Here is a 72089-nt window from a genome sequence, read left to right as displayed (position 1 = left end):
TGGGTTCGATTCCCGGCCCTGGTCTTTCTGCATGGAGTTTGCATGTTCTCCCTGTGCATGGTGGGTTTTTTCCAGGTACTCCGGCTTCCTCCCACAGTCCAAAAACATGACTGTCAGGTTAATTGGTCTTTCCAAATTGCCCCTAGGTGTGAGTGTGTGTGTGCATGGTTGTGTGTCCTGTGTGTCTCTGTGTTGCCCTGCGACAGACTGGCGACCTGTCCAGGGTGACCCCGCCTCTCGCCCGAAACGTTAGCTGGAGAGGCACCAGCAACCCTCCTGACCCCAATAAGGGACAAGGGTGTAAGAAAATGGATGGATGGATGAAATATCTGCAGAATGTGGTAATTGTTGTCTGATTGTCAGAATTATCGTCCATAATCAGGCTGATTAAACGATGCATAAATGTGTCGCCTGTAATCCCAGTGACCTTCAGTATCAAGTTCATGATCAACTTTAAGCCTTTATTTCAATAAATTCTGATGATTCTGGTTTGGAGCTAATAAAAAGGCAACATTCAAATCCTATATAAATATAAAAAACCTAAAGACTTTTTATTTTTCACATTTATTTATTCACTCATCACAAAAATAAGCAACAGTTTATGTAAAACACACTAATTGCTCAGGAAAACATTTGTGTTGTGCGCAAAGATTTCCGTCAGCATGCATTATCAAAAAGTTTCCAGAATTTGGTTTCTTCAGATTAAATCTCAACTACAATGAATGTTACAACATTCAGTCAAACACATAAAAAAAACAGACACTGCAGAGCGATTAGGACAAAAAAGCACTAATGAGCGGTATGTATGTGTGGAAAACAACAGTCTTCTCTAATGAATCCACCGTCCAGGTGGTTTCAATAGTCAGGACTGGGAAAAGCTTTGAAACTGAAACCACAACCTGCATGTCTGCAGGAGACAATAGTGCAGTCTTCACTGATCAAAGCGCGTCAGTCTGCATTAAGCTTCAGCTAGCAGGACGTTTAACGCAAGTCTTTCTTTACAAAGCCAGACCCATATTTTCCATGATTTAGCTGCTTTCAACAGATGTGTAAACATCCAGGAAAAAGCCATAAAAACTGCATTCAGAGATTAATTAATCACTTTAAAGGAAAATAGATTGTCACCACACCCTTAAACTTAAATTCTGGCTCCGTTTAATGTTGCTTCAGATAGCTCAAGTAAAAAAAATGTTTAAAAATACGGCTCAAGAGGAGCTGTGCGTCTACATTGTGTTTCGGTTTGAAGTTTTTTTGGTGCTTGTTTGTCTTTTGATGCAGCACTGGGGAGATTCCCAGAGCTGAACACTGATCTAGACGAATTATGATCTTTTCAAACTGAAGCGGAAACAAATTTGAGTCTACTTTGTTCAGTTTGTGTGAAGTAACTGCAGATTCAACTGCAGACACGTTGCAGCGTGACGTCAAAACTGCTAGCCGACGATGACTAGCATTGGTTTTAGCTGTTGTCAACATAACGCACTAAATCCTTAATATACACATAATGTACAAGAATAATGGATGTAGTGCTTTTCTACTAATTGTCAACACTATGACAACTAGATAAGGTCAGGAAAAAGTTTTAATTGCAAACAAAGGCGAGTTAGAGGGAAATATTTCAGGTATGCTAGCTTGACTTTGACAACTTTAACATATAGATGTGCTGTGGAACTCTGTGGTTTCAGTTCATTTAGAAAACATAATTAAAAAGGCGACAAAAGGACAAATTTTCCAACAGGTCATCAGCCAAGCACATGTTTAAATTAGCTAATCAACCACTACCAACCACAACCGCTACCGTTGCTGTTAGCTTAGCTAACAGCAACGGTAGCTAATCTACCACAGAGATAATTTATTAATAATAAAACATCAAGCCTGAAAACATCAAACTGAAACGAACTGAATGATCTGCTTTGTCTGGGAAATGTTTGAGTGTTTTTTGGTGTTGAGTACTGATACATTAGCGCCGTTGTTGTCAGTCAGTTGCTATGGCAACGGGTCTGCATAGCGTAGCCGACACAGAGAGAAAAGAAGAATACTGAGAGGTTTTGAGTTCTTTTTCAGTGATTTTTTTCTGCGTTATTTTCCTGTTTGCTGTGGCGCACTGCACTAAGTTAACCATACCACCATCTACAGGTTTCATTTAGTTCACGGTTTTGTTTTACTGTGGCAGCGCGGCTATGGGCGGCACGTAAAAGGATTTGTCTTTTTGCTCTCTGTGCGCAAGTGCAGAATCTCTGCAAGCAACGTGTCTATAAAGTTTCTTTTTTTTTTTTTTAACCAGTTTTCCACCTCCACAAACTGCTCAAGCAGTCTTCAATTTTTGAGTTAAGGGGTCTTCATCGCCTTTAGTCACCTGCCGGCTCTTTAAATGCTTTACAATGTGACCAAGCTTTGCTTGTTGATGTTGGGGAAACTCGTTATTGGTCCTCCACCTCCAGTCGGGTGAAGTAGAAGGTAATCCTGGCTCCTTCGTCGGTGTCGTACAGAGCCTGGCAGGTGTACATCCCGGCTGCGTCCTTCTGCAAGTCCTCTACCACCAAAGCGGGGGCGTCATCCCGCAGCTGGATGCTGCCCAGGCTGCCGGCCTGCGGCTGGACCTTGGGGCCCTGTCCGTAGTTGTGTGCCACCGCCACGTTGTTGTCGGTTCCCGGTTTGGTGAACCCCCAGATGTAGATGGCGGGCATAACGGAGCCGCAGTCCAAGGTGACCGAGCCTCCTGCAGTCCCAGTGGCGTTGGAGCGAATGTATTCCACCTCCTCCGGGTCAAATATCTTCAAACCTGCAAGACAAGATGGCTGGAGTCAATTACTGTAATTATCAACAAAGAAAGACAAGAAAACAGCCTCCGGATTGACAGGTTTATTCACTTCTGTGTTTCGGGACGAACAACAGGAACTTAAAGACAGTTTTCAGCCTCTGGGATCTTTGATGGGGTGAATTTTATGACTCTCTCTGGCTTCACTCAGCAGTCTGACAAAATAATAATACCAATCAAGGAAAAAAAACAAATACCAGTTTCAGCTTGTCTCCAGCTGAAGCTCTTTGTTATCAGTGATCTATTATGCTTATGCCAACAGGTTAGGATAGGTATTTAGGTGATACAAAATATGTTTTTACATTTTTTACACACACTCATTCTTAGATAATAAAATTTTAGTCTGGTCAGTTCTGCCTATTTTGAGCTGTTTTGTCACTTTAAATCCAAATAACTTGCTGCTGGCTACACCCTTAACATTTACACTGGCATATGACAATGGCTGCTGGATTACAAAATGTACATCTTTAAAAAGCATTAGTAGAGCCTCCTGCACAAGCAACAAGAAAGTGGCAAGTGGTTTCTGGATGCTAAGTCAACAAAACACTTCTCTTTCTAGCAGACATACGGTGATAAAAGCCAGCTGACCAAATGTTCTGGAACTTAGCTTAGGTTGCTAGGTAACGGGCAGGGCTTCCCTCCTGTTGCTAGGTAACAAGCTGGGCAGAGTCTGCTGGCTGTTACATTTCTACAATGATTTATTAAGGCAATTAATATGACTTAATTTCTGTTAAGAATCTCTGAAATTTTCTAGAAAACTTTGAAATTTCTGTAAAAGTTTAGGAAAAAACTTTAAAAATTCAGTTATTTCCAAGTTTTTTCTAGAAATGTTCTGAGATTAAGCTCAAAATTCCTGAGTTTTTTTCTCGCAAATTTTCGTCTTTTTGAGCTCGTAAATATCCTTGTTTTTTCTAGAAAACTTCTCACAAAATTTCAGTTTTTTAGTGGAAATGTACTAATTTTTTTCAATATAAAATGGCCCTAATATACCATCGTACATTCCTGAAGTTTTGGAAATGGCTCATTTTTCAGACACCATAACCATTAACCACCATTAACGTTTTGCTAAAAAAAAAAAAAAAAAAAAAGGCTGCGTGGTTTTTAAGCTCTTCAGATGTTTTCGTGAACCATTAGAAACGCAAATCAAACTACAAAAACATGCAAAATATGAGTTTTCTCAACAAAGAGCCTTTACCTTGTAGAGGAAGTGCGAGGCAGCAGAGGAGGAAGCAGACATATGGAGTCGTCCTAAAGGCTTTGAGTGATGCCATCGCTGGTAGCCTGGAATCAGAAGTGCTGGTAGCGTTTCCCCTTTCCGGTCTTCGCTGCTGGTCTCACCGAGAAGGACTGAAAGCAGCTGGAGCACCAGCGGGGAGAAATTCAGTCAAACTACACTTTAAATTATTCATCTGCGTTTCCACCTCCTCGCTGGCGCTCCACCGGGCGAATGGCTGAATCTGAGAGAGGGACGTATAGGGTGTCAGGATGATGTCGCTGCTTCATCTATTATTGAAGTTGCAGGCTGAGGGGAAACTTTTTAGAAATTCCATCACTTCCAAGAAAATTGAAAACGAAGGCCAGGCAAGGTCAAGACCTCTGAGTTTCCCCAGAAACAAACGAAACAAGAAAACAAAACTCATAACACGAAAGTGTCACAACAAGCAAAAAGTAACAACCGAGTTCCCTCCGACAAGCTGGAACCATAAACTTCAACATTTTGGATAAGATTCTCAGTTTCCAGGACTTGAACGTTTTAAATCAAGATGTTTCGACTCTTAGTAAAGAGGCTTTTACAACTTAAAAGCTGCTAATGAGGCCATTTTTATTACCAGCTGTGGGCACCATTTTGCTAAAGCGCTAACCGTGGAGCTAATCTTTCATTTAGCGCTTTCTGCTAACTTTGAAAACATTTAGCGCACCTAGCTTCTCCTAATTTACTTGGCTGATTTCTAAACTTTTAGTTGAATAAAGTTCAACATCTGTGTTGAAGTTTTGGTGATCGACTGTTAAGAATTCCTCAGGCGGTTGGATGTTTATATTCATGCTCTTATTTTGAAGTGGGTGAAGACACATGCAGCAGCTCCATTTCCTCTCCTCAGTTCTCTGTACTTTTCCCGCCCAAAAACTTCATTTCAACCAAGAAACAATACAGGAACCAAATAAAACACAGACGACAGAGAACAAGATATAAATACAATATATAAAGACATTGTAGAACATGGGTATAAACGTGGTTGGAGTTAGCATTTTAGCATTAGCTTCCGCTAAATAATGTGCTGGCGTAGCGCTTTAACTTTGGCAGAGCAGATTATTTATGATGCTTTAGGGTTAGCGCAACTAACTTTTTAAGCTATTAAGCCTGTCACTTGCTATCACTATATGTTAGCACTTATGCTAACATTAGCTTTTTAGCTAATTTGAATTCAAAAACTTAAATCATATTACTGAATCGAGTAAGTTAACAAGATATAAACATGAATACAATACATAAAGACATTATAGAACATGGGTGTAAGCATAGTTTAAGTTAGCATTTTAGCATTAGCTTCTGCTAAATAATGTGTTAGTGTAGTGCTTTGACATTAGCAGACTGTTTGTTTATAATGCTTTAGGGTTAGAGTAACTAAATTTTTAGCTAGCGTGCCCTCACCATTTATCACTAAATGTTAGCATTTTGGCTAACATTATCTTTATAGCTAGTATGGATTAAGTTAATGTTACTCAACATGCGTCAACACAATAATGATAGATTAGCTAATGCTAGACTTTCAGCTAATTTGTCTCTGGACTCTATTCTGTTCCCTTTTGGTTTTCTTTGAGTTTCCTGATAAAATACTTAAAAAATACATTAAAGTTTATATTGTAATATGATCATGTTTAAATATTTTGAGAATGTTTGAAAAGCATTGCGGCTCAATTGTTTTCCTGGTTTTTCAGTAATTTTCTATCTTTGCAGAAACCATTTAAAAAGACAGACAGAAATATGAAGTGTCTTAAAACTTTTGCACACTACTGTATGTCCATGAGAACTGTGCACCAGATGTGCAAAGTCACAGACCTGTATCACATTCAGTGGGGAAAAAAAGCTTCTGCAGTGAAATCTGGCAGATTTTCGGGCCTGCAGGCTGCACCATTAGAGGCCGAGGCTCAGCGCTGCCGCCATGCATGCAGTCCATAAACTTGCGCTTATACTGGAGGCAACCCCAGACTGACGAGAAACCTCTAATTAGTAACAGCTTTAAACGTAGCTCGTTTTTTTTCTTCGCTGAATCAGAGGAAAGTGCTAAATTTAGGATTCAGCTGGACGACAAACAGATGTAATATGAACTGCAGAATAAGACAACATTGAGGGCAGAGTGAAGTGATGTGTTAAATTAAAAGATGTTAACACAGATATTTCCCGATAAGACAGCCAAGAAGCGTGTATTTAAAAAAAACAAACAGTTTTACTGCTTCATAAAACGACATGAGTCCCACCGCCGCCATGATGTAATACGGAGGTCCAGCACGAAAAGAACGAGCTCAGAACATTTTAACTGGATGTTTCTGGAAACCTCAGCTTGTCATGTGAAGATTTATGGATATACTTCTTAATATTTTGGAAAGAAATTATGGTTTTTCTTAAAAAACAAAAAAGAAAAGTTGAGTTCTCTGCTTGGTTCAGTTTTTTCTTTGCGGCTTTGAGCCGTAATTGGGGAAATCAAAGTTGTAGCTTCCATCGGGTTCAAGAGAAACCTCTAAATTAGGAGTGTCCAAACTTTTTGTCACATCAAGTTTAAAAGACTTGTGGGCCAACCAAAGTAAGGAAGAAAAAAATAAATACTGTGTGTGTTTTTGTATTTACTCAACAATAAAGGCTGCAAAGCTGTAATTAAATGAGAAAAGTACTGAAGTTAAATGGTTTGCTGGAAAACGATGTGACTTATTGGTAGATCCAAAACATATAAATTTGGAAATAATAGAAATTGTTTTTGTCAATAAAGCAAAACTATTTTTTTATTGGATGCAGCTGGGGAAGAGAGCAGGTAAGGGAAAATCAATAACAGCTAAAATGGGAGCCATTTCTTCTGCTAGCGCTAGACATGTTGGGTCGTTTTTACCCAGAATGCCCTGCGCTGTAGTCCACTTCCTGCTATTGGAGCCGTCTAACTCTGGTCCTGTCTTGATTCAGTTGAAGTGAACTCTGGTTCGGTTTGAATGCATTGGTGAACGCCAAACGAACCGGAGACCGCTCCAAAAGCAGGAAGTGGACTTCTACGCAAGGCATTCTGGGTAAACACAACCAAAACAAACGTGGGAGAAAGGACCAAAGAGAAATCCTACAACCCCTAAAATCTGACGCCACTTTGTGTTCACAGTTTGTGAAGGAAGTTGCGCTCAGTGTCGTCTTCAGAGGTTTCTGCGTTGTTTCCGTCAGTGGTTCTTAATGCAGCGCCCCCACAGGCGAGGAGGGGAACAGGTTTTTCAAAAGGTTCGGTTTTTTGAACCGCAGCAGCTGAAAATGTAACAAATGTAGCAACTTCTACCAGACTGTGAATACTCTCTTAATGTCTGCAAACCTCAATGAAGTGAAGCAGACCAGATATCCTCCACAAAGGGATGAATGAAGCCAGACTGAGAACATCTGCTGAAAGCTGAAAGGTGGCTCCACAAACTCCTGAATCACAGGGTGGAGCAGGAGTTTCCCACGACTGGCAGACAGTGACTGGAAACTGATTAAAGTCCCAAACTTTGAAGAAGACATTTGAACTTGGCCTCCAAGTCATTCTGTTTTACGCCATCCTAGATGAGACGAACTGCAAAAACAAGCATGGCGCGGCGTGAATGAGACCATGAAGGACGGACGGTTCTGCTGCGTGGAGACAGAGTTGACCACATTCTTGTCTGGTGAAGCACATCCTCTCTGAAATGCCGCAGTCCTGCCACATCTGCTGGCCGCCCGCCTGGTTGTCCTCGGGGGGAAGAGTGGCTGGAAAATGTGAGCTGTTTGAAAAACAGAATGTTTTGGAGTTGGGCGAAAGCGGGGAGCTTCATCTCTTATCTGGTTTGGTAAAAGCTTTCAGGTTCCGCGGTCAGTTCGGCCGACTTCTTGCGGTTTCTCCTTCATCTTTGGCAGCAGATAAGAGGTCAGAATCGGATCCAGAAAGCCGAGGCTGGTCCACATTACTGCCACCCGGCCAGAGTGCGAACTGTTGGCAGCGCTGGCAGAACAGGTGGGACCTCTGAGCGCGCCTGTAATTGGATCAGTCGTTACCACAGTGGCATTGTTGAAAGCTCAGCTAACCTCTAATTTCTGCGGACCACCAGTTTGGGAGCATGCTGCTAAGGTTTAAAGGTTGTTACGTCCCCCAGGGACTCAACATATTCAGGGACACGAGACAAACGAAAATGAGGGTTAAACAGGATTTTATTTGTAATTTTTCTTCCTCCTGGGTCTTTTTGTCTCCTGTGGAGAAGACAAGAGTTAAAAAAAAAACAACCCTCAAATCCCGTGTCCAAAAAAAATAAAAGAAACCCAAAAGTAGCAACGAAAAGTTGGACCTGGTGAGCCGGTTAAAAAGAAACAAAACGGYACCGCAGAGGGCCAACCCTATACAGGGCCGTCGAAGCCTCTGCGGATACCGGACTAAGAAAAGGAAAAGAATCTACTTCAAAAAAAAGAATCGAAAACAGGACAACCGGTCACACCAGGCCAAAATCAAAAGAAGAACAAGATTAACAAAATTACCCTAAACGGCTGTGGCCCGCGGCGGCCAGACCGGTCAGCATCGTTCCGGGGTCTGAGACAAACAAACGAGCGAGAGGGAAGGCGGAGACGCCACGATGCCATCAGCCCACCTATATATAGGCGGGCCAACAGCGCCCCTAATTAACATAACTAATTAATACAAAACAAAACATTACGCAAGCCCTATCGTATTAACAAAAGATCACTAACGTCTCCATAAACATAAATAAATAAACATAAATCATATTGTGCCCAAGCACATAACAAGGTGGCATATCATGCAAAATTCACGTTTTTATACACTGCTCAAAAAAAATAAAGGGAACACTTCAACAACACAATATAACTCCAAGTAAATCAAACTTCTGTAAAATCAAACTGTCCACTTAGGAAGCAACACTGATTGACAACAGGGACCCTCATCGGGTCAATCAGTGCTGCTTCCCAAGTGGACAGTTTGATTTCACAGAAGTTTGATTTACTTGGAGTTATATTGTGTTGTTGAAGTGTTCCCTTTATTTTTTTTGAGCAGTGTACTTGCGTCTGGGTCTCACTTGCTTCCAAAAACAGTTTCTTGGCTGTAAGTCTGGGAAACTAAGGCTGTTGCTGCCCATTGCATCTTGTCAAATGCTGTTGTTAAAATCATCAATGCACATCAAATATGTTGGTCAATATTTCATATACTATCGTTCAAAAGCAATTCTAAACGGGTGAATTTGATTCAGCTGATTTCTGGATTCTCTACTCACCATCAGTAACTTCACTGAATGAAGAAAAACCTTATTTTAACCAGAAATTCACCAGAAACGGAGACACACTTAAAGTTTCAGGAATTTTATATTGAAAGAAAATCATTTATGTTTTTCCTTTTGCCTGACTTTATTTTGTAAATATGTTATTTATGTGAATTATTTTCATTACCAACATTTCCATAACTTCATATTTTGGTCCATCTCATGATGTAACTTTTCAATATTAAATAATTGATGTTTTGATCAGTTGCTCATTACTTGAGTCCCCATTTTTAACAAATACTGTTTTACTATTGAGTCATTTCTTAGACGGCTACTTTTTTCTTGAGTATAGATATGCTGAATTAGTGCTACTCCTACAATTTTTGGGTACTCTACCCGCTTCTATCGCTGTATGTGCTGTACAATGGCTGCTGGAAAATACGAGTGTTTTGCTGTTGACTTACCATCCAGAAACCACTTTCTGCATTTTTGTTGCTTGTGCAGGAGGCTCCACTTCTGCTTTTCAAAGACAATTGGTTGTATAATTTTGCATCTGTTTGCAGGCATTCACACACAGGTGAGTGTATACGTTGAGTTGGGGGCGTGGCCAGAAGTGTAAAGGAGTTAAAGTGACAAGAGACCAGAAACCACCTGCTGCATTTTTGTTTCTTGTACAGGAGGCTCCACTTCTCCTTTTCAAAGACAAAACGGTTGAATAAAACAGCTCAAAACAGGCAGAACTGAGCAGACTGAAATCTCATCATCTAAGAATTATTTTGTGCCAAAGAAATGTAATGAACTTGTTTTGAATTTCCCACAGACTTCTAACAGGTCACCTTTAACAGAAGATGATTTAGGATGAGAAAAATAATCTGCGCTGGTTTCCAGTGAGAATGTGTGTTTCCACTTACGGCCTAACGAGATTCTGATTTCGCTCCATTTTTCCTTCTCTGACAGAAACTGCTGTCCGACCTCTTTGTTTTTCTTTCTCATGAGAATGGCTTGGCCGTTCTCCAGTAATGTAGACTTCCTCTGACTTTAAAGACCGCCACAACTCGGTTCCTCCCCCCACTCGGCTGCGGAGTGACGGACCACACATTGAGCAGGTGAAGGCTGTTTTTCCTCTGCTGCACAGGCTAGCATCTTGCATCCCAGCCAGAGTAACATAATTTCAGCCGGGCAAACAGCCATGCAGACGTTTGGTCTTGTGAAAAACACAGAAGCATCCTCCTCCTCCTCCCCCTCACCTTGCCATGTCAGCCTTGACTGCAGAGCAAAGCCACAGCTGACTGGCCTTGGGACAAGGGAGGCAGGAAGGGGTCTCTTCCCTCCACGGAGCCCCAGGAGCACAAAATATTGTTTAGGAGATATTTTACGTTTACTTCTGCTTTTGTCAGAAGTCTGGGTCAGGATTGAAAAGAAACAAAATGCAATTTATGTATAAAGAGGCAGCAGTATGTGTTTTCCAGCCACAAAGTGCCATTTTATAGCAACTCTGGTATCCAGACGTGAGTTAAAGGACATTTAGTCTCTGTTATTTTTTACATATTTGTCAAAATGTTTTGATATTTTAACATGAGACGGATAATCAGAAAAAATCTATTTCTTCTTCATCTTGTTGTGAAGGATGAAATACATTATTCTTTGTCAGAAACAACCAATCAGAACCAAGGGGAGGGTCCGATGTCTGTCAATCAGCCTTGTGTATGCGTTGCTCACACTCTCCCCGTCTTTCTGTTATGCTAAAGCTTCTTCCTGAATGCTAAGGCTAGTTAGCATGGCCACTGATGATGACAGAGAAAACAAGATTTTACAGTTTTTAGTTTTTGTCTCATGTTTTTTTTAATTAAAACTTTATTATTCTGCCTTGTTTTTGCTTTTTTACAATCAGTAAATCCTGGAGCAGGAGTTTGAGTCCAGCTTGTGGAGGATTCGGCGGAGCAGCATTTTTTACAGCGTGCTGGTTGAAGCGTGGCTCGCAGCGGTCCGGTTTGGGTATTTAAAAACCACAGGACAACACACGGTCTGGCTGTTTCCCCCTCTGGTGAAACTGAGCGCAGGTCCATGTCAGGCAGCGTTTGCACAGTCCTGGCTGAGCTGACCTGCAAAGAGCCAGATGAGGATCGGGGTTTTAGCACCGCAGAGGCCTTCTGCAAACAACATGTGGAAAGGCTTTGGTGGCTAATGTAGCGTGGAGTATTTATATACTGAGCAAAGACCTGACCACTGTCCGTCAGGATCCAGGCAGCAGTTAGGCTGCGTTCAGCTCTGACCTCTGCAGTGATTTCCTCTGGAGCATCTTGTCCTGCCAATCCGCTGCCCCGACGGGACGCGCAGGCTGCTCAAAATTATTCTTAGATAATGAGATTTACTAGTTTGAGGTGTTTTCACTTTAAATGCAACTGAGCTGCTCCTGGCCACGTCCCACCCCAGCTCAACGATTACACTCGCATGTGAAAAAGGCTGCAAACAGATGCTCTATTATACAACCATACATCTTTGAAAAGCAGAAGTGGAGCCTCCTGCACAATCAACAAGAATGACCACTGCAAAAACGCAGAATCTTACGAAGTATTTTTGTGTAGTTTCTAGTGCAAATATTTTAGTGCACTTGAAATAAGACAAAACTTATTTTACTGGGTAAATGTTGTGTTATAAATTATATTACCAAAAGAATTTGTACTTTTTAATCAATATTAAGGAATTATTGGCTTAAAACAAGCCCCTATATCTTTCTGAAAAGTTACTTGTCAGTTAGTTTTGTCTTATTTCAAGTGTAATAAGATATTTGCACTAGAAACTATACCAGAACAACTTGGTGCGATTTTGTGTTTTTACAGTGGAGCAAGTGGTTTCTGGATGATAAGTCAATAATTGTACAACTGTTGTGTTTTCCAGCAGCCATTGTACAGCAGTAAAACCAGCTGACCAAATGTGCAGGAGTTCAGCTTAGGTTGCTACGTAACGGGGAGCAGTCATACTTTTCAATTCATATATCTGTTGTTTTTAAAGTTTTACCACTAACTTTTTAGTGTTCAGTAGCAGCTAGTGCTCTTCTTAGCTACAGTTAGCATCGCTTTAGCTAAGGACCTTTAGCTTTAGTTGATTTGTTTTTGCTTTTTGGGGTTAAAGAGATGTTTTAAAGTCTAAAAACTACTGAATACTTTCAATTATTCACTTTAACTTCCATCACAGTATGGATAAAGTAAAAAACAGCTTTAAATGAATTTTATTTCTACAGTCAGCTGACTAATTTCACTGTCACTTCTCCTAGTCAAGCTATTAGTGCTGCGGCTTTCTGTTATTATCCAATTTATCCCCACATTGTGATGTTGACAAGCTAATTGTTGAGATGTTTCCATGAAACCAGAAAAAAAAGCCTTCACCAGTGTTTTGGTGAAATTACTGTTGAGTTTCCCAGTGGCGTAATGGGAATGTCAAACATAGTTTAACTCCTTCGTGTTCTTGGGATGACACATTTGGTGTGTAATTCACAAGCTCGCTTCTGAATTGGAAATATACATGTAATTCTGGTTGGCAGGCTGTTTATTCAAATCGCAGATGTAAAAAACTTGACGATACAGCAGAGTTTGTCCATGAGGTCTATGGTTCTGCAGGCTAAAACGGCTCATGAGATGTTAATTTACGACATTTCAGAATAAAATAATACTTTATTTTAATCATCTAAACAAGCTAAAGTTCTGGGAGGCTGTTTACCACTGAGATCAACTTTTTCTGAGCATGAAATTTCAAAGTGTGCCTTCTTCCAGACATTCTCCTTGCATTTTCCTTCCAGTGTTTGAAGTGACAGCGCTGGAATCCACAGTTGTTTTGAAATTGTTCCAAGAGACATTCCTGGCTGTGCGGCAAAGGCTTGGGAAAGTTATCCTCTTTGTGCGATCTGAACTGAGCTCATTAGATTGCCCTATTTTAAGCTGTGTTGATCAGGCAAAAGGGTTCTGTCTGAAAAACCATTTATGCTGGAAACATAAATTAAATCTTTGACTAATTGAATATGGCTGCTTACAGTGTTACTTTTTCATTCATATATCTGTTATTTTGAAAGATTTACCACTAACCTTTTAGACACTTTGCGTTTTGGCAGTAACTCCATAAAATTTAAAGGTGAACATTCAGTGAAGATATGAAGACTGGTTCAATCCAGTGGGCTCATCTTAAAGCTAGCATTTTTAATGCTGAGTTTTCTACCAACAGCTAACAACAGAGTTTGTTTTTAGGCTACATTTGGGTTTATTATTAAACAAAAGAAAATGCTGTGTCATTTTCTTAAGTTTGCCATTTGTTCCACTTAGCCCTTTTAAGGTTAAATGGAAGCTACGTTTCATGCTATGCTATGCTAGGTTTTGACCCTTTGCAACTACGTCACTTATTCAGTCGTAGCGCCATGATGGACGTCAGAAATGAACTGAGCTTCTGAAGTTGTTGTTCCCAAGTTGTTTTTGTCAGTTTATTCATGGCTTCTACTTGTTCCAGTCATTTTATTTTGCCTTTGAACGTAACACACCTGGTTGGGGCTCAGAGACGGCAGCTAGAAACATCTAGCTTAGAAACCGACCCGAACCTCCTCCCTCCTGACGTGTTCATCAAATTATCAACTTTGCCTGAATTCACACCACATTATTTATATCATTGTCATAAACGGCATTTCCCCTTATACCAGAGGAGCATTAAAAACGTGCAAAAACGAGTTTTTTTTGTTTGTTTTTCATATTAGGCTGCATGACGGTGCGGCATTGTACTAACAATTAGACGCTCACCTTCTCCATAATGCGATATTTAATATCTTTCTAATCAAACTTACTTATAAACTATATGAACGTTAGTCTAATTACCTTGTGGAAAGTGTTCGCTGCAAATCCGTGATTACACCGAGAGCTGCCAGTCATGAGGATTGACTGCTGCTGATATCCATCGCGTTTCTTTCCTCTTTAAAAATTACACAATAAAATGATGAGTTTGGTTTTCACTCTTGTCTGTTTGTGCAGCCGACCGCGCAGCACCCTACGACCATTTTTATTGCGAAATCAACAATATAGAAGCGGTATTAGGTTACCAGATGACTTTGACAGGGTTTAAAGGAGCGCATCGTCATGGCGGAGCGGGCCGAGTTTCGACTAGAGTGACGTCACGTACAAAGGGTGAATAGCTAACAGCTATTCTTAAAATAAACAATATAAGGTGACAATTAAAATCCATTTATTCTATAAAAAAAATAAATCTCCAATAATAAAAATTTAGGAGATTGAATAGGATCAGGTTCAGTGAGTCACATGAAGTTTTTAAAACATTTTATTACAGTTCAGGGTAAGCTAATGCTACTAGAAGCTACTGCTAGCACAACTAGTGACAAAAGGCTAAAAACAGTATTGCATTGTTGTATCATAACATTACAGACAATGGAGGAGATTAAAACATAGCATCTAGGATGATTTGACGTTAAAATGTTTTATTAACGTCAAACAGGTTTACTGTTTTGAGATTAAATGTAAGCTAGCTGTTTCAATAACATTGATTTTAGAGGAAAATGTTCTCTCATAGTTCCTTTTTCATCACATTACTCAAAAACAAATGTTTTAAATTAGAATTTTGCCAAGAAAAAAGCAAACTTAAACTTAAAATGATTATGTTTGTCTTAGCTATTCCTTCCAGGTGATGGCAGATTTTGCGCAGATCGATGTAGAAATACAATAAAAGCAAATCATCACAAATTAATGACATGAAAGCACTCTGGGATGTTGCACAAGCTGTTTTCCACAGAGTTGAACCACAGCCACTGTCAGCAGTGTACAAAACATCCATTCACACTTACAGTGGCCGCAGAAACAAACACTTACAAAGATAAACAACGAAACGATCCACAGGTCGGCATCAAGGCTTCACAAAGCGACCCACATCTGTGTTTCACTCATGTTGGTTTCTCCATTTGCAAGGTAAAGACATTAAAGCATTAGATTTTTTTTTCAAAAACAAGCCTGAACCCGGAGTGCTTTCCCCATCTGGAAGCAGTAGAGGGCTTGTCTAAAAGATAAAAATGATATGAACGGCTGCTGGCAACTCAAATGTCCAGTCTGGGATCAATTACATAGACAGGACTGAGAGAAAGAGGAGGAAGTACAGATTCTATATCGACCACAAACACCCACACAAACTTTTAAAAAAAAAAGAAAAAAGGTGCCTGATCTGATGCTGGTGCTCCGTTCCTGGTGTCTGGTTATGGATTGGCTGGGACCGCATGCTGCCACATTCCCACCCGACTGGCACTCGGCGTTTAACAAGCGACTGATGGCGGTTCCAGATGAGGCCGCCGTCGGCCAGCTGCTCTGGAGGGATTTCTGCAGGGATCAATAGGATAAACTGGCTGTCTATTATCCAGGTCAGATTTACACTGCAGCACAGCCAGAGTTATTATACTTACTGCAAAAACAGAAAATATCACAAGGAGTTTTTGGTCAAGTTTCTTCTCCAAATATCTCAGTTCACTTGAAATAAGACAAAACTAACTTAAAAGTTACTTTTCAGCAAGACATATTAGCTTGTTTTAAGTAAATACTTCCTTAATATCAATTTTAGAAAAAAAATACTAGTTTTGATTAGACTGGATTTGACTAGAAACACATTATACACTGCAAAAACACAAATCTTACCTGGTATTTTTGTCTAGTTTTAGTGCAAATATCTCAGTACCCTTGAAATAAGACAAAACTAACTTACAAGTATTTTTTCAGGAAGTTACAGGAGCTTGTTTTAAGTCTATAACTACATAATATCAATTTCAGAAAAAAATACTAGTTTTGATTAGATTGGATTTGACTTGATTATTTTTTACAGTGTTAAGCACATTATTCACTGCAAAAACACAAAATCTTACCAGGTATTTTTGTTTAGTTTCTAGTCAAAATATTTATTCCACTTGAAATAAGACAAAAAGCTCAGTATTAAGGAATTATTTACTAAAAAAAAGCTCCTTTTATCTTTTTTGTCTTATTTTTTTGTCTTATTTCAAGTTTACTGAGACATTTACACTAAAACTAGACAAAAACACCTGGCATGATTTTGTGTTTTTGCAGTGCGCCCTATATTTATATTTGGTGTCTACATATTTTGAGCATTTCTGCACCACCAGACACATCTGCCTCGCAGTCGTAACGAAATGCATCATGGGACGTTTAAGGCCCAGAAGGAGGAGGGTCAGGCTGGAATGAATATGAATAAAGTAAAAACAGACAGGCCGACCAGGAGGGGCGAGAGTGGGACCGAGACAAAGGAATTTAATAAGATCCAGACCTCTTTGAGCTCTCGCTGTTTTAAAAGACGACTCTGCCGTACAGCTACGCTCTCCGTCTCACTGCGAGACCCGAGCTGGCGGCCGCGGCTTTGTAAAAGGTCAAAACGACACGTCCAGAGCTCATAACCAATTCATAAATGGAGCTGGACTTCACCTCAAGTGGCCCCAGTAAACTTCACAGACAGGGCCTGCTCTGTGTCTGCTCAGAGAAAAGGGTTGTTTTCTCATGTGGGCACTATTTTCACCAGATTATTATGATGTGAAATTAGAAATTACACCTAAAAACGACCTGAAGCTTTAATTTGTTGTAAGAAAATGTAGAAAAATACCTACGAAATGGCTTTTCATGCCCAAAAATGTAACAATTTTTTATTTGTAGTAAAAAAAACAGTTTGTTGATCATCTCAGTCCCGTAGACTGTCTATGGAGCTACATTGGGGCCATGAAGGTTGTTCAAAAGGGAAAAAATTGAAAGTAAAAAAAAAATTTTATCTGAAAAAAAAAACTGATTTGAAACTGAAAAAATATTTGAAAAATAAAATAGTAGAATCTGGAAAAAAATTTAAACTGAAAAAATATATATTTGAAACTGAAAAAAAAATTAACTAAAAAAATAAATTTAAGCTGAAAAAAGTTTTGAGACTGGAAAGAAATTATTTGAAACTAAAGAAAAAAGATTTGAATCTGAAAAACAAGTATTAAACTGAAAATAATAAACTGAAACATAAAAATAACTTGAATCTAAAAAGTAGTTTTAATTTTTTTTCAGTTTCAAATCTTTTTTTCCCAATTCAAATCGTTTTTCTTATTTTTTTGATCAAACTTTATGGCCCTGATTTAGTTCCATAGTTGACTTCACACACCCAGGTTCTCTGGTTTTATCAGAGCTGTTAACAGAAGAATTGACAGAAAAACGGGAGGAGCTGTCAGTTAGTTGTTGCCATGGCAACCTCCAACTGTCAAGAGCAGCGTAACAGAACTTACCGATAAATACCAGAAAACGTTTTGACAACGTGAAATGAATTTGAAGAATAAATAAAGACTTTTTCACAACTTTACATCTATAATATTGTAAACACAAAACCCTGTTGTCTTAGTTTTTGGAGTTTTTGGAGCAAACAAGACAAAGTAAAAGACTTTTTACCATGTTATAGTTTAAATAATCTACTGGTAGTACTTTTTCATAATTATTAAGGAATTGTTTACTTAAAATAAGCTCCAATATCTTTCTGAAAAGTTACTTTTAAGTTTGTTTTGTCTTATTTCAAGTGTACTAATATATTGGCACTAGAAACTGAACTTCTTGGTATCAAGACTTTGTGATTTTGCAGTGCATTCTTCAGTACTAAGCTAATTTGTTTTTCTTGACTGATTTCATTTTAAATGTGTAAAACAGCGTAAAAACCTGAAATCCCTCACACATTATTTTTCATCTTTAAGGAAAACAATCTAAAAAGGAAAACACTGAAATAGTTTTCCCTACTTTTATTTTCTGATGTTTTGGTGAAAAATAGCGAGATTCATTAAAATTCATCAGAGAAACTTTACTGCCATCTACTGGCGGTTCTAATTCTCTACAATCAAATGTCTGCAGTTTCTTTTTCCCTGTATTTGTTGACATTTGCTGCATTTTTATTTTTATTTTATTTTTTCAATTTCCAAACGTTTTTTACAGATTTGTTTTATTTAGAAATGGTCAAATTTCGCTAAATAAGAAACCAACACTGGCAAGTCTGTGTGTTTAGGTATGGTGTAAGGAGTAAAGTAAATGATTTCATTAAAATGCACCATCTACACTCCAAAATTATTCATACCCCTGTTAGATTTACATTTTAAATGTATTTTTATTTGACCAAGAAATAATATAGCTTTAATTTAAACAAAGGAGTGTTAAAAATTATTTATGGCACTTTCTCAGTAATAATAAAACATTTTTATTGGTATTTATATTAATCAACCCCTTGTTATAATTGCTAACCAGCTTTTTGCATGTTTCAACTTGTCTTTTGATTATTTATTCTTGAAGGTCAAAGGTCTCCTCGTCATCACCTTAATTTTTAACTCCCTTCACAGATCATTGTATCAAATTCAAATATCGGTTTATCAACGAAATAAAAACGCTTATTTTGAAAATCCCACGAGTCATGTGATCAACAACCGGATGTTACTACTGGCGGAAATTAAATGACGTGTCATGTTTTTAATAGCTTGTCGGGTGAGCAAACTTATTAATTACTGTGATAATAATTATGTTTCTTATGTAATGGAATTTCTGAACACAGTTACCACATGAAGTCACATTTCCTGCTTCCGGTTACCCCGCCGCCATTGGAAGCAGTTTTCCTTTTCATTGAAAAACGCGATGTTTGGATATTGTTGGATTCCGGGGTGTAAAAACCAACAGTAAAGAGGAATTTTCTTTACATCCAGTGAAGGTGAGCAAACTTTACTTCTAAATACTGAGTGTCTTGCTAATATCAGAATAACAGAAGTTGCGTAACAAGGTGGCTGACATCCGGTCCGATCTTGTGGGAGCTGTAGCTGCGTTTTCATTTCATATGTACAAAAAATGTTGTTGATATTCTGCTAATGTCTAAAATACGAAACGCAATTAAAATGAGTTATTAAAAAACATGCCATGCCATCATCCTCCAACCACTTCCTGTCGTCGTCTTTGTCATTTCCGCCAGTAGTAACATCCTCTTGTTGATCACACATGACTCACGTGATGCAACTTTAGCAAAATACTCGTTTTTTTGTGAGTAATTCCAGGGCAGAAACTTCTTATCAAAAACATGACTATTTGTTTCCATTAAACAAATTTATTTTCATAATTTCAATTTAAAGGTAAATGGATATGCAGCTTATGAGAGTGTAGCACTCAACTGAGCAGATTAAGCAACTTGGAATGACATAACCTTTTTCAAAAACAAATTATTGAATCCATTTCCCTCCTAATGAAACCGGAGCTTTGGTGGTTTTTTCTGGGTGGTCTTGTGATTGTGTGGTTGCTGCTTTCTGTGCAGCTCCTTGATCAAAGTTTTCTTTGCTTTATTCATCATCATGTTGGCCTGAATCCAAAACATGTCGTCCATCTACAGCTCAGAAACTTCCTTTCATCATGTTCTGGCCTGGGCTGTGTGCAAGGTGTCCGCCATCTTACCCAGGTCATTATTTGGGTTGAGTCCGGTGGCATCTGGTGGTGATCAGAGCTGCGTAACCACTAGACTAAGTAACGCTTTGGAGAAAATAGATACTGATGGTCCTTCCTTCTTTCCTTCGTTTCTTCTTTCCTTCTTTCTTTCTTTCTTTGTCCATTTCCTTTTTTAGTTTGTCAAAAAAGCAAAACTCTGCCTCTCGTTCTCATTTCACTTCTTACAGCAGCTCCTCCTCGTAGCCTGGAGTGACATTACACCCCATAACCCAACATAGAGGAATCAAACCGATCAAAGGGTTTTCTAAGGTAAGCAGAGATTAAAAATGCTTACACTGGAAAAGAAAAGTAATTGCAGTCAGAGGAACTTCTCCCTCTGTTACGAGTACCTGAAAACAAGATGGAGGTCAGAGTCCTGGGAGCAGTTTCACTCTCCGATGATCAGGCCCTTCAGGCGTCGCCGCCATAAAAAGTGTCAACCTATTAGAGTAGAATAACGTTTCTGGCATGCGGCCGCACTTAAAGCACAATTTGTTCAGCCGTATTAGTAATTCACCCACTCAGACTGACCTGCGCCTCCCGGGCTGACGGCCCTTCAATTATTCATCTGGAAGCAACTGCAGCTGCAAACATGGACGCCGTCATTCACACTCCTCTTTCTTTCTTTCTTTCTTTCTTTCTTTCTTTCTTCCCTCCTTTCCTTCCTTCCTTCCTTCCTCCCTTCCTCTCTCCCTCCTTCCCTCCCTTCCTTCCTCCCTTCCTTCCTCCCTTCCTCCCTACTTCTCTCCTTCCTTTCCTTCCTTCCTTCCTCCCTTCCTCCCTCCCTCCTTCCCTCTCTCCTTCCCTTCCTTCTTTCCTCCCTCCCTCCCTCCCTTCCTCCTTTCCTCCCTCGTTCGTCTCTTGGTTTATTTTTCCTCCGCAGCGCTGTCTCGTTCCCTGAGGATAAACCAATTTACATTCTTATTTTCCTCCTCAGATCCATGCCAGTTTCCATGACAACATAGTTTCACTTTCTCATCCTTCTCTCTCTCTGGCCCTCTCCCTCGCTCCTGCTCTCTCATTTCCCGCTGAGCCTTTCTTCTGTTCTCTTGACCTTCCTCCAGCATTTCGTTCCTCCTTTTATTCCTCTCTGCTCGTTCTTCTGCCGGGTTAATCGACTCAGAGGGAGGAACTCTCATTGTCTCTCTGCATTTTTCCCATAATAAACATAAAATTACTCTATATTATACGATCTGCACAGCTAAAAAGTTTAGCATTTTCACTAAGCAAGATGAATCGGGCATAATTATATAATCTGTGAGGGTTTTCATGCTAAATTGGGAGATAATGACTTCACTCATTTGGTGCTAATAAACTCCTAAGCAACATAATTAGCTGTGCATAATGGCTGCTGGCAACAGGTGCAAAGAGGCTTTCCTTTTTTTCTTTTTTTTTGGTGAAAGGAATCTTTTCTCTCTTCTTTGTCAAACAGAAGGTGTTTCAGATCAAACTGATGATCCAAAACGAAGCTGCAGGTTCACAGCTACACTGCAAAACACAAAATCTTACCAAGTATTTTTGGTCTAGTTTCTTATGCAAATATCTTAGTCCACTTGAAATAAGACAAAACTGTGTTACAAGTTACTCTTTTAGCAAAACATATGAGCTTGTTTTAAGTCAATAATCCTTTAATATTGATTAAAAAGTTCTTGTTTTACTGGCAGATTATTTCACTTATAGCACTGGAGAAATGGAAAAAGTTTTAAAAAAAATCTTTATTAAGGAATTATTGACTTTAAATAAACATCTATATCTTGCAGAAAAGTTACTGGTAAGTTAATTTTCTCTTATTTCAAGTGTACTACGGTACTTGCACTAGAAACTAAACCAAAAATAGTTGGTAAGATTTTTTTTTTTGCAGTGAACAAAGCCAACACGGCTTGGGAGAGCAAGAGCACTGCAAAAACATAAAATCTTACCAGATATTTTTGGTCTACTTTCTAGTGCAAATAACGGAGTAAACAAAACTGACTTACAAGCAACTTCTCAGCATTATATGGTGCTTATTTTAAGTAAATACTTCCTTAATATCTGCGAAAATGTAGTAGTTATACTGTCAGATTATTTCACTTATAACAAGGGAAGAAAGTCTTGTTGAAAGTAAAATAATCTGCCGGTGGAACTAGTTCTTTATTTTTATTAATATTAAGTCATTATTAACTTTAAACAAGCTCCATGTCTTGCTGAAAAGTTATTTGTAAATTAGTTTTTACAGCATTGCGCAGAATATACGACAAAATAAAACTTATTTTGTTTATTTTTAGTCACAAAAATGTATTGTGTGAAGTTTTTAATTCCACTGATGTGAATATGTTCTAAATTATATCACAATGCAACCGTTTCTTCTTATTGCTTAACTCTATTTTATTTTTATGTCAGTGAATTGAGTTTGTGTTTTTTATTTTATTAATGAAGAAAATGATTTGATCGCTGTAGATCATTTAGGAATAAAGATGATCCTGATGTGGAAGTGCAACTATATTAAGCTAAATTTATTTGAAGTAAATTACAAAAGGTGAGTTTTCTGCCCGACCACCAGGCGGAGCAAAAGAGCAAAGAAAAACTAGAAAATTCCTGCAGAAATTTTAAAGGGGCATGCCAAAGTGTGCCCGTCGGCTTTGAGCCAGCGTTACGATGCTAAAAATTAGCATTAATGCTAAAGAAAGCTGCAATGTAGTCAATAACCTGTGGAGTGGCAGAAGCATGTTGACTAAGCTGTACTTGTACCATTNACTTGTTCCAGTCATTTTATTTTGCCTTTGAACGTAACACACCTGGTTGGGGCTCAGAGACGGCAGCTAGAAACATCTAGCTTAGAAACCGACCCGAACCTCCTCCCTCCTGACGTGTTCATCAAATTATCAACTTTGCCTGAATTCACACCACATTATTTATATCATTGTCATAAACGGCATTTCCCCTTATACCAGAGGAGCATTAAAAACGTGCAAAAACGAGTTTTTTTTGTTTGTTTTTCATATTAGGCTGCATGACGGTGCGGCATTGTACTAACAATTAGACGCTCACCTTCTCCATAATGCGATATTTAATATCTTTCTAATCAAACTTACTTATAAACTATATGAACGTTAGTCTAATTACCTTGTGGAAAGTGTTCGCTGCAAATCCGTGATTACACCGAGAGCTGCCAGTCATGAGGATTGACTGCTGCTGATATCCATCGCGTTTCTTTCCTCTTTAAAAATTACACAATAAAATGATGAGTTTGGTTTTCACTCTTGTCTGTTTGTGCAGCCGACCGCGCAGCACCCTACGACCATTTTTATTGCGAAATCAACAATATAGAAGCGGTATTAGGTTACCAGATGACTTTGACAGGGTTTAAAGGAGCGCATCGTCATGGCGGAGCGGGCCGAGTTTCGACTAGAGTGACGTCACGTACAAAGGGTGAATAGCTAACAGCTATTCTTAAAATAAACAATATAAGGTGACAATTAAAATCCATTTATTCTATAAAAAAAATAAATCTCCAATAATAAAAATTTAGGAGATTGAATAGGATCAGGTTCAGTGAGTCACATGAAGTTTTTAAAACATTTTATTACAGTTCAGGGTAAGCTAATGCTACTAGAAGCTACTGCTAGCACAACTAGTGACAAAAGGCTAAAAACAGTATTGCATTGTTGTATCATAACATTACAGACAATGGAGGAGATTAAAACATAGCATCTAGGATGATTTGACGTTAAAATGTTTTATTAACGTCAAACAGGTTTACTGTTTTGAGATTAAATGTAAGCTAGCTGTTTCAATAACATTGATTTTAGAGGAAAATGTTCTCTCATAGTTCCTTTTTCATCACATTACTCAAAAACAAATGTTTTAAATTAGAATTTTGCCAAGAAAAAAGCAAACTTAAACTTAAAATGATTATGTTTGTCTTAGCTATTCCTTCCAGGTGATGGCAGATTTTGCGCAGATCGATGTAGAAATACAATAAAAGCAAATCATCACAAATTAATGACATGAAAGCACTCTGGGATGTTGCACAAGCTGTTTTCCACAGAGTTGAACCACAGCCACTGTCAGCAGTGTACAAAACATCCATTCACACTTACAGTGGCCGCAGAAACAAACACTTACAAAGATAAACAACGAAACGATCCACAGGTCGGCATCAAGGCTTCACAAAGCGACCCACATCTGTGTTTCACTCATGTTGGTTTCTCCATTTGCAAGGTAAAGACATTAAAGCATTAGATTTTTTTTTCAAAAACAAGCCTGAACCCGGAGTGCTTTCCCCATCTGGAAGCAGTAGAGGGCTTGTCTAAAAGATAAAAATGATATGAACGGCTGCTGGCAACTCAAATGTCCAGTCTGGGATCAATTACATAGACAGGACTGAGAGAAAGAGGAGGAAGTACAGATTCTATATCGACCACAAACACCCACACAAACTTTTAAAAAAAAAAGAAAAAAGGTGCCTGATCTGATGCTGGTGCTCCGTTCCTGGTGTCTGGTTATGGATTGGCTGGGACCGCATGCTGCCACATTCCCACCCGACTGGCACTCGGCGTTTAACAAGCGACTGATGGCGGTTCCAGATGAGGCCGCCGTCGGCCAGCTGCTCTGGAGGGATTTCTGCAGGGATCAATAGGATAAACTGGCTGTCTATTATCCAGGTCAGATTTACACTGCAGCACAGCCAGAGTTATTATACTTACTGCAAAAACAGAAAATATCACAAGGAGTTTTTGGTCAAGTTTCTTCTCCAAATATCTCAGTTCACTTGAAATAAGACAAAACTAACTTAAAAGTTACTTTTCAGCAAGACATATTAGCTTGTTTTAAGTAAATACTTCCTTAATATCAATTTTAGAAAAAAAATACTAGTTTTGATTAGACTGGATTTGACTAGAAACACATTATACACTGCAAAAACACAAATCTTACCTGGTATTTTTGTCTAGTTTTAGTGCAAATATCTCAGTACCCTTGAAATAAGACAAAACTAACTTACAAGTATTTTTTCAGGAAGTTACAGGAGCTTGTTTTAAGTCTATAACTACATAATATCAATTTCAGAAAAAAATACTAGTTTTGATTAGATTGGATTTGACTTGATTATTTTTTACAGTGTTAAGCACATTATTCACTGCAAAAACACAAAATCTTACCAGGTATTTTTGTTTAGTTTCTAGTCAAAATATTTATTCCACTTGAAATAAGACAAAAAGCTCAGTATTAAGGAATTATTTACTAAAAAAAAGCTCCTTTTATCTTTTTTGTCTTATTTTTTTGTCTTATTTCAAGTTTACTGAGACATTTACACTAAAACTAGACAAAAACACCTGGCATGATTTTGTGTTTTTGCAGTGCGCCCTATATTTATATTTGGTGTCTACATATTTTGAGCATTTCTGCACCACCAGACACATCTGCCTCGCAGTCGTAACGAAATGCATCATGGGACGTTTAAGGCCCAGAAGGAGGAGGGTCAGGCTGGAATGAATATGAATAAAGTAAAAACAGACAGGCCGACCAGGAGGGGCGAGAGTGGGACCGAGACAAAGGAATTTAATAAGATCCAGACCTCTTTGAGCTCTCGCTGTTTTAAAAGACGACTCTGCCGTACAGCTACGCTCTCCGTCTCACTGCGAGACCCGAGCTGGCGGCCGCGGCTTTGTAAAAGGTCAAAACGACACGTCCAGAGCTCATAACCAATTCATAAATGGAGCTGGACTTCACCTCAAGTGGCCCCAGTAAACTTCACAGACAGGGCCTGCTCTGTGTCTGCTCAGAGAAAAGGGTTGTTTTCTCATGTGGGCACTATTTTCACCAGATTATTATGATGTGAAATTAGAAATTACACCTAAAAACGACCTGAAGCTTTAATTTGTTGTAAGAAAATGTAGAAAAATACCTACGAAATGGCTTTTCATGCCCAAAAATGTAACAATTTTTTATTTGTAGTAAAAAAAACAGTTTGTTGATCATCTCAGTCCCGTAGACTGTCTATGGAGCTACATTGGGGCCATGAAGGTTGTTCAAAAGGGAAAAAATTGAAAGTAAAAAAAAAATTTTATCTGAAAAAAAAAACTGATTTGAAACTGAAAAAATATTTGAAAAATAAAATAGTAGAATCTGGAAAAAAATTTAAACTGAAAAAATATATATTTGAAACTGAAAAAAAAATTAACTAAAAAAATAAATTTAAGCTGAAAAAAGTTTTGAGACTGGAAAGAAATTATTTGAAACTAAAGAAAAAAGATTTGAATCTGAAAAACAAGTATTAAACTGAAAATAATAAACTGAAACATAAAAATAACTTGAATCTAAAAAGTAGTTTTAATTTTTTTTCAGTTTCAAATCTTTTTTTCCCAATTCAAATCGTTTTTCTTATTTTTTTGATCAAACTTTATGGCCCTGATTTAGTTCCATAGTTGACTTCACACACCCAGGTTCTCTGGTTTTATCAGAGCTGTTAACAGAAGAATTGACAGAAAAACGGGAGGAGCTGTCAGTTAGTTGTTGCCATGGCAACCTCCAACTGTCAAGAGCAGCGTAACAGAACTTACCGATAAATACCAGAAAACGTTTTGACAACGTGAAATGAATTTGAAGAATAAATAAAGACTTTTTCACAACTTTACATCTATAATATTGTAAACACAAAACCCTGTTGTCTTAGTTTTTGGAGTTTTTGGAGCAAACAAGACAAAGTAAAAGACTTTTTACCATGTTATAGTTTAAATAATCTACTGGTAGTACTTTTTCATAATTATTAAGGAATTGTTTACTTAAAATAAGCTCCAATATCTTTCTGAAAAGTTACTTTTAAGTTTGTTTTGTCTTATTTCAAGTGTACTAATATATTGGCACTAGAAACTGAACTTCTTGGTATCAAGACTTTGTGATTTTGCAGTGCATTCTTCAGTACTAAGCTAATTTGTTTTTCTTGACTGATTTCATTTTAAATGTGTAAAACAGCGTAAAAACCTGAAATCCCTCACACATTATTTTTCATCTTTAAGGAAAACAATCTAAAAAGGAAAACACTGAAATAGTTTTCCCTACTTTTATTTTCTGATGTTTTGGTGAAAAATAGCGAGATTCATTAAAATTCATCAGAGAAACTTTACTGCCATCTACTGGCGGTTCTAATTCTCTACAATCAAATGTCTGCAGTTTCTTTTTCCCTGTATTTGTTGACATTTGCTGCATTTTTATTTTTATTTTATTTTTTCAATTTCCAAACGTTTTTTACAGATTTGTTTTATTTAGAAATGGTCAAATTTCGCTAAATAAGAAACCAACACTGGCAAGTCTGTGTGTTTAGGTATGGTGTAAGGAGTAAAGTAAATGATTTCATTAAAATGCACCATCTACACTCCAAAATTATTCATACCCCTGTTAGATTTACATTTTAAATGTATTTTTATTTGACCAAGAAATAATATAGCTTTAATTTAAACAAAGGAGTGTTAAAAATTATTTATGGCACTTTCTCAGTAATAATAAAACATTTTTATTGGTATTTATATTAATCAACCCCTTGTTATAATTGCTAACCAGCTTTTTGCATGTTTCAACTTGTCTTTTGATTATTTATTCTTGAAGGTCAAAGGTCTCCTCGTCATCACCTTAATTTTTAACTCCCTTCACAGATCATTGTATCAAATTCAAATATCGGTTTATCAACGAAATAAAAACGCTTATTTTGAAAATCCCACGAGTCATGTGATCAACAACCGGATGTTACTACTGGCGGAAATTAAATGACGTGTCATGTTTTTAATAGCTTGTCGGGTGAGCAAACTTATTAATTACTGTGATAATAATTATGTTTCTTATGTAATGGAATTTCTGAACACAGTTACCACATGAAGTCACATTTCCTGCTTCCGGTTACCCCGCCGCCATTGGAAGCAGTTTTCCTTTTCATTGAAAAACGCGATGTTTGGATATTGTTGGATTCCGGGGTGTAAAAACCAACAGTAAAGAGGAATTTTCTTTACATCCAGTGAAGGTGAGCAAACTTTACTTCTAAATACTGAGTGTCTTGCTAATATCAGAATAACAGAAGTTGCGTAACAAGGTGGCTGACATCCGGTCCGATCTTGTGGGAGCTGTAGCTGCGTTTTCATTTCATATGTACAAAAAATGTTGTTGATATTCTGCTAATGTCTAAAATACGAAACGCAATTAAAATGAGTTATTAAAAAACATGCCATGCCATCATCCTCCAACCACTTCCTGTCGTCGTCTTTGTCATTTCCGCCAGTAGTAACATCCTCTTGTTGATCACACATGACTCACGTGATGCAACTTTAGCAAAATACTCGTTTTTTTGTGAGTAATTCCAGGGCAGAAACTTCTTATCAAAAACATGACTATTTGTTTCCATTAAACAAATTTATTTTCATAATTTCAATTTAAAGGTAAATGGATATGCAGCTTATGAGAGTGTAGCACTCAACTGAGCAGATTAAGCAACTTGGAATGACATAACCTTTTTCAAAAACAAATTATTGAATCCATTTCCCTCCTAATGAAACCGGAGCTTTGGTGGTTTTTTCTGGGTGGTCTTGTGATTGTGTGGTTGCTGCTTTCTGTGCAGCTCCTTGATCAAAGTTTTCTTTGCTTTATTCATCATCATGTTGGCCTGAATCCAAAACATGTCGTCCATCTACAGCTCAGAAACTTCCTTTCATCATGTTCTGGCCTGGGCTGTGTGCAAGGTGTCCGCCATCTTACCCAGGTCATTATTTGGGTTGAGTCCGGTGGCATCTGGTGGTGATCAGAGCTGCGTAACCACTAGACTAAGTAACGCTTTGGAGAAAATAGATACTGATGGTCCTTCCTTCTTTCCTTCGTTTCTTCTTTCCTTCTTTCTTTCTTTCTTTGTCCATTTCCTTTTTTAGTTTGTCAAAAAAGCAAAACTCTGCCTCTCGTTCTCATTTCACTTCTTACAGCAGCTCCTCCTCGTAGCCTGGAGTGACATTACACCCCATAACCCAACATAGAGGAATCAAACCGATCAAAGGGTTTTCTAAGGTAAGCAGAGATTAAAAATGCTTACACTGGAAAAGAAAAGTAATTGCAGTCAGAGGAACTTCTCCCTCTGTTACGAGTACCTGAAAACAAGATGGAGGTCAGAGTCCTGGGAGCAGTTTCACTCTCCGATGATCAGGCCCTTCAGGCGTCGCCGCCATAAAAAGTGTCAACCTATTAGAGTAGAATAACGTTTCTGGCATGCGGCCGCACTTAAAGCACAATTTGTTCAGCCGTATTAGTAATTCACCCACTCAGACTGACCTGCGCCTCCCGGGCTGACGGCCCTTCAATTATTCATCTGGAAGCAACTGCAGCTGCAAACATGGACGCCGTCATTCACACTCCTCTTTCTTTCTTTCTTTCTTTCTTTCTTTCTTTCTTCCCTCCTTTCCTTCCTTCCTTCCTTCCTCCCTTCCTCTCTCCCTCCTTCCCTCCCTTCCTTCCTCCCTTCCTTCCTCCCTTCCTCCCTACTTCTCTCCTTCCTTTCCTTCCTTCCTTCCTCCCTTCCTCCCTCCCTCCTTCCCTCTCTCCTTCCCTTCCTTCTTTCCTCCCTCCCTCCCTCCCTTCCTCCTTTCCTCCCTCGTTCGTCTCTTGGTTTATTTTTCCTCCGCAGCGCTGTCTCGTTCCCTGAGGATAAACCAATTTACATTCTTATTTTCCTCCTCAGATCCATGCCAGTTTCCATGACAACATAGTTTCACTTTCTCATCCTTCTCTCTCTCTGGCCCTCTCCCTCGCTCCTGCTCTCTCATTTCCCGCTGAGCCTTTCTTCTGTTCTCTTGACCTTCCTCCAGCATTTCGTTCCTCCTTTTATTCCTCTCTGCTCGTTCTTCTGCCGGGTTAATCGACTCAGAGGGAGGAACTCTCATTGTCTCTCTGCATTTTTCCCATAATAAACATAAAATTACTCTATATTATACGATCTGCACAGCTAAAAAGTTTAGCATTTTCACTAAGCAAGATGAATCGGGCATAATTATATAATCTGTGAGGGTTTTCATGCTAAATTGGGAGATAATGACTTCACTCATTTGGTGCTAATAAACTCCTAAGCAACATAATTAGCTGTGCATAATGGCTGCTGGCAACAGGTGCAAAGAGGCTTTCCTTTTTTTCTTTTTTTTTGGTGAAAGGAATCTTTTCTCTCTTCTTTGTCAAACAGAAGGTGTTTCAGATCAAACTGATGATCCAAAACGAAGCTGCAGGTTCACAGCTACACTGCAAAACACAAAATCTTACCAAGTATTTTTGGTCTAGTTTCTTATGCAAATATCTTAGTCCACTTGAAATAAGACAAAACTGTGTTACAAGTTACTCTTTTAGCAAAACATATGAGCTTGTTTTAAGTCAATAATCCTTTAATATTGATTAAAAAGTTCTTGTTTTACTGGCAGATTATTTCACTTATAGCACTGGAGAAATGGAAAAAGTTTTAAAAAAAATCTTTATTAAGGAATTATTGACTTTAAATAAACATCTATATCTTGCAGAAAAGTTACTGGTAAGTTAATTTTCTCTTATTTCAAGTGTACTACGGTACTTGCACTAGAAACTAAACCAAAAATAGTTGGTAAGATTTTTTTTTTTGCAGTGAACAAAGCCAACACGGCTTGGGAGAGCAAGAGCACTGCAAAAACATAAAATCTTACCAGATATTTTTGGTCTACTTTCTAGTGCAAATAACGGAGTAAACAAAACTGACTTACAAGCAACTTCTCAGCATTATATGGTGCTTATTTTAAGTAAATACTTCCTTAATATCTGCGAAAATGTAGTAGTTATACTGTCAGATTATTTCACTTATAACAAGGGAAGAAAGTCTTGTTGAAAGTAAAATAATCTGCCGGTGGAACTAGTTCTTTATTTTTATTAATATTAAGTCATTATTAACTTTAAACAAGCTCCATGTCTTGCTGAAAAGTTATTTGTAAATTAGTTTTTACAGCATTGCGCAGAATATACGACAAAATAAAACTTATTTTGTTTATTTTTAGTCACAAAAATGTATTGTGTGAAGTTTTTAATTCCACTGATGTGAATATGTTCTAAATTATATCACAATGCAACCGTTTCTTCTTATTGCTTAACTCTATTTTATTTTTATGTCAGTGAATTGAGTTTGTGTTTTTTATTTTATTAATGAAGAAAATGATTTGATCGCTGTAGATCATTTAGGAATAAAGATGATCCTGATGTGGAAGTGCAACTATATTAAGCTAAATTTATTTGAAGTAAATTACAAAAGGTGAGTTTTCTGCCCGACCACCAGGCGGAGCAAAAGAGCAAAGATAAACTAGAACAGCTGGAACAACAATCATGGATTCCTCTCACCACTAAGAAGCTGAGATTGTTGTAAGTTGGTGCTTTTTGTGAACATTTTCTAGCTTTCTCAGAACATCAAGGTGACTCTGAGTATTTTTTAAAGTTTCCCAGATAAACTAGATGAGAGCAGGTGTGTTTTTCTAATGCAGGAAGTAAATAAAAAAATGTCAAAAGTAATGACAAGTGGTTAAAACTTGGAAACAAATCAGTTTTTCAACAAAACTTTAATCAATATAAACATAAACTTTGATTTTAAAACCAAACCAAAGACCAAACTCAACTTTATTGAACTTTTATTGATTATTTGGTCAAATAATTATTGAGATTTATGCATGGTGCAACTGAAGATATTATAATGAATATTTTTAGCCTTCATGTTCTGTCTACTTTCTGGATTAACGGAAATCCCCCATAAAAGCAAACTTCTGTTTATATTAGCTTTATGCAGCTAATTTAGTGAGTAAAACTGAATATTATTTTTCAGCTTTAGATGTTTTAACATCCGCTTGATTATTTATGTTTTTAATTTTAACATAAGTTAATAAAAGACTGAATCATGATTCAGCAAAAGGAAAAGCAGATATAAATAAATAAAAAATACAGTAAAGATCAATTACGAGGGGGTGCTGTGAGGCCTCAGTCCTTGTGGCGGTGGTTGCAGGTTCGATTCCCGGCCTGGCGACATTTGCCGCATGTCTTCCCCCTCTCTCATTACTCTCTTTCCTGTCGAACTACTTTCAAATAAAACCCACTATAGCCAACAAAACCTTTAAAAAAATTATTACGATAACTGATGCTTAAAGTACATTTGTGATTAGATTGTAAAACTGAATATATTTGTAAAAATATATATATGAAAAATACAAAATTATAATTTTCCTCCTTAAAAATGTTGTATTTTCTACAATATGTAATGAAATATTTATTTAACATGGTGAATGTACGTGATTTCATTGACGTTTCTCCTAAAATGTATAATTTGTGGGTTTCTTTCTTAACTTCTAAGCACAAACACAGAATCCCCGTTTCTAAAATTAGCATCAAAATGTTGTGGAACCAGTTAATCTGGACAACATGAGTTTATGTCACCTTTTGATCAGAATTGCGTTTCACTTTAGGAAACGTTACAAGGAGAAAATGAAGAACTTGGTCAGCCATATTGCATGAGATTATTGATTCTTTAGTCGCTTTTTGTATCAAATTAAATATGCAGATATACTGTGGAGCCAATCCTTTCAGTGATTTATAAACTAATAATATTTTATTCTCTGAGGTACAAAGATAAACAACTGGATGAGATTCTCTACATCTTGGTGAAACTTTAGTCTTTTAATCCTGAAAATGCTCTTTAGGTGATAGAAGGCTGACTTTGTAACTGACTTTATGTGGCTCTGAAGGCTCAGGTCAGAGTTCATACACCCAGATTTCAAATGGATCCCTGCCCCACTTTGAACGCATTTGGTATAAAGAGAGACAATTAAAGCATCAAACTTTTGAAAATCCATGTTTTCCATGTTTTTGTGGACAATTTCTGAGATTAACCTCAATTTTTTTTTCTAGCAAATTTTTGACTTTTTAAGCTCATAAATGTCTTTTTAGAAAATTTCAGATTTTTTTTCTAGTAGAGTTCAACATTTTCAGACAGAAATTTCCTGTTTTCTGGAAAATGTTATTTTTTTTGTGCAAATTTTTGACTTTTCAAATCAGAAATTTCTGTTTTTTCTACCTTTTTTTTTTGTTTACTTTTTAAGCTCAGAAATGTCATTTTTATTATTATTATTTTTTAGAAAAGTTCCAAGATAAATCTCAAAATTTCATTTTTTTCTAGCAAAGTTTAAACTTTTAAAACTCATAAATTTCCTTATTTTTTCTGGAAAATTTCTGATTTTATTTTACAATTTTTTTACTTTTCAAATCAGAAATTTCAGAGTTTTTTTCTAGAAACTTTCTGAGATTAACCTAAAAAAATATCAGATTTTTTTTCCTGTAGCACATTTTAAACTTTTCAAACTCAGACATGTCCTAATCTTTTCTAGAAAATTTCAGATTTTTTTTTCTTCTAGAAAATGTTCGACTGTTCAAATCAGAAATTTCCCAGTCTTTTCTAGAAAATCTCTGAAACAAATCTCATATTTTCTCAGTTTTTATGGCAGAAGTTCACTCGTCCATTTTTTTTCCTACCTAATTGGCCGCAGTCCACCAGACATTTTAAACCTGACAGAAAGAGTGATATGCGGAGTGCAGCTTTCGGTGACTGGATGTCAGCAGAGTGACATACGGATGCCCGTGTGGCCACACTGATTATTGTCAGCGGCTGGGAGTGATACGGACTCGTCCTGCCCTTCCACATCTTGAACAGTGGGAGTCATGAACCGCTGCAAGGTGACGCGTCCTCTGATTTCAAGCGAAACTTCAGCGCAGACATGCCGATGTTATTAATCACCATCTGCACCTCGCTGTGATCGCCAAGCAGCAGCTCCTTTTTTTTTTCTTTCTTATCAAGCGACAGGATCGGGACCATCTTTGCGCAGTGATACCGAGAGCAGCGGCGGCGGCGGCGGCAGCAGCAGCAGCAGCGGCGGCCACTCCGGGGAATGTGGACCGAACCCGGGGCCGTTCAGTCCCGACATGATCGGCCTCTTCTGAACCCAGACAGCCGCCGAATGTGGTAGGAGCACCGCCGCATTTCTCAACACTGTCACCACCGGAGCCTGTTGGGTTTCGTAACCGCCCGTTTGTACGTGTTGAAGCGCGTAACTTTCTTTCTGAGCCCGATAAAAAAAAAAAAAAAAGTTGAAATCCCATTAGCTAGCGCCGCTTCGCCTTGCAGATGTGCGCGCGCGCGTGTGTGTGTGTGTGGAAGACGGGGCTACGGCGACGTCAGCCTAGCGGAGACATGAATTAGCATGCTAAGTTAGCTCCGTGGGTCTGGCTGGCGCAGCGGGGCTCCACTCTGCAGGGGTCGTGGGGTTCACGTCAGGGGCATGTGTCCTCAAATTCTCCCGGTGGGAACGCCGTGCCAGTTCGAACCTCACCGCTTCCAGTCTGCGGAGAAGGAGGAAAGGGGTGTTTTGAATCCAGATGTGCCCACTTCCAATGTTAGCTTGTCAGCTAGCTGATGGGAGCAGCGGCGTTTAAGCAGCCGAAGCTGAGCAGGTGACATACTGTGGGTATGTGGAAACAGCTGCAGCTTTCACAACACCCCATAATGCTGTAGAGGAGAGAAAAGGTGCATTTACTTTAAATATTGCAATAAAAACACGAACCGTTGTGAAAAAGAAAGTACACCCACTTTAAATTATATGATTCAACATATCAGCTGAGGTGGGCAGAGTACCCAAACATTATACTCAAATCAGAGTAGCACTACTTCTACATATTTTTACTCTGTAGCCATCCAAGAAATTATTCAAGAGTAAATAAAATAAGATCTGGTAAAAAGTCTGCTCAAGTACTGAGTAAATTAATTTAATATTTAAAAATTACATCATGAGACTGGACCAAATGATAAAGTTAAGTGGAAATTTTGAGATTTTAAAGGTGAAAATGACAATAATTCATGTTGGTAACAAAAAAAAATCAGGCAAAAGTAAATTTTTCCAATTCAGTTTCTTTCTTTCAGTAAAAAACAGATGAAACTTTAACAAAAACTGCAGGTGTGTGCCTGCGTCTGGTGAATTTTTGGTTAAAACATGTTTGTTTTTCATTGATTCAGTGGGTAGAAAGTCCAGAAATTTTACTCAAATAAGAGTAGAAATACTTCCTAATAAAATTACTAATGTAAAAAGTACTTTAGTACTAAAAATACTCCTAAAGTACATTTTTACAAAAAAGATACTCAGGTAATTAGCTACTACCCAACTCTGCATATCAGGATGTTCATCAATTTAACCTCAAATCACGAAATCCCCATAACTATAGAAGCACAATACTGCCAAACCTAGCGAATAAATATAGCAGTGGTATCGTTTTACAATGAGAAAACCTCTAATTTTAAGCAGATCAAACTTGTTATAACGAGAAACTCTCTCATTCTAGTGACGTTTAAATTCATTCTCTCAGTTGACCAGATGGAGGGCGAGTGAGCGACGTCGTCTTCCAGAGGAATTTAAAGCGTGAAACCTTGTCGTCTTGACGAGTTCTGCGTCACATTTAAACGAGGTTTCTCGTCTTAACAAGTTTTGCATTTTTGTTTCAGCGACGTTTCTCATAGTAACACATACTCCACTTTGTTTTACGAGAACGTTTTTGTAATCTTGAGTTTTGCATCTCATTTGAAACGGGAAACAACATTTCTTAAGTTTTGTGTCTCGTTTTTGGGAGTTTTCTGGTCTTGACGAGTTCCACATCTCGTTTGTATGAGGTTTCTCATCTTAACAAGGTCTGCATTGTTTTTTTTAAAGAGAAGGTTCCTTGTCTTAAATGGTTTTGCATTTTGTTGTTACAAGAAGGTTCTTAAGTTCTGCATTTTAACGAGGTTTTTAATAGTAACGTAAAAGTTTTGCATTTTACCAAGTTTTTGTCGTGTCATTTTAACAAGTTTTAAGAAGGTTTATTGTCTTACCAAGTTTTGCATTTTGATTTTATTGGGGCAAGCAGTGACCTGACGCTTTGTTTTAAATTATTTTAACTGAGCATCAGCAGTTAGAAGGGGGACATTAGCAATTAGCAACCTGATAAAAAAAATGCTGCTTCTCTTAATTTCTGGGATTATTCTGGAACATCTGAAGGTTATTGTGCAAATTGGAATTTATCAAAAACATTTAAAAAAAGCATTTACAACCCGTAGCATCAACATGATTTCTTTAGTCAGAGGCTTCTTCCAAATAGCTGTAATACAGACTGCTGCAGGAGATCATTCTATTGGCATCTACCACAGTTCTTTAAAGGAAATTATATGAGTTACTTTTATTAATCCTACAGGAAAACTAAATATTGTATCATAGAACTGAATCAGAAAACGGCAATCTGGGAGAATTTTCAAATTCCAAAAAGATTTTTTAAAACTGGGAAAACATTTAAGATTATTTCTGATCTTCCCAAAGCTGCATCTCAGACTCTCTGAATTAGCATTTAGCACGTTATGCTTCTGCTTCCCTGAAACAATATGGCTGCACGACTTATGTTTGCATTTAAATAAACTTGGAAAAGAGATGCTCAGACTGAGAACTTGTAGCAGCTGTGAAGCTCGATAGTAGGAGGTTTATGATCTGGGCTTCTTTGAATTAATTGAAAAATGTAAACATTTTTCTTATTTGGCTAATCAAATAAATGAACATGTGATTTTTAAAATTAATCTCCCAGTCATTAAACACTTCAAAATCAATAATTCTCACGTTTCCTGGTATATAAAGAACGCACCATTTCGTGTAGTTTGATACACATTTCCTGATTTTAATTAAAACTCTGTTAAAGACGAGGCTTTAAATCAAGCGGCTTTAAAGAAGCGGCTGGACTCATTCTTTGCACTGATTGCAGTTTTCAGGCCGATCACCGATCTTTAAAAAAACCTGACCTGCTAATTTTCATTTTGACCTGTTATGATGCTTTAATATTTATTTAATTTTTAATATTTAGGAACTGAAGACGTTTCCGTTCTTAAGATCTTATGATTAATATTTTAAAATGAGTTTTTATTGTTTTTTAGATTGGATAACGCTTTTATTGTCATTTTGCTGCACTAAAGTCCGCTCTAAATAAAAATGATTATTATTTAATAACAGTTGAAGAATGTGAACACTTTTTAAAATCTATTTTGAATCAACTTTACTTCTATATATTTTGTCTTTGCACAGATCTGTTTGCTTTTTAGGCTTGTAGAGATTTAAGATTGTTAAAATAAATTATTTTTCATTGTTATTGGTAGAAAAAATGAAATATTTTTTTAAAGGAGGAGTGCACTGATTGCAGTTTTCTGGCAAACTGATGCCTATTTATTTATTTTCTGGAAAGTTGCTAAATATAGAGACAAAGTTTCTAAGTTTATTGATTAATTGGGTGACTACAGACGCACAGACCTAACTTTTAGACTTTTGCAGCTCGGTTTCTCATCAAGTATCGGCCGATTAAGAAAATCGGTCCGTTTTATTGGTGAGCTCCCAGTTATAGCCATTATAAATCAGTATTGGTAAAGAAAAGCCAATTGGTTCATCTCTAATTTTTGCTATAAATTAATTCTAAAAATATGTAACAAGTAATTTTTATACATATTTTTAATCATATTGACAATACAGCCTGAAAACTGCACTAAAAATGTATCAGAAATGCAAAATGTAGAAACCGTGATGTGATTAAAGCTCTATTACAGCTGCAGATATATTTGCACAGGAAAGTGCTTACGTGTTGCTTCTGAAAACTGGTGTCATGTTTATTTAAGGCCGCTCTTTTCCTGTTGCCGTCTTCCTCTGTGTTTTTATTTATTTATGCTGGGCCTCTGCCACCGGCCTGTTGAATGCACCCATGCTTTACTTACACAGGTTTGTCTCGAGCACGCTTTCTCTCCTTGTGCACAGCCTTTCTGCATGTGTGTATCTATAATATCCTGCAGAACTATATTTAGCTCCTAACAGAGTTTGCAACTTGATCCAAATTGTCTCTCAGGGCTGCTGAGAGCTCTACGTTTCTTTCCTCTGGAGGTGAAACGTCTCACTTTCTAAGAGCTGCGAGCATCTTCCTGTTTTCTTTTTATTCTTGCTGCATAAAAGTGCAGCTGAACAGCTACTTGTAGCCATGTTTTTAAGTACTTTTAAGGACAAATCAGACGTGAAATGATCATTTTGTGTTAAAAAATGTATATATTTGTGTCTTTTAAAAGCAGCTGGTGCTGCATCCACACAGATTTGTCGAGCTGCTGACAAAGTGACTCTTATCTGGTTAGGTGATCTGAGAACTTTGGGGTGAGTTACAGGGAGTGCCGCTAAGGTGCGCTATGAAAGAATAATGCGACACTGAGAATGCCTCCATGCCCAGGCATTGAAGTTTTAGTCCAATGAAATAAAAAGCAGGGCCTGAGGGCGAATTCCCCAAAACATAAAGCCGATCCGACTGTGACACCTGCATTGTGTCGCATATTTTCATACCACTGCTGTTGTGCTTATCTTTTGCATGTTTTGCATACAGAGCAGCCAACGGAAACTGCTCCGCCAGAAACGTACAAAAGCTGCTGATGTCTTTATGAACAGCAGACAGATTCAGAGCCCAGGCTGGCTCTTTAACTTGATTTTGTAAGGTTGGGTGAGAATGACGCAAATTTGAGCCACGATGACTCCTGGAAACACGGAAGAGGATTAGAGCCACTGAAAAAAATATTAAAACATTTTTGTTCTCAGAATTCGGACTTTACTCTTCCACGTTTGAGTCAGAATTTTGAGAAGAAATGTCAAAATTTTGACAAAAAAGGCAAAATGTTGAGAAAAGTCAAAATTGAAGAGTCAGATTTTTGAAAATAAAGTCCTTAGAAATCTGAATTGAGAGACAAAAAGTCGCAATTGGGAAACAAAAAGTAGCAATTAAGAGGGAAAAAAGTCTGAACTGAGAGGGAAAACAACAAAAATTTTGGGGAAAAGTTAAATTAAAAGTCAGTTTTCTTAGAAAAAGTCAGGATTCTGAAATTAAATCATAATTCTGGAAAAAAAAGCCACATTTGAGAAAAATAAAAAAAATTGAATTTTGTTCAAGAACTATATTTGTTTGTGGCACTTTGAGTGCTGTGCCATGCTTTCACAACCATATAAAAATGAGTAATACATTGTTTTTCTTTTTAATAATGATCTTTATCGTTATCACAATAGAACCACAAATTATCGCGATAAAATTCCGATATTGTCCAGCCTTACTCAGAGACAATATTTCACAGTAACATGTCCTGCATGACACCAAGAATTGCTAATCCACCTCATTTGCTTTTGCTGTTCCCCTTTATATCTCTTGAGTTGTTGTAATGTTAGAAAGCCAAGCAGAGAGATGTTGGAGTAGGGGATACAATCCCTGCCCATTATGATCAATGAAAGAGATGGCTCCAACTTCCTCTGCATCCATGAACTTTTTTCAAACGGGTCATAGTTCATGTGCTATTTGCACTTTTCAGATGCTAATCAGCCACTCCCATCTGTAAAAACAATTCGTTGCCACGGTTACGCATCCACACACACACACACACACACACACACCGTTCCGAAAGTAAAAGGAGTAGAAGCTGCACAGCATCCAGAACCAGAGAGAGTAACTGTCAATCATGCAAAAAAAACCATTATAAACAATAATTAGAGCTTCATGATGCAGTTTGTTGGTTTTTCTCCAGATAAAATCCTGATTTAAAATGCACAAAAGTTTCAGGTTGTGACTTTGAAAAAAAAAAGTGAAAGTGGAATGAATATTTTAAAACTCGCACTCCGCTCTTTGTTTTGTAATTAAAACACAAAGGTCAAATGAAGGCTATCCTGGTGTAAGACTTTCTGCTTTGACTGTGGCAGAGGTTTCGTTCAGAACCACGTTTTGGTCTCGGTTGTTGTTGCGTAACGCCTTGTGCAACGTCTAATGATTTACAGAGGAACAACAGTTAGATCATAGTTTGGTTTTGGCACTTTGCTCTAATTAGACAATGTTGAAATGTCAATATTTACTATGCATTCCTGTTTCTGCAGTGCAGAAAGACGAGATCTGGAAAGGATACATTTGTCAATTCAATAAAAAATCTATTATTTTTATTTTGCAGCTCTATGTGCTGCTGCATGCGTTTTGCAGGCTGCTGCTCTCTTAAATCGACAGCGAGGTGTTTTAATCTGAGAGCTGACTGGCCTCTGCCCATCAGTCTCGTTTTCCAGCTGCTTCTGTGCCATAATGCCTGCCTTCAGTCCGTAATGAAGCTGCAGTTAAGTCTTTTTCCGTGCTCCATTTGGATGTCTTCCCAGAATGTCTTGGAGAGGATACAACCCTTAACCCCATGTGCAAAACAAACCCGGGTCTTCCCCGTTCCTGGAGCCATTCGCTGGGTTCCTGAAAGCTTCTTTACACTTTATTTCCATCCAGTTATTGAAGGAGTTGGTGTGGAAATCGCCAAAGGTTTTTTTTTGTCCTCCATTTGGTTCTGGCCACAACAACAAGATTCTTTGCCTCTGCTTAATTCGCCTTTTTCTGTATGTTGTTCAGTGGTTTGCTTTGGTGTCAAAGAAAGGTCAGTCTCGGGTCACGTTTCCTGTTGTCACTGCTCACTGAAGCTGTTGGCTGAGAGATTATGTAACGTACAGGAAGTAAGGGGAAAAGGAAGCGCATTAAAGCCTAATAAAGCACTTCTAAAGTGTGAAGTTGGTCCATTAAGATGGTTTCGAACTGGATTTCTCCAGCTTCCCAACCGCTTTAAGTTTAGACATTTCGCCGAATGTTTTGTTCATTAGTGGAAATCAAACCAACAGACCAAATTAATAGAATAGCGATTGTCTTCATTGTCCGATGCAGGAAATTCAGGTGTAACTGCAACATGTAGGATCACACAAAAGATCAAATGGTTAGAAGTACAGAAAAATTTGATTCTATAGACGCCGTTCCATGTTATTGTTTACATCTGGAAATTTTATGCATGCGCCCAACCCCGGAGGGCAAAAAGACGATTCTTTTGGTTGCCATCCGTAGCCGCGCTGCTGCGGTGGAACATCTGCGTTAACGAAATGAAACCTGGAGATGCAGGTATTAATTCAGTGCAGTGCGCCACAGCAAAGGGAAAAATGATGCAGAAAAACCGTTGATAACTCAAAACCACTCATTCTTCTTCCATCTTGCTCTCTGTGTCGGCTACGCTACGCACGGTCGTTGCCATAGTAACCGGCCACACCACCACTAATGTATAAAGATTCAATACCAAAAAACACGCAAACACTTCCCACACAAAGAACAGAATATTGAGTTTTTACAGTTTCATGTTTTCAGGCTTGATGGTTAGTTTGGTTTATTTTTATTTTTTAATAAGTGATCGCTGTGGCAGATTAGCTGCCGTTGCTGTGGTGGTAGATTAGCTAATCTAAACACCTCCTTCACTGATGATCAGTCAGAGGTGGTGTGTGCGTCGCCATTTTTTTTTTCTTACTGAACCGAAACACCGAATTTCACAGCATCATCTACATGTTAAAGTTGTCAAAGTCAAGCTAGCATAACTGACCTGCTGCCCTCTAACTCGCCTTTTTTTCTTTATTAAAACTTTTTTCTGAACTTATCTAGTTGTCTGCATCCCTTTTTCTTTTATATATGATGTATACATTTAAAATTTAGTGCTTTATGTTGAAAACGTGATAGTGAAAACCAATGGTAGTCATCGTAGGCTCGATTGCTGGGATCTTGCACACTTGCTGCAATGGGTTTATAGAGAATTGCAGTTCCTAGTCCTGGGAATTCTGAATTGATTTAAAATGCCCAAAAAACAATTACAAAATCCGTTTAAGTTGTGCCTCTTTTGTCTCTTGACATTTGCTTCCCAGCAGACTCAGAGTTTTGGGTTATGAACCATGTTGCAATGCTTTTTCACAGTTTTACAGAAACATTTGCTCTTCCTGACACTCATTGACATATTTACCTTGTGTGTCTTCACCTTTTCTCCATTTCCTCTGTGGTTACTCCGTCTAGGGTTGTCACGACACCAAAATGTCATACTTGATATCATTTTCGAAACTGGAGCAGCCTTTCTTGAAAGCATATGGTTCTTTCTAAGAAGGATCCGAAAAATATATCCACTCACTTTAAAGTGTGACTGTTTTCATTGTCTTGAACAGGTCAAAACTGTTGAGCATTGAACAGTTCAACATCCAGATTTCTGATTTCATGTACAGAGCATATAATGGTATAAAACCAGCCAATCAAATGTGCTGGAACGCAGCTTTGGTTGCTAGGTAATGCCCTGAGCTTTGCTGGGGTTGCTAGGTAACGGCGCAGTGCCTGCTGATTTGTGACGTTATATTCCGGAGATTTTCATTTTTTTAGACGCCAAAAAACATAGTTATTAGGTCTGTCGCAATAAATCAACTAAAAGACGATCAATCATTTCCATTTTTATCATTTATCGTTTTTCACTTTTTTCTCTCTCTCTCTCTCTTTTTGTACCAACCCGGATGCCAAAAGTGTTTAGGTTGGTACTTTGGGCTTAACTAGTCCTTTTCTTGATGGAAAATTTCATTTAGAAATCTCATGATTCCTTGCATTTGTTGTTTCTTTTGCTTTGTTTAATTATTTTGGATATTTAAGATGTCTTCCAGTCCAGTTCTAGTGCTAAAATGTTCTTTAGAATTGAAAATGTATTGATCTTTGGGAATGAGTTCTCATGTTATTATATTAAATGTAAATGGTCTCAAAACAACAATATAATCAAAAATATTACCGTGACAGACGTGGAAATTATTGTCAAAAACCAGATAGGTGGGATTTTTTAAAAAAGCAATGGAAACCCAAATGGAAGTACAAAATGTGAAATTTGCATAATATTTCCTTTCTAATATATTGGTTCCAAAATCCAATTCTGTTAGACCTCAAAGGAAATCGTTAAGGACTTAACATTTCATTTCTAGTTCAGCGTTCAGGTTTAGTTCTGTGATTGAAACTGCATTCTGGTGGATGATGTTTAGCTATTTACATGTTTTTAGAAATGTTTTGTAAATTCCCTGAAAACTGTTCAGACAGAAGAAACGAGGGGCCTTGAAAAGTTTTTTTTACTGTAAATGTTTATTTTTATTCCGTAACGGGTTAGCTCAGTCCTTCACTGGGGATTTATGTAGTTATCAGTCACATGTTGTGTTAGCCGTGGCCTTTTCCCAACAGACACCAGATTCAGCCCACTTTCCTCCTCCTCCGGCTGGCGCCACGCAGAAATGCAGTTTGCTGACGATCTGATGTCTCCGCTTTGCGTCCGTGTAACCGTATGAGCCCCTGCGTCACGTTATTCATTATTAATTCGTCAGTGCTGTTAAACACTTGGGCCTCTGTGTTTTCCTGTGTTGTTGATGCACGCTGCAGCAGAAGCTGCCTTGGCGTCGGGTTTTGTTCTCTCTGGTGGCCCTGACTTTCCAGGACTCTCTGCGTCTATTAATAACCGCTCTGCGTGACCCACTGGGACTAAACGGGAGCGCTTACCCCCTCATGGATAAGCGGCAAATATGTTTGGTTTAATCCCATTTCTGTCAGAAAACAGCTGTAATGTCTTAATAAACTTGTGGTATTTTATGTCGGAATCTAGTGGCGTCCAAACTTCTTGTCAAGTCAAAAGTGCAACAATTTGGTTTCAATCAAAAATGAAAGAAAAGTTGGTGACATTTTTTGCCTCACTCAACAATAAACATTCATTATTTTAGGGTCTTGTTGTGTAAAAGAAATCTTTTTTCCAAATTTTTAGCAATAAATGTGACTCGTATCCACTCGGCTTCTTTTGTGTTGTTACGATATCATCGGCTCCTGTTGCTGAATAACTTTACAATTGATCGATCCTGTGTGACGTCAAAGTTCTTCTTCTGCACATCTGGGTTGCTTTTGGATCGTAGATCGTTCACACAGAAGCCTGATTGCGGTTGAATATTATTCTTGGTATGAAAAAAATCTGATTCTAGAAAAAAACGTAGCCTTAAATAAGAACAGGATTTGGGTCTCTGTCTTTCTCTGAAAACAGTTTGCCATATTTATCAAAGTTTAATAAATCAAGTAAATTCAGCTTTTAGGTGCATTCATTTTTGCTTTTTAGAACTATTGGTGAAGATTTCTGGTTCTATTTACTGTAATTAAAAAAAAAAAAAAGCAACAAATGTAAATATTAAACCATGCATTTAAATTCAATTTGTCAGTAAAAAGTTCTGCTTGGGTTGCTAGGTAACAGTCTGGGCTTGGCTGTGGTTGCTAGGTAACGGCACAGCGCCTGCTGATTAATTCTGGAAATTTTTGAATCTCACTTTCTAGCCTCCAAAAAACATTCAGTTCCTGGGTCTTTGGCAATAAGCAATAAATCAGTTAATCACATGATTAATGAAAACGACACCATCCATTTACATGATTTATCTTTTTTTCTTCTTCTTCAGTTTGGTGCTTTGGTCTCAACTAGACCTTTTTTTGAAGGACAACTTCATAATTATATTTGTTTTATGTTGTTTTTTTTATTTGTTTTGGATGTTTAGAATCTCTTCCAGTTCCAGTGTTAAATGTTCATTAAAACATTTTGTATTTTGAGAATCTGTTTTTGCATTATCATGACATTATATTACTTGTAAATTGTCTCAAAATAACAATATTATTGTTTGTTGGAATAACTTCTGGGAGAGTTTATCATCCAGAAAAGTTTGTTATTGTGACGGGCCTTATTATGATGCAGCCATCACTGTGTTTTATGTTAGAAACTGCCTGCCGTATTTAACAAATTAGTTGATACGGCAAGCAGTTAGTTGAAATTTTATTGAAGGTTTAGAAAAAGTCTAAATACATATCCATGTCACACCTGGCAGATTTTTACGTCAAAAGACATCACAGCTGTATTTTCCTTCTGCATAAAAACTAAGCCCCTTTTTTCAGTACATGAATTAAAGAAATAAGGATTTTTAAATCCATGTTTAAGGAATATAATGTGTACTTCCAAGACAATATACCTGTCCAACTTTATTTTTACATCAACAGATTGGGTAATTGATCAAACATCCTGCTTAGCAGTGAATTGCCGTTTGCTTCTATTACAAAATTTCTGAATGTTGGCTTCTTTTTCTGTGCTCACTCATTTTAACACATGATGATCATGTGATTTGAAAATTTTTAAACTCATTAAATTATTTCCACTTATTTGGTTAGATCCATCTGGACAGGATCCCATTTTTAAATCGAATTTGCTCCGGAACGACTTGGACGAATGTCAGGGAAGCATTTTCCGTCGCTGCGCTGTGAGACTTCACCTTCTGGGGAAGAAGTTTATTCCCAGATGACGCCTCCGATCAGAAGCAAGTTTGGTGGCATGTTTAATAAAAGACGGATCAAAAAGACAATAAAGCGGAGAAAAAATTATTTTGTAGGAGCAAACGGCAATTACATTTTCATTTTGTTTACCTGGTTCACAGACGAAATAGTTGATTGTATGAAAATGCATGAGTCAGTTTTTTTATTATAGCTGTTGTATCTCAGTTCCAAAATATGCTGATTAATTCCCAAAGAGAGATTATTAGCTGAGATGTTTGAGCTTTATAAAATCAGAGCTTCCTTTTTATTCCAAACATATGGATCTAAGATTATTCTGCTTGTTTCTGCACCACAGAACAGCTGTTTTGACATCAAAACTGCTTCTGTTTGCCTCACATTTTGCCCGAATAACATTATTCTTTTGATTTTTCCTCCTTTGTTTCTGCAACATTTAGAAACTTTTAGTGGCCTCAGAAATTGAGCACAATTATAAGAGTTGTGACTAGTGTCTGGTCCATTTATGCAGGTAGAGGTTCAGTATAAAATGGGGATGTGTCAATAAATCGGGCCTGATTTTCTTTTTTATTTTGAGTGATGACCAGTTTGCAGATACTCAGTCATGCTCCGCCATGACAGACGGCTGTAATTGTCACCGCACTGTTGCCAACTTGGCAACTTTCTTGCTATATATAAATAGCATAATGGCCTACTCAAAGTCCAGACATAGAAGTGGCAAGACGTTGTGGCACTAGAGCTAAATAAGCAATTTTTTTTTTTTAAATGATAAACATGTTGTTGAAAATGCTGCTGCATTTTAACCATCAATATTTTGGATTAATTGGACTGCAAAAAGTGCCCAATAGGAGATTTTATTTCATTTTTTGAACAAAGTGAAGGTAAAACCGACACTTTGAGTCCTGGGAATAACATGCTTGCACTTTTTTCTTAAATTTAAAAAGTTTTGAACATTTTTGTACTGTTTTGATTTAATTACAGCAGTGTGGTGTTCTTCCATCAAATGGCCTGTTTTTAAGGCATTTATGCTGATCGCTAACTGGATCAACTCCAGTTAATCGTTAACTGGATTAACTAAATTAGTTTAGGATTATTTCAGTCATCGATTAATCAGGTTAAACAGATTAATTTTGTCGGGCTTAATTTAAACATTTCAATCAGTTAAAAATTAAAAGGTATATTTTAAATGCAAAATGTGTATATTTTGTGTACAGTTTTGGCTTAATTACTGCTTAATTCAGCATATGCCCTCCTATTTTCAATCGTTATACTCCAGTTAATGATTAATTGACTACTACTGGATATTATTTTAATGATCGATTAAACCAATTAATTGTCTCAGTTTTAATTTTAACATGTCACTAATTTATTAGAACTTATGACCCAGGAAACAATTCATTATTATTATCATCTCAATCGATTAATAATGATTAATGGATTATTGAAATAACTTATTACTGATTATTGAATCAGTATTTCAATAGTCTGAAATAATATATATTTTAAAATATTATTGAAATAACTAAAAGTGAATAATCAGACTAATAATCTTAGCCTTAATGTCCACAGGCGTTTTTCATTTATTCTGATTTTGATATTTTGAGGAGGAGGAGAAAAACCCTTTCAGAAATCAAGATGGTGCACAACCAGTCTAAACAAGACAAAGAAGTGACTCAGAGTGGATCAATGCTTCAGCATGTGGCGCCATGTGTGAGAAATAAACAGCTTAACGCTTCTGTGTTGTGCTTGAGGTGAAAACCTTCTGGCCCTCGTGTATTCAGCCCACGTTATTTAGGTGGAAATAAAAGCAGACCGTTAAATTACATCTTTCTAGTCGTCTCCTTGCAAAAGTTTCTGTCGGATATCAAAGCGGTTTCCCAGTTCAGGGGTCTGTTTTTAACATTTACAAAACACTTGCAGTAAAAAATGCGGGTTTCTCTGTTGCGAACAGAAGCAAAGGGTAATAGTTTTTTCAAATCAGTCGTTCACAACAACTTACCAGAGAAAATGGATCCCAGTGTGAAAGGCAGTAAAGAAACTGCTGATCAAGTCAACAAAACATGAAAGATTTAACTGTGACTGGCCTGGTTCTGTGTTTCAGAACCAGTAAAGAGCGTGGATCATTGAATTAAACACGGAGCCAGTTGGAACTGCAGCAGACCTCCCAGTTCAGCTGGATTATCTGATAACAGAAAACCATTTGATCAGGCTTGGTTCATATCAGATATTAATAACAGTTTAGCATTTAGTGGTAAATGCACATGTCCTGATTTGTTTCATATTAATTGTTGCGTCCGCAGACAACTCCCACTGGTTTCAGCCACAAAGACGATAATTATCTCTAGTCTTGGTTTGGAGAATTTTCCTTAAGTTGCGTCTGCCTTTACGCCTTTAATGTTAAAAATGATACTTGTATTAGTTTTCCTAGCATTTATGATCAGTTTTCCCATACAAAGATTTCAGTAGTAGCGGTTAGATTAAACTTTTGAATAATAAGTAACTTCTGCTGAGGAATGGACAATAAATCAATAATATATATCACAACAGACATGTTATCAATATCAAGACATGACACATCTGGTAGAATATTTAATGAACTGCTTGTCACTGCGAGCCAACCGAGATTTGTGGCACTCTTTGGTTACCTAGCAACAACCGGCTCTCTCACACTCTGGTTACCTAGCAACAACATGTCGAGTAACTGGCGCAGCAACAGCTAAAAGTTTTGCTACTGTGTCTCATAACTGCTTATAAATAATAAAAAAAATACAGTGTGTAGTGAAAACTGAGGATAAAACAGGAAATGTCACGTCAGTTTGGCAGTATTTAAAATTTTTAAAACAAAAAACTAATCAGTAATTATTGATATTGATTTTTTTCAGTCATTTTGCCCTGCTCTACATCTCCTAATCCCACCATATGGTCACTTGTGTTCTGCCTTTTAGATTAAAGATTAGTTTTAATTACTACTTATGCTTTTTATAATAATTGTGATGTTATTCTTTGAGTTAGATTTTTATGTATTTGGCCAAATTTGTGTAGTTAAGTACTGTTGACCTTGTAGGTGTTATCTTTGTTTAGCAAGACAAATTGCTCATTTTCCAGGGACAACAGATGAAAAATAACCGTTTGACTATTTTTCGCTAATTGTGGCTTTCATGCCACAATTAGCGGAAAAGCGATAATTATGGCACTTTTACAAAAATGTTTATTAATGTGTATTAATCAACCCTACCAAATAAATCAGTATTTTTGAGGTTTTATTGATTTCATCAATATCGGATTAAATTGCAGTTTGTGTAGCCAACCACTAGATAGAAATATTTTCTTTTTTTGCAATATTTAAAAGCTTTCATAATTGTTAGTGACAGAGTTTATTTAGCTTTTTCTTGAATTTGTCAATTAATTAAAGTTTTTCTGTGGAGCCTTTAGTGTCAACCAGATTTCCTTCCTGATTCTCCAAACTGAGATTGTTCCCATTGCTTCCTATAGCAGGTAAGCTACTAACAAGCTACAGATATTCCACAGAACCCCGCTACCTAAAATCTTTCTATTCAAGACATTGGACAGACGACATTTTAAAGTGCATCATTATGAAGTAAAAGTTATTGCTCCAAGTTGTTCCAAAAACATAAGACACATTATGCATGTTATAATTACAAAATACGTAACATTTCTTTGCCGGGCGGCTGTAATTTACTGTAATACTTTAATATAAGGAAATGAGAGGAGAGACACTTTTCCACTCAAGTCGTCTTCATATATTTTCTGTTTAAGTAGCTGCTCACACAGATTTGTTTGTTGTGCGGAAGCCTGAATGAAAAGCAGGGTTTTAGCTGGATATCCTGTAATTGCAGACGGTACACAGCGGACGATTGCACTAACAGAGAAGTACTGTTCTGAAATAATTGTAGTTGTTTTACCCATATTGCCGGTTGGAGGAGCAGAAATCACAGATTGAACAGAAAGAAACCAGCGGCCACTGAAACTCTGACTCTTCTTTGGGTATTTCGCTTCTTTCTCCCTGTTTGGTTTGCGATAGTTGTTCATTATAAAAGCAGATTTTTTGTTAAGTTTTGCTAATATATATTCATAAAATTTAGCTGCAGGATGCTAAGCATACTTTTGTCCTGACAGTAACTGAGTTATGAGAGTGCAGATTACTCAATCTTTCTTAGAAAATTCACCACAGATAAATGTTGAGGTCCCAGAGCAGCTCTGCTTTTCTTTAGTTCATGTGCCAAATTTAATGGAGGATCTGGATTTAACTTTGTTAGCCTGACAGCACTGTGTAATGTATCCTCCTACTATATTGTTTTTCTTTGGCATTTGCATGTGAAGAGCATCGGGTACAACAGACTCAGTGACGGTAAACAGACTTTAAACACAAACGTTTTCTTGATTTGCTCTGATTTAAGGTAAACAGGACGCAAAGTTAATAGTCTGTCACTTAAGAGGTACTTTTTAAATCATATCAGCACTACGACTTTAAATACATTTATATTTTTTAGATTTATATAAAATTTTGTAAAATTAGGTATTAAAGTTCAAATCAAAATATCTTTTGTCACTGACACTTTTTCAGTTTTTGGGTTATTTAGGATTAGAAATGTTCAATGAAGTAAAGGGGAAAAGGGCCAACTTTCACCAAATTATGCAGAGAAACGGTGAGAAGGAAAGGAATTGGTTACAGCCTAAATGACCATAAAAGATTCCCTCAACTGGGACGTTAAGTTGAATTTTACAGCCACGATATTAATGTAGAAAAACTGAAGATCAGCCAGATTGAATGGATTTGTTGAATATTACTGTAGGAATGACAGCAGTTATAAGTCATTTGCTAATTTCTTAAATTCCTCAGAATTTAATGAACGCAGATGAAACCAATTAAGTTTGATTTAATTTTAGATTTCCATCTCTGAAAGATCGCAGACGGGAATCAGAAATTCATTCATCTGTTTGCCTCGGGTTTCTGCAGTAAGACGAACTGAAGTGAGAAAAAATAAAACGGTTTGACGTCATACCCTTATAAAACAATCATTTAAAACAAACTATTTAATTTCTAGTTATTGGAAACAGTACATAAGAGTCTACATGAACAGTTTGCACTGCAAAAACACAAAATCTTACCAAGTATTTTTGGTCTAGTTTTTAGTGCTAATATCTTTTTCAATGAAAAATATGGAACCAATACTTTTTTTTAATCGATACTGAAGAATTACTGACTTAAAACAAGCTTTTATATCTTTCTGAAAAGCTTCTTATGAGAGACGAAAAAAAAAAAAATTACATCTCTGCAAACAAAATTGTTCTTTAAAAAAAAAAGAGCTAGTTGAGACCAAAAACACCAGACTGAAACATTTTATCATTCACATTTTTGGTAGGAAGAGAAAAACAATAAATCATGCAAATGGAAATTATTGATTTTGTTTTAATTTATCATGTGATTAATTGACTTATTGTTTATTGTGACAGGTTTACATTAATCAGTTATCTGAGAAATCCAGTAGCTTAAAGTCTTTCACATTTCACAATTTGTTAATTTATAATTTTTTATGTACACCTGAGTAATCTAAACTTAAAAATAAATGGTTGAAATAAATCAGTAACCTGGTTCTCCTTTAGTATTGAAATGCTGAAAAAAAACAACTTTTAATCTTTATTATATTTCTGTTTTGCTTTTGTTTGTTTTTTAATGAGAGGAAAGATGCATTTTGTTGGACGATAAATTGCCCTAGAAGTTATTGCGATAAACGATAACATTGTTTTGAGACGATTTTCAAGTAATGTAATAATCCTGGATGACATTCTTAAAGATCAATAAAGCTTGTATTTTAATGAACATTTAACACTGGAACTGGAAGACATTTTAAATATCCAAAATAAATAAACAAAAACAACAAATAAAATAAATTAAGTCTCTGTAAACAAAATCGTCCTTCCATAAACGAGCTAGTTGAGACCAAAGCACCAAACTGGAGACTTTTATCACCGAGTTTTTAAAGTCTTTCACGTCTCAAGCTAAAATTCATCCTAATACTTTATTTTTATTTTTATGCATTAGCCTTGATTCCCTTATCGCGTCTGCTTCGGCAGAGCCGGCCGTGACCTCGGTCCGCCGCCGCTCGTCTGGCGTTCATCTCCTCACAAGCATCCCCTCGAAGGTCAGCGTCTTGATTAGTCTGCTGCCTCCTCCTGTTGTTGCACAAAGCCAGTGACTCACACTTTGTCAACAGTCTGATCGTCCGAGTTAATGAGTGACGAAGCTTTTGGCCGACCGAGCAACCGGCCGGCGCTGAAGCTCCGCGCCGAATCCGCCCGGTGTTGGTTAATGACTAATTGCTGTGTTTACTGACGCCCAAAGCCGGTGGAAATGTTGGTTTATGTCTTTCTTGATCTGCTATTGTTTGCCAGAAACAGGTGTGGGAGGGTCTTGTTGAGACCTGTTGATGGTTTTTATCTTTAATTTTTTCTCCCTGTGACACACAGATGAAATTATATGGGAGGGAAAAAGTGTGTAGAATCTGTTTTCTGTGTGTGAATTATGTTTATACAAAGTTACAATCAGAAATGCTGATTGTTTTTCACTTTGCTGAGAAATCTGCAATGGGGACACTGCAAAAACATAAAATGTTACCAAATATTTCAGTCAAATTTCTAGTGCAGATCTCTTATTACACATTAAATAAGAGAAAACTAACTTAAAAACAACTTTACAGCAAGATATGAGTTTGTTTTAAGTTAATAATTCCTTAATATTGATGAAAAACAGGCAGATTTTTAAAGTATAACATGGAAAATTGTCTTATCACTGAAAAAAATCTGCCATTGAAACTTGTGCTTTTTAAAGTCAATATTAAGGAATTATTAACTTTAAACAAACTTTTTTATCTTAACATTTATAAGTTTGTTTTAAGATAGAAACTAGACCAAAAAAAAACACTTTGTTAGATTTTGTGTTTTTTGCAGTGTATAATATGTTTCACACTCCAAAAACACAAAGTATTTTTGGTAGTTTTTAGGACAAATATGTTGGTACACTTTAAATACCACAAAACCAATTTAAAAGTACCTTTTCAGCAAAATATGGTAGCTTGTTTAAGCCAATAATTCCTTAATTTTAATAAAAAGTTCTAGTTCCACCGGCAGTTTTTCTTTCCCTCAACGATAACAGTTTTTCCATGTTATGCTAAAAATAAAGAAATTAGTGACATAAAACAAGATCCTATATCTTGCTTAAATCCTCTCGTAAGTTAGTACACTTGAAATATGAAAAAACTGAGATATTTACACTAAAATCCAAAGACTCTTATTTTTTTCCTCTTACAACACCAGAAAAATGTCTTATAGTTAAAATAATCTGCCATTGGAACTAGTACCTTTTTAAAATAAATATTAAGGAAATATTTATTTAAAACAAACTATATCTTTCTAAAAGTTACTTGTAAGTAGAGTTGGGTTGCAGCTAGTTGCATTTCTGGCTACTTTTTACTTTGAGTAGAAATATGTTTTAGTAGTGCTACTTTTACTTGACTATAATTTTTGGTTTATTTCAAGTGTACTGTGAGATTTGCAGTAGAACAGGAGTACAGATGCTTGTTCGTTTGTGTTTTTGCAGTGCAGTCCTTATCATCTGGCCTCTCCATGCAGGCAGAATAGATTAAAAGCAAACGCAGACGCGCTGATGATGTCTGAGTGAGTCAGAGTCTCAATCAGGCTCTCAGTTTGGGGAAACCGAGGGAGAGGTTGAGCGCTTGCTGGAGTTTTTGTGGTTTGCAGAGTGTCTGGCAGGGGGGTGGGACCTTCAACACTGCTGAGCTACTTCTGAGTTTCAGATCCCTCCCCCTCCTCCTCCGAGCAGCACTCACTTTTGGCTCAGTTTCTCTTAAAGGGCCAGTCGCCCTGCGGCGCGGCGTCTCCTCGGCCTTGCCGTCTCATTATCTCTCTTGTCTCCGCACATAACTCTTGATGTTGACCTCCGGGCTGAGGACGCAGACAGATAGCAGCGGCTCTAAAGGTTGCTATCTGCCTCATCTGATGACATTCCTCCCCTGTTGTCCTCCAGGTGTGTGTGTGGTCAGTGAGGCGCCCTGCAGAGCAACATGGCAGCATGTCAGTTGAGCGTCTAGGCGACTACAGGTGAGTGAGAAAACTTCAACTCCCCTCCTCCTTCTTTCCCAAGGTTGAATTGTCTGATTTCTTCCTTTATTCCCTTTAGGATGCAAACAATCGATTAGTGGTTTATTAGATTAAAATGAGTTCCGATCGATTAACTAATTACGTCCGCTTGAGGCCGTTTTTCAGTGTTGTAGTTTGGCCGCCATCCAGCAGAGGGCGCCACTGGTCATCCTTAAACGGAGCCGTTGAGACAGAATCAAAGATGGCGCCGGGAACTTTCCAGAACTTGGACGATAATTGGTCCAAATAGAGCTCGGTTTGGGATGGAAAATGCACTTTTTGCGGTTTTGTTTTGAAATGTAAACACGCGACCAACTCTTTAAGTTATCAGCTTTAATAGCGCTTCATTCAGCCGAGCTGCGCGACGGAGTAACGGCAACTTTATCACCTAAAAATTACCGATGTGCTATGAAGGTGAGGTTGGCCGAAAAGCGGCAGTGTAAACAATTAAGATAAAAACTGTAACATGATGCCAATAAGCAGTTTATTTTAAGTTCTGTCGTGAGTTAACGCACTTAATAGAGCGAAGTGTTATTACTCCTTCAAGTGCAACTACGAACTACTTCTGCATGACTGTTACGGGGGATAAAGCATTTAACATATTTTGTTCTTTGATTTTCTTTTCAGCAAGTTAAGAAGTTCTTGTTTTGTTGTAGTTTATAAGTGTCAAAGTTCATTCATGTGAGAGAACCACAATTTTCTGTTCATTCAGTCAGTATTTAGCGCAGTTGACACAAAATGTTAAAATTTAATGCATATATTTTGTAATTCACCATATTATGAAAAATTTAGCCCTTTGTTATGGGAAGAGGTTTTGCCCTCTTGATACAAGGTAAGAACTCTTTTTGACAGAAATGGCAGCTTATCAATTAGTCCAACAGTAAGATCATTCAACTTTAGACTAATTCATTAATTGATAACCAGCATCCCAACATCTTTTAAATCAAGTTTATTTGTATAGCATGTATAGTTTAAAGCGCTTTAAATCCTAAAAACGTCATAAAGTCATCAGTTATGGAAGGAGTACTGAACATTACATTTTGTGTTTATGTTCTAGTGTGGCCTGTGAGCGATGTGAACTCCACTAGGGGCGCTGCAGCTCTCCTCACCAAAGCGTCCACCTCCATTCGGCCGTTCAGATGCACACCGACAACAAAGCGGCCAACCATGGCAAGCAGGTCAGCAGCGACGGCCGCTCCCAGATCCCAGGCGTGAACCAGCAGCAGCAGGGAGGCGTTCCCGGCATCCATGGAGCCAAATCCGGACAGGTTTCCCTCAGCAACCCGGGTCAGAAGGCGGTGGCGGCGGGGCAATCGGTGAGCGGAGGGATGCTGAAAACCAAATCGAAGCGGGAGCGGAGCGTGTCCATCGACTCTGGCGAATCCAGGAGCGGCGCTCCTGCTCCTGCGCTGGAACCAGATGCCAAAGGAGGTGAGCTGTCTCACAGGGGAAAAACAAACAAACAAAAAAACTTGGATTTTTATCGATTTATCAAATTCTTAGTTTTTGAAGATTTTCATTTTTGAAAATTTTTTTCATTTGTTTTCTCCAATGCACTCCTTGGGTTTCCATAGTTCAGTGCGACATCAACGCTCCTGTGGCGGCCATCTTGTTTGACAGCTTCTGTTTATTCGGACTTTTAATAAGCAATTTCCCAATGGATGTCAATAAAGTATATCCTATCCTATTTGTGGCATCAACTAGCTCACTCACTCTTTGGTTACCTAGCAACTCATTCGTTCTTTGGTTACCAAGCAACAACCTGCTGATCAACTGGCGCAGCAGCAGCTTAAGATTTCTCCACCATGCCTCATAACTGCTTAAAAATAAACAACAAAAGCTGGGATAAAACAGTAAAGGTCACATTACCAGTTTATTATTTCAAATATTTAAAACAAAAAACTAACCAATAATTATTTTTTGTGTTATGAAACTCTTATATTCTGATATTTATTTCATTCAAGTTGTCTAGCTCTAAAGTAAAGTTGTAATATTAGAACATGAAAAAATTCATTTAAATGAGGAATTTTGAGCATCTTATGAAGTTATCCAGAATAGAAATACTTCATCTTTTACCACATTATTATGAGTAGCAGGACCTTAAATGATTGAGCAATGACTGAATCTATTTCAAAGAAGTAACCAGATGAAATGAGATGGATCCTGATTAAAGCATTTCTCAATTTTTGATATTTTTCTGGTAAAATTGCGTTTTTATTCTGCCATTATTGTGACCTCATAATTAATCTCATAATTAAACGCTACCGTATAACAGAAGGAATAACTGAAATAAAAGCCACTTTCTGAAAATATCTTCCATCATTTGTAGAGAATTGATTTAAAATCTGAAAAAATCAGATTTATTTTTTAGCCATATCGCCCTGCCCTGTTCAGGTCTAAATTTACACTTCCTTTAACTTGCTATCAGCAACATCTTTACCCGAAATACCAGATTACGTGCATTCGCCTCCTCCACAGCAGGAAGTGAACGTAAGGACCGAGAGGACGGATGAATTTGTTTTCTCTCTCGTTGAAATGCCCTGACCTTTCGCCGAAGCGTCAGAATTTCCCCTTAACTCTTTATGGTGTGTTTCACATCCAAGACATTCAACTGGTTTCTGTTTGCTTGTAGGAAAATAAAATAAGTGTCTGATTTGCATTTGTTGTTGTATTCAAGCTTGTGTTTTGAGAGTTTTGGCTGCAGATCACATTAGTGTGTTTTAGTGAAACTCCTCTCTGCTTCCTGCACAACACACACTCGGGCTTTCATCGCTACAGAGGACATCTGTTCGCATCGGTTTCCTCGACGCCTGCGCTAATCATTGCCTCTATAATAACATCATGTTAATTTGTGGTGACTTGCTTTCTTTGTCTCCAAATAGAAGAGGGAGGCGAGTCCTCACAAACTGTGACTGTAAAAACTGATTTGAGTGCTGTATGCAAATTGTGATATGCACATTCTGAGAAAACAAAAAACCCACTCGAAGAGGTGTGGCCTCGGCGCTCGAAGGATGATAAATGAAAATAAAAGCTCCCACTGACACGTACGCACAGCTACAGCTATTCTCCTAAGATTTACCTTAAACCGGTTGAGCTTCTGGCCTAAAGCTTCTCTGTCTGCTACTTGCAAAAACACAAAAGGTCATAATGTTTGTCTGACGGTGTAAAAATCCTCCTGCTGCTGTCGTCTGTTCTGCATTGTATAAACAACTTCCTCCTTTACTGTACTTTTGCACGCTGTGGTTGCTCAGACTCGCCCCGCTCGTGTTTGGAAAGCTAGCCACACTCGGTAGCACTGTACTCAAGTCTGTGAACTTCTTCAAATGTTGTCACAAACGTCAACGCTTCTCAAGTGGATTTCATGTGGTAGACCAACACAAAGTGGAGAGAAAAAGATGGAAGTTTTTAAAAACAAGGTCTGAAAAGTGTGGTGTGCTCATGTATTCAACCCAATCCTCCTACACAAAATCGACTATTTAAATGTAAGATTATATGATATAAGATTATGGTACAACTGAAAACCAACCAAACAGGAACAGATGAGACCCATGGTGACACAGACCGATTATTGGAACAACTAATTTAGTAATCGATTAATCGCTATACAGGCCCAAAAAAGGCCATTTGCTGAAACAACAAAATTAAACCAAAATTGCATTATAGCAGGGATGAAACGATTAATCATGATTATTAAAGTAATCGTCAACTAATGTTATCAAGTAATTGCTAACTGGAGTACACAGACTCGAAAAGGACGATTTGCTGAAAGAACAAAACATTCAGAGCTGTAATTAAGTCAAAACTGCAGGGCTGAAACAGTTAATCATAATTATTAATCGTCAACTAATTTTGTTATCAATTAATTAACTGGAGTTTACAAATTCAAAAAAGACCATTTGCTGAAAGAACAATAAGCCAAAACTACATTACAGGATGGCTGAAACGATTAATCGTGATTAATTGATTATTAAAGTAATTGTTAACTTGTTTAGTAATTGATTAATCGCCAACTGGAGTAAACCCTACAGTGTAAAACCGAAAGTGATGAGTTCTCCCCATGTTTATGTTGGAAGTACATTAGTAGCTGCATCTGCATCATTTGCTTCAAATTATCAAGAATTCAACAAAGAAATGCTGTTATTGCATTTTAGGAGGGCTGAAGCGATTAATCGTGATTAATCAATTATTGGGACAATCGTCAACTAATTAAGTAATCGATTAATTAACTTCAGTATACAAACCAAAAAAACGACTATTTGATGAAAGAACAGCATATTAAGAGTAGTAATTAAGCCAAAACTGTACAAAAATATATACATTTTGCATTTAAGATGAAAACCCTTCTTTGTCTCCAAATGTGTTCTACCCTGAATTCCTCATTTTTAACTTTTAAAAAGGCCATTTAAAAAAAATCTCATATTAAGCATGTTTTGCTGTCCGTTTATTAATCTATAAAATGATCAACAGAGTTGTTATTTTTCTAGCTGCAGATGCATATTTTGCTCAAAAAATGATTAAGAAATGTAAAAAAAAATTTTTTTTCATTTTAGACAATAAAATTAGTATTTTCTTATTCAAAAAACTAATTGAATTATTTCCATTTAAAATAATTTTTCTAATATTGTATATTGATGCTTACATGGTTAAATGTAAAGTGAAGACTGTGGCAACATTTTTTAATCCAATTAATCGATTAATCATCTGAGTAATCGTTAGTTGCAGCCCTATATTTTAGGTAATGGCATGTTTTCTTCTCTAAAAAAATTAATCAAATTATGTTTATTTGCATCTTTTAATGTATTTCTAATATTATCAAACAATTCTGATTGGTTAAATGAAAAATCTGCAGAATGTGCCCATTTTCCATCCGATTAATCGATCATATTGATTATTTGAATAATCGTTAGCTGCAGTTCCAATGGTGACTGGTAGCCTAAATGTAATTCTTTGGGCTTCATTGAAGTTCTTGGTGGTTCCGTAGGCCGGGTGAGGTTCACCGTCCAGCCGGTCAGTGACCCCAAACATGCAGCCACGGCTACAGTGTGACGGTTTAGATAAGAGTTGCACAATATAATAAATCACAATACTCATTAAAAGTTCAATGTGTGAGAAATCTAAGCCAGAAAGGAAGCTTAAGTGAAATTTCTGGTCGGTTGTACCCTGGAAAAAAGTATAAGGAAGATGTAGGTTAATCAAAGGATATTTAGTAATGTCACAATTTCCTGAGATTCTGTGTTAGTGGCTTAGTCAAAACCTAGATCCAGCAGATAATCAGTGGAACGACTGAGAAGTTTGAGGAATCTTTCTGGTCAGTCTGATTGAGCTTCAGCTGTTTTGCAGAGAGAAATGTGCAAAGGTGGTAGAGAAATACTCTGTGGTTTGAAGCTGTGACTGCAGAGAAATCTGTGCACTGATGAATTTCATACTTGGATACAAAAACAATCTTGTCTCCCTCTGCAAATGTCTGAAAATCCACCACTGCTCCCTTTTTCTCTGCTGGGTAACAATAATCATCCCACTGTTGCTAAATTAACAACTTTTCAGGCTAAGAAATCTGTATCGGCAGGTCAGGCTTTTAAAAAATTGGTGATTGGCCAGAAAACTGCCATCGGTGCACCATTGTTTCTATGAAGTCCTGACTGAGGGGCCTGAATATGCACACCACACTTTTCAGATTTTGAACTGATGGTGGTTTTTCTTCCATTTCATTACGGATCACTTTGTGCTCGTCTGACTCAGATTCCCAAATGAAGTGAACATTTGTTTTACTTTAGCAAACATTGCAGATTGCCATTTGCATTAGTTTTATTATTTAGCATTAAAAATGAGTTTTTAGTAATTCTTGGATATTACATTTAGTAATGTAGACATTGTTTTGAATGAAGCAAGTTCTTGTGTGAATTTTTAAAAATATTCTTGAGGATTTTCATAGCTTTTCTTGGTATTTTCTGCTGTTTTTCAGTAACATTTTCTAGCAATCAAATGTCAAGTGTTAGAAATTGTTTTATTTTCTTATAGAAAATAAACCAAGAATAGTTTTTACCACCTTTTGTTCATGAAATGCATCAAAGCTGAAACCTCCCACTTTTACCAGATTCTTTGTTTTGACTCTAATAAACTTGAGAGAGATACTGTGATCCAGGCATGGACATTTTTATGGTCCATGTTTCTTCTAGAAAATTATTTTGATATTAAATTTGGTATCAGAAGATTTTAGTTAATTTTTGACGTTTTTGTATCAGTCAGATCAGTAAAACTTGACATTAGATGTTTATTTCCATCTTGTTTGTGTTTTAGGAGCCTGAAGGGATTGGTCATTTGATTTTTGTTTGGTCATTTGACAGATTTAGTGATGCAGCAACTGAAGTCAAAAGGATGAGGAATGATGTATGTGATGCTGGTAAACATCTGTTATTGGCCAAAACGACCATACTAATATCGGCTATCGGTATCAGCACTAGTTGTCTGATTGGTTCATTTTTGGTTTCTGCCATTAACTTTTGAGTTAAAGCTAAATTTACTCAGAAGTTTTCATGTTTTGGAAAGAAAAATCTCACTCAATCTGGATTAGAGGAATAAAATAAATCAGATTTTAAAAAATCCCTGGTCTTTTTAGCCTGGCGCTTCAGTTAAGATTAAAGAAAATAAATGAAAACTCAAGTGAAATCATAAGAAAAAACTTTCTGAAAGTCTAAAAAACTATCAGTAAGCTCTCTTTAAACATTTTGCACCGTCCTGCATGCGATGTAAATGTCTAATGTGCATTTCAATGCGCTCCAGGCAGCTTGTATTTCCCTGCTGCGCCACCGTTCGGTCAGGCAGCCCAAACAAAGTCGGGGGAAATCCCCAGCTTTAGAAATGACACATTATACTTCCACCATGTGGCCTCCGTCAGTTTGATGTCTGGAATAACTCTCCTCCAAGGTGTTTCTGCTCTGTCTGCAAGACAACTCGACTCACTCTGCTGCAGTTCGTTTCAGCCTTTAATTCTTAATAAAAACGGGAAGGCAATTGGAGGAACAGTTGGAGAAGAAATGTGGTCGAAAACAATTTAACAACCGATAATTATTTCCATCTTGTTGCCGTTTGATTTTGGAGGAGTGGAGCTGGCTGGTTGGGTGGCATTTGTTTGGTCATGTGACTTTGATGGAGCAAAGGATTGTGGGCTGTTTAACCGAAGCAGTCAGTGGTTGGTCGTTTTTCTGTTCCGAAATGGCAGAAAAATATAAAATAGTTTTTTTTCTTTTTGTGTAAAATCTACTGTTGCCATCTGTGCAACTTTTTTGCTGGGTTTGCGGCAGTCGGGTTTTTTAAATGTTGTTGATCAGCCAGAAAACTGCAATCAGTACACCGCTACTGTGTTTTTTAAATAACGGCTGTTATTAAACTGTAGAGGAATAGGTTGGTGTAATATTGGCCATTAACACAAACAAGATGTACAGCTCTGGGAAAAATTCACAGACCATTTAAAATGATCCGTTTCTCTGATTTAACTTTTTATAGGTAAATGTTGGAGCAAAATGAACTTTGTTCTTTTATTCTATGAAGTACCGACATGTCTCTGAAATTCCAAGCAAAAATGAGAAATGGTCAAAATAATTAAAAAGAAGCGGCGCTTTCAGACCTCAAATAATGCAAAGAAAACAAGTTCATATTCATTTAGAAACGACAATACTGATGTTTTAACTCGGACATCAGTATTTGGTGGAAGAACCAGGAGGTTTTCAACGGGTTCCCTGCAGTGGACTCATTCTTCCAGAACCAGCCTTTATCAGCTTGTTGAGCCTTTTAAGACCCGGACTCTGATTCTGCTGCTCCACAGTTAATGGCAGATTTACAGAAGATCTGAACAACCTCGGCTTCCTCATGAAGCACATCCTGCTTTTTTATCTTTTTATATTTTCTCGTCTCCAGTCCAGTCTGTTTAGGCGAACTTCACTGCATCACACTGGACGTCCATAATGCAACATAATGGACGTCGTTCCCGTTTTAGTGACTTTTAAAAACAATTGTTTTGTGAAAAATCAGTTTTGGAGTTGGTGGTCTGCTTTGAAAAGCAGTAGAAAGCCTTATGGGGATTTATAATTATTAGTTTGGAGATTTTTAGATTTTCTCTCCCTAAAATGTACAGTTGTAGTTTTCTGGCCGTTTTTCTTCTTCCTTCTTTTCCGGTGGGCCTCATCCTTTTCTGTAAAACTAAAATCTGATTTTAATTTATTAAATTTGTCTAAATAAAGCAGGTGTTTTGGAAGAAAGCAACCCAAATCCTGTTCTCACAGTAAATAAATCAATTGATCGCATGATAAATGAAAAGAAACTCAATAATTTTCATTTGCTTTGTTGTTTTCCTCTTTTCTTTCTTTCAAAATCTGGATGATAAAAGTTTTCAGTTTGGTGTTTTAGTCTCAACTATCCCTTTTTTAAGATAATTTTGTTTACAGAGGCTCTGTAATTCATTTTATTTGTTGTTTCTGTTTATTTATTTTGGATATTTCAAATGTCTTCCAGCTCCAGTATTTAAATGTTCATATGAATTTAAAGGTTATTGATCCTTGAGTTTGTGTTCTTGCATTACCACCCTTATATTTCTTGGAAAATGATCTCAAAACAAAAACATTATCATTTATCGCAATAAATTTATCATGACGACAAGTTTACTTACAACTCAAAGCAAACGTAAAAACTCGGCTGTTTTTGTTTGATGCAGTAAACTTTAAAAATCCTTTTAAAGTTTTGGACCTGGTTGACTGAAATCCATTCAGATGAATTTATTTGCTTGTTTTTTTTTGTGTTATTTTTGGCCCACACAGTGCTGCTGTTGATGTTGATGTGTTTTCTCGTCATCCAGAGGGTGTGATGCGCAGCAAGCGGCGCTGCGTTCTGACCAAGAAGCAGCCTTACAGCGGAGACGAATGGTGTTCTGGTCCAGACACGGATGACGAAGACAAGCCGCACTCCCAACGTAAGTCTGTGAAATCCTCACCAACGCAGCTGTAACCATGGCGATATCAATGAATCTTAATGTAATTACAGAAATCTCTGTTTTTATATATAGAATCCATATAAGCTTGGGGGGAAAAAAATGTGGTTTTAGCTCCATCTAGTGTTGAACTGTTGCAACTAAGTGGATGCTTGTTTCAGCTGGAGAGAAGCTGAGCTCCGGTTCTGTTGGTTTGTCAGGTCCGATCCCAGGACATTCGGACCGCCTTCCTGCTGGAAACATGGCGGCTGAATCCGGGGCGGCTGTCATCGGATCGGGACCGGCACTGAAGGCGGAGCTGCCGCAGCCTTCACAGCAGGTGGTCTATGTTTTTACCACCTGCCTGGCCAACAGGTGAGACGCATGTTCAAGATTTTAAAAAATAAAAAAGTTCCTACAGGTGATTAAAGTATTTAAAAATGCTTGAATTTTAGGAAAGTTCTTAATTTCTTCATAAAGTTATAATTTAATGTTTGATTAAAAACCTAAATTATTTATTTACAGTTCAAATCAGATATTTTCACACACCTAGTAAAAAAACTTTTTTTTTACTGTCTGAAATAAAATTAGACTTAAATTTTCTGTTTTTTTAATGTCAGAATGACAAATTATTTTTATTTGCTAAATGCCAGAAAACTTAGCAACAATGCAAAGTTATAATTTTTGTAATTTTGATTGTATTTTGTGTTTAAGCCTTTAATTTGAGCAGGAATGACATTTATCTTAACATGACTTTGTTGGAATATTTCATTAAAGTGAGTATTTATTATTCCTAATGACTCAGTGATCATCTTATATTTTATGCTAAACTGCATTTTTGTAATTTTTTTTGTTAAATTAGAGGTTTGTTATCACACCAGTTGGGTGTGTAAGGTGTATGAAAGACATTTTAAAACAACAAATTTTCTTTTGTTTTAGTTTTATCCTGCTGTAGAAACTATAACACCAAATTTTTTTTTAATTAATAACAGTAATAAATGATTAACTGTCATCTTTAGTTTGTATTGTTTTTATCTCCAAAATGTGGTGCTGGAAAAGTTTAACTTAAAAATGCCTGAAAGGTTTTAAATTTTACTGTGTATGTAAACGGCATTAATAAGCAAATTTTTTAAATTGTTTTTTCAACAGTGCTGCTGAGGCAGTGATGAAGGGACAAAGTGATTCAATCCTTCGCTTTCACCAGCAAAATGTTCCAAACTCCAAGTTGGAGCAGGTCAGAAACCAAAACTTAGTTTATTTTATCAGAATGAAAATGTGCAACTTTGTAAAAGACAACAGCTGCAAAATGTGTGTGAGGAATGATTGGTATAGCTAAGTTTATCACTTGTTTCTGTTCCTGTTTTTTTTTTTTTTTTTTTAAATAAGGAAGGCTTTAATGTTTTGTTTTGCCAAATGTACTTTTTATCTGATTGTGGGGATATGTAAACACCACTGAATTTTAAATCTGGTTTCAGCAGTCTGGTTCCGCTAAAGTCTCATCTCTTCCTCTGGAATACAATTTATTGCTTTAATTCATTACCAAAGATTTCTGTCTAATTTTTAGTGCAAATATCAAATTACACTTGAAATAAGGCAAAACTAACTAACCAGTAACTTTTAAGATTTAGGTCAATAATTCCTTAATATTGATTTTAAAAAATGGTTTCACTGGTAGATTATTTAACTTATAACCAGATATTTTTCCAATAATCTGCCAGTTGAACAAGTACTTTTTAAAAAAATATTAGGAAATTATTTACTTAAAACAAGCTCTTATATTTTGTCGATGTAAAACTTATTATATACCACATTTCCAATAGCTCAACCTGCACTAAGTGCTTCTCAAGTTAAACGCAAAAAAGAATACCGGTAAATAAAATGCATAATAGTGCTACAGTAAAGTATAAAAAAGGCAATAAAACGATAAGAACAGCTAAAGAGCTGTAAGATAAAGTACTTGCTAACTTTTAAGATATTTTCACTAGAAACGAAATTAAAAATACTCTGTACAATTTAGTGTATTTGCAGTGTAGTCTATGAAGTTAAAATATTTATTAATAGGGTGTGTATTTCAGTTTGTTAGGTTTTAATGTCGGTTTTCTTTGCTGCAGGGCTACCAACAAGGGAAGCTCCCTAACCTCCCTGAGAAGGTCAACTCCAGCTGCTCTCCGCTAACCGGAACCCCCAAGTCCCAAAGTGGAACGCCGCGGCCAGCCTCCGCCGGAGTCGGAGGTCCGTCGTCGGCTGGACACTCTGACAGCGAGTCCGGTCAGGTCAGACCTGCCGGGGCTCCCGGCAGTAACAACGGCGCCCCCCAAAGGACAGGTGGACGACTCAGAGAGTCAGGTAGCAGTGCTGAATCGGGTGCTGCCGCCTCTCCGTCTGGAGGCACCAGCATCCTGTCCGCTCATCTGCAGGCTGATGCGCTGCAGAGAGGCGGCAGCAGGCACATGGACTGTCTTTCCAAAGAACAACTCGAACACAGAGAGCGCTCTTTGCAGACTCTGAGAGACATAGAGCGGCTGCTTCTGCGCAGTGGAGAACCGGGAGGCCCAAACTGCGGCGGTACGAACAACCCAACCAACTTGAATAATACAGACAGGAGTGGCGCTGAGGACGGTGAGATTGGTACGAACGCCTCTGGGAATTGTGCTAACGCTAGCATGTTGCCGAAAAAGTACGAAGAGCCTCTCCAGTCCATGATTTCCCAAACGCAATCTCTTGGCGGGCCAGTGCTCGACAACCCGCATTTAGACTCTCACCACAACCTCCCGCCGCCATTGCATCACCAGATGCCCTCGCCTGGAGAAAACATGGCGACCCTGATGGGGCCGGAGGGGCTCACGCGGGAGCAGATGGCGTGGAGGAAGCTTAAGGAGGAGTACTACCAGGAAAAGAGGCGGCAGCAGGAGATTGAGCACCCTGGACCCCCGCAGCACTTTAGAATGATTCCTGAGGCTGGCATGCATGGGGCCCCGATGATGATTAGAGGGCCACCTCCTCCCTACCACAATAAACCTGGAGACCAGCAATGGGCTTCTGGGAATTTGATGCGACGGGGAATCGGTGGGAATGGGAAAGTGTTTGAGATGCACCCGGAGGGGCCGCGGGGCCCTCGGTTCCTGGGTCCGATCCAGAGAGGGCAGCCAGGTGGAGGGGGTTTTCCCGGATCCGTAGAGGGATTAGGACCTCAGAGGCCCGTCCGACCCGGGATGATCTGGCTGGAAGACGTCCCAAACAGCGGCGGTGGTGGTGGACCCTTCCATGGCTGTTACCCTGGCGGAGCTCCCCAACACTTCCAAGACGACGTCGAGCTTTTAGCACGCGAAGAAATGTTCCGGATCATGGAGAAACGGCAGATGCAGGTGTCCAGGTTTGAGCTAGACCGATTGGCTAAACAGCAGCAGCAGGGGAACATGGGGTCAAGAATAATGGACGGATTCGGGGGTGCAGATTTCCCCAACTTAGGAATGGGGCGAGGCCCGCCGTCTGGTCGGGTGGATCCAATGGATTTTCCTGGTTCAAGGGAGATCATGGTGTCACCTGGAGCGTGTCATCCAATGAGAGACTTGGTGGATTCCCCTTTAGGGAGCAATATCCCAATGGGAATGAACCCTCAGATGAACCTTCAGCAGCAGCAGCAGATGATGATGTCACAGAGGCTCAGAGGGGGGCCTTTACCGGACATGTTTGGACCTGGAGAAATCAGCGGAAGAGGTGGGAATAAGGGGATGATGCCTGGACCCGACGGGCCATTCCAGTTCCCGGGTCAAGGTCCCTTCCCTGAAGGACAGGTGGACGGGCCGTTTCTCCACCAACCTGGCCCTGAGATGTTCGGCCCTGACCAGCCTGGACCCAACCAGCTCGGAGCCATGTCTCGGCTCAGCCATTTGCCTCAAACCGAAGGCCTTAGAGGAGCAGATCTCTCTTCCAGGAACGCCCCTGAAATGTCAGTCAGCGTTAACTCCCTTGCCTCTCCATCAGTGCCTCCGCCTCACCAACTCAAGTCGCCATCCCTCAATCAAGAGCCATCTCCTCTTTTACCTTCTCCGTCCGCTCCAGGGCTGAAGTCGCCGCTGTCTAACGCCGGGCACCACCCCGGTTTCCCCCCGGCGTCCGGAGCGGGAACTCCTTGCTCTTCTTCCTTAAAGTCTCCTCAGTTAATGGCGTCCTCCAACCTCGGCTTGCACTCTCCGTCGGCTTCTCCAGGGCAGCTCAAGTCTCCGGCCATGGCTGTTGGTTCTCCCGGCTGGACGTCGCCTAAGGTTGCTCTTCCAAGTCCCGGCGGCCCGACCGGTGGAAAGCCCCTCGGCAATGGAGGAAACGGCTCTACTGAAGCAGGTACACTTTAGTTAAGTTCATAGCATATTTCAGCAACAAGGCAGTTCAAAGTGCTTTACACCATAAAAACATCATACAGTCAAGCAACGAACATTACATTTTGTCAAATGCCATCATCAAACAAATGCATCTCAAATATGTTGACTACTGCTCCACTTACTGCTAATCAGAAGCAGCTCTAAACAAGTTCGTGTTTAGCCTTCATTTAAGAAGGAACTCAGTGTTTCAGCAGTTTTTGGTTTTCTGGGAGTTTGTTCCAGATTTGTGGTGCGTAGACGCTGAATGCTGTTTCTCCATGTCTGGTTCTGGGGATGCAGAGCAAAACATAACCAGAATACCTGAGTGATCTGGAAGGTTGATACAACATCAGGTCTTTAATATATTGTGGTGCTAAGCCATTCAGGGATTTATAAACCAACAAGAGTACCCTTGTTGGTACCCAAGAGTACAAGAGTACCCATTATGTTCTTTTGAACAGTTTAGAATAGGTTTATAGTCTATACAAAACATGTTCATTACATTTGTTTCACGAAATCTTGTTATATATTATGAGATTTTAGTGTGGTCAGTTCTGCATATGTTGAGCACTTTTCAGATTGAGCTTTTTTAGGGCCTTTGGATTTAAAGGTTTGTCACTTTTAATTCAAATAAGTTGCTTCTGGCCACGCGCCCAAACTCGCACATGAAAATTGCTCTAAACAGATATTCAACCATACATCTTCGAAAAGCAGAAGCAGGAAGTAGTTTCTGGACTGTAAGTCAACAACAAAGCCCTGTCTTTTTCAGCAGCCATTGTACAGCGCATACAGCAGTAAAACCAGCTGACCAAACATTCTGGAACTCAGCTTTGGTTGCTAGGTGACGGGCGGAGCTCTGCTGGGGTTGCTAGGTAACGGGGCAGTGCCTGCTGATTCTTGATGTTACATTTTGTAGGTTCTAGAAACGGCTCATTTTCCAGACAACAGAATCCATTAAATTATTTTCTAAAAAAAAAAACAACAAAAAAACGGCAGGGTGGGTTTTTTTAAGCGCTTGAGCTGTTTTTAGAAGCAGTAGGAACCCAAATGGAAGTACAAAAATGTGCAAAATGTGAATTTTGGATAAAAACTCCCCTTTCAAGTCTATTCTCTGGGCTGCAGGGAGTACGGATTTTAGAAATGGGGTGATGTGCTCCATCTTCCTGGTTTTAGTGAGAAAACAAGCAGCAGCTCTCTGGATCAGCTGAACTCTATTTTTTTATTAAGTAGACTTGTGAAAACACTGTTGCAGTGATTAATGCTTCTAAAGATAAACGCATAGATGAGTTTCTCTAGATCATTCTGGAACATTAGTCCTTTAACCCTGGAAATGTTCTTCAAGTGATAGAAAGCCGACTTTGTAACTGTCTTTGTGACTCTGAAGGTTCAGGCCTGAGTTCAAATCCCAGCAGTTACTTTGCTGCTAATAACATTTTTTTGTGTATTTTGCAGGCCAGCCCCATCCTCCAAGAAGTTCCAGCTCAACGCCCCTTAGCCAACCAGCTTCTATGAATACCAGTATGCCCTTCACTTCCTCCCCGGGTGTAGCGCCATCCCAGAATCCTTTGTCCCTCATCATGTCTCAGATGTCGAAGTACGCCGTCCCCAGTTCGACGCCGCTCTACCACGATGCAATCAAAACAATCGCCACTTCTGACGACGAGATGCTGCCAGATCGACCTCTTCTGTCTGGTGTCACTATTGGAGGTATGAAGATGCCACAAGAGAAACGCAATGTACATTTACACATCAGCATTTAAGAAAAATCAAAACGATCAATCAAGATTAATCTGATTGATTATTTCAATGATCATCAACCAATTTAGTATTTGATCTATCTTTAACTGGATTAAATAAATTCATTTTTAATTTAGTCCAAAGAAATATTTAGGGCTGAAATGATTAAGCCAATTAATCATGATTAATTGGATTAATAACCAATTAATTTGATTAATCAATTATTGCAATAATCGTCGACCAATTTAGTAAGTGATTAATTAACTGGACTGAATTAAACCATACAGGAATGTTTATGGCTGAAATTAATCGAGATTGATTCGATTAATTATTAGTTGCAATATTCGTCAACTAATTTATTAATCAATTAATCATTAACTGAAGTGGAGACTCAAAAAAGGCCATTACCTGAAAAAACAAAACTCTACAAAAATATGTAAATAAGTAAATCTAAAAATATTTAGATTTTTTTAAAATGCACTCTGTTCACTGTTTGGAGTGAAATCAGTAAAGTTTGTTCTGTCCTCCATGTTTTCTCCTTCCTCTCCAGGAAACATGGCGAACGCCCAGATGTCTCAGATGCTGAACTGTCATGGTTCCATCGGACCCCAGAACGAGCCTCAGAGCCCGTTGGGTCTGGTCAGCCAAGGCCAGCAGCATATGTCCCATGATGCCCCTGGGCCTGAACTGGGCATGCCGGCCATGAGTTCGGTCATCATGGGAGGCGGCGCGCCTGATGGGATGGGCCCCAGCAGCGCGTCGCCACTGTCGGCGGGTTTTCCTCGCATGCAGCCGCCCATGCACTCTCCGATCGGAGGAATGCCGCCGAACTTCCCCCAGCCCAGCGACGACATCCTGCCGCATCAGCAGCTGCAGATGCTCAGCAAAGGCCACCATCAGCAGCGCATGCCGCACCCGCCCGACTCCTTCCCGCCGCTGCCTCTGGGCGACGGCCCGGATCTGAGCGAGGTGATTCGGCCGACGCAGACGGGGATCCCGGAGTTTGATCTGTCGCGCATCATTCCGTCCGACAAGCCCAGCAGCACGCTGCAGTACTTCCCCAAAAGCGAGCCTCATCAGAACCCGCACCAGCAGCATACTCCACAGCAGCTGCTCAAGCAGCTTTCCCAACATGGCGGAGGCGGTGGTGCATCGTGCAGCCCGCATCTAGCCAGCCTGCAGAGCATGGCGGAGCAGCAGCTGCCTCCCCACCCTTCGCACGGAGGGATCCGACAGGGTATGGGCGGGTCAAGGGCGGTGATGTCCGGCGGCCCCATGTGTCCACCGGGACACTTGATGGGAAGGACAGGAATGATGCCGCCGCAGCAGCAGCCGGCCATGATGGCCAACAATCTCCTCCACCATCCGTCAGGGCCGTACCCCGGCATGATGCCGCCGCAGCAGCACCCGCACAGCTTGATGGCGCAGCAGAACATTATGATGATGCAGGCGAAACAGAGGAGCATGTCGATCCCGGGGGAGCCGTTTGGACCCCAGGGGCCCATGGTGGGACCACCCCACCCCCAGGCGGCCATGATGGGGCAGCAGCAGCCGCTCAGGCAGCGGGGAATGTCTCTAGACAGTCCGATCGGCTACGGCTCCGGCGGCATGGCCAATATGCCTTTCTGACCCGGCTTCGTACTTACATGAACTTCCCAACACGTCCGGTTTTTGTGTACCGTTATTCCCACCTGAATGAAGTTCCTTCCTTCACATCTTCTTCAGATTAAGCAAAATTTGTGTCAAATGTTTGTGCAGCAAACATTTTTGTTTATGCTGTTTTTAAAGATATTAAAGGTGACATGGTAGATAAAATTCACATTTTGCACTTTTTCATTTTTCCTTCTGAGTTTGTACTTCTAAAATTAGCCCAAACACTAAAAAAAAAAAAAAAAAAAACATCCAGCTGCTTTTTGGCAATACGTTAATGTATTTTACGTTAATGTGTTTGAAAAACCTCTGGAATATAAAGTCACAAATCAGCAGGCACTGCCCCGTTACTTAGCAACCCTAGAGAAGCCCAGCCCCATTGCCTAGCAACCCCAGCAGAATTCTGCCCGTCGCCTAGCAACCCGAGCTGAAGCGTGTTTGGAAAAGATGAATGTTTGGTTGTTGACTTGCCATCCAGAAACTACAGCAGCTTATTTGGATTTAAAGTCACGGAGGCCCTAAAACGGCTCATTCTGACATTTTAAAGATATTCATAAATGTTTCCAGAGGTCATCAAAGGTCAACCAGCCAGTCTACATTTACAAAACCAAACAAAATTGATACAAATTAACTGCTATGCTTGTGCAGCTAAAATATTTAGCACAGTTGATAATGATTTTTTTTGTGCTCGATCTTTGATGACCTCTGCAAACATTTAATATTTTTTACATTTTGCTGCACAAACTTTAGACACCAACCTCATTTCATGTGAAGACGGATGGGGGTGGGGCAACTTCACTCTGGTGTTAATCCCATATATGTCTGAGTGATCTCCAAGTTTTCTGGGTTGAAGCTGATTTTAAGAAATGTAAAAATTTCAAAGCACTGTAACACTGTTCTATAAATTTGAAGCCATTTTCTAAATAATAAAAATACTGTAAATTGTGTAAATTTCAACAAAATCTGTGTATTTGCTTGGTGACGGTCGAGAGGAGTGCCTCAAATTTTTATTTGTTTTAATATCATTGATTTATTTTTTTTCCTCCAATTAAAAAAAAACTTGTGAAAATAAATTATATATAAATATATAATATATACTTGCTGTATATAAGATGCAATGTGTGATTGTTTGAAGTTGTTCTGTCTGTGTTTTAATAGAAGTCTACAAATAGAATAATAATCTCTGGAGTTAATTTGGTTATTGTGTTTATTTATTTAGGCAACAGTTATTTGTCATATATATATATATATATATATATATATATATATATACACATAAAAAAAACTTTAGCTACAATACAAGCAAATAATACAGTTTATTACAGCCGGATACCTTTTATCCATACAGTAAATACAAGATTTTGAATACAGAAACAGGAAATGTTGAGTATATTGATATATATATGTCATAGCCAATAACTGATGTTTACCAATTTCATACATTTTGTTACCTTTTCCACACCCTGGGAAAAAGAAACCACACTGCTGACTTAAATTAAATTCCCCACAATCCTTTACTCCATCACATGATCAAATCCTTTTTTTTTTTCGAACTGATGTGTAAAAAAAATTACCAATACTAGCAATGATATATTTTGCATCCCTAATTTTATAACCCTTTAATATGGCATTACTTAAAAAATATTGTACCTTTTGAGATGTATTTGTAGCTGACTTTTTCACACAAATTGAGCTTAATTTCCAATGTTCTATTCTGAGGAAATTTGGTATTTTAATGAAAATAAAAACCTTCAAACAGTTGGTTGCACAGTCAACCAACCGATCCAAAGGAATAAGAAACAAGGTAAGCTACATTAAAGTACATTTTTAGAAAATTTACAGTCAAATGTCAAAGCATTCTAAAGAGAATTTCCATAATTCATGAAATTACTAGACTGAAAACAGATGGAATCATTGGAAAACATGGTTACAAAACGGTAGCACCAAGGGACAGGCCAACCTGAATCTAAAAAATAATTACAGAAGACATAAATTAACATTATTAATCGATTAACTTAATATTCAGTGCTATTTAAATTCTGACATCCTTAAATAATTATGAAATGGTTTACTTAGTGGTCCGTTCACGCTAAGGAGATGAGTTCAAGACTAACTAGAAATTTTTGAGAGAAAAAAAACGTAGGAATTTCTGAGTTTGAGAAGTTACAAATTTGCTA

The 72089-nt window shown here is 38.0% G+C and overlaps 1 protein-coding gene and 2 long non-coding RNA genes across 6 annotated transcripts; 1 reads left to right on the top strand and 2 right to left on the bottom strand.

The window, feature by feature from the left end:
* Positions 1-14541: 14541 nt before the first annotated feature.
* Positions 14542-20421, bottom strand: LOC108166800 (uncharacterized). 2 transcript variants are annotated; one of them, XR_001777192.1, is made up of 3 exons: positions 20308-20421; positions 19747-20217; positions 14542-15630 (listed from the first exon to the last, which is right to left on the bottom strand). It is a non-coding gene; the product is annotated as an uncharacterized LOC108166800 (long non-coding RNA). The 2 variants fall into 2 exon arrangements; XR_001777191.1 differs by having other exon boundaries at positions 20127-20217.
* Positions 20422-23289: 2868 nt separating this feature from the next.
* Positions 23290-29169, bottom strand: LOC108166816 (uncharacterized). Of its 2 annotated transcripts, none has more exons than XR_001777215.1 (3): positions 29056-29169; positions 28495-28965; positions 23290-24378 (listed from the first exon to the last, which is right to left on the bottom strand). It is a non-coding gene; the product is annotated as an uncharacterized LOC108166816 (long non-coding RNA). The 2 variants fall into 2 exon arrangements; XR_001777214.1 differs by having other exon boundaries at positions 28875-28965.
* A 3988-nt stretch (positions 29170-33157) lies between these two features.
* bcl9l (bcl9 like) lies at positions 33158-70857 on the top strand. 2 transcript variants are annotated; one of them, XM_008426438.2, is made up of 9 exons: positions 33158-33784; positions 53096-53169; positions 54266-54639; positions 62057-62170; positions 62389-62542; positions 63317-63401; positions 64279-66508; positions 67978-68232; positions 68813-70857. In XM_008426438.2, the coding sequence occupies exons 3-9, from the start codon at positions 54348-54350 to the stop codon at positions 69889-69891; spliced, it is 4209 nt and encodes a 1402-aa protein (XP_008424660.1). In that variant the 5' UTR covers positions 33158-33784; positions 53096-53169; positions 54266-54347; the 3' UTR covers positions 69892-70857. The 2 variants fall into 2 exon arrangements, with proteins under 2 accessions (XP_008424660.1, XP_008424661.1); XM_008426439.2 differs by lacking the exons at positions 33158-33784; positions 53096-53169 and adding an exon at positions 53390-53622.
* Positions 70858-72089: the final 1232 nt, after the last annotated feature.

The sequence above is a fragment of the Poecilia reticulata genome, linkage group LG13 (assembly GCF_000633615.1).
Source record: "Poecilia reticulata strain Guanapo linkage group LG13, Guppy_female_1.0+MT, whole genome shotgun sequence".
NCBI classification, from domain to species: Eukaryota; Metazoa; Chordata; class Actinopteri; order Cyprinodontiformes; family Poeciliidae; genus Poecilia; species Poecilia reticulata.
Note: the sequence above shows the minus strand (reverse complement) of the source record. Positions and strands in the feature narration are given on the sequence as shown.

Excerpts from the sequence above, each read along its gene's own strand:
- bcl9l (XM_008426438.2), top strand. The coding sequence starts at position 54,348 with ATGCACACCGACAACAAAGCGGCCAACCATGGCAAGCAGGTCAGCAGC. Across the intron at positions 63,402-64,278 it reads CAAACTCCAAGTTGGAGCAG|GGCTACCAACAAGGGAAGCT; the intron begins GTCAGAAACCAA and ends TCTTTGCTGCAG. Across the intron at positions 68,233-68,812 it reads GTCTGGTGTCACTATTGGAG|GAAACATGGCGAACGCCCAG; the intron begins GTATGAAGATGC and ends CTTCCTCTCCAG.